Source organism: Aplidium turbinatum, chromosome 7 (assembly GCF_918807975.1).
Source record: "Aplidium turbinatum chromosome 7, kaAplTurb1.1, whole genome shotgun sequence".
In the NCBI taxonomy this organism is placed as follows: Eukaryota; Metazoa; Chordata; class Ascidiacea; order Aplousobranchia; family Polyclinidae; genus Aplidium; species Aplidium turbinatum.
Window position 1 is genome coordinate 20,148,841 of NC_137478.1, and position 72,089 is coordinate 20,220,929.

A 72,089-nucleotide genomic window follows, 5' to 3' on the forward strand; every position below is an offset into this window, starting at 1 on the left:
AGGCAAATAAACAATATCTCTCTCTCTCTCTCTCTCTCTCTAAAAATTGGTCAACCTAGAAAAAATTCTTATAAAGACGTATGATATATCGTTGGAAAGATAATTGTATCAGCTTTTCAATGATGGGTTTTGTCATTTTTTTTACCTTGGGGAAAAAAGTTACCACCAAAAACGTGCCGGAGGGATAAAAATTGAAATTAGGAAAAAAAATTAACATAAGAATATTTATTTTCTTATCTTTCCTGTAATGGGTGAACAAAAGGTTAGAAACATATGAATTATCAGCAGAAAAGCAGGATATAAATGCAAAAGGTATAAATGAAAATAGAATTATAGGCTACATCTGTTTCAGGGGGTAAGAGTGAGCAAGACGGGGGGGGGGGGGGGCACCAGTAAAGCTGTCGTTGTTCATTATAACTTTATTATGTTATAGTTTACTTACTACGGTTAGTGTGATACATTGCAGATAGATTCAAGTCAAGAAAAAACAGCAATTTGTGTTAAGTGTCTATCGGACTGGTGATTCACTGTGTCATGTTGGAGCTTATTTCTGCGAGAGTGATAGTAGCCTACCACACACCCTTTGGACCTTATAATTGGTCATGCTTTGAAAATGGATTGTGAAACGCTGGTTGCAATAGAGAAAATGGCCATATTCCATACATCATGCCGTAATTTCTTGAGAAACCATGCCAGATCCAAGAAACGTCCAGCCTCAAGCAATGAACAATCCAGTAGCAAGACAGTATCGACCAGGTCAGATCAACAGTCGTTCGACTTTAAAAAGCAGTGTTTTTACTGTGGATATAGGCCTACAGTAGTTGTATGTTTGATGAACGGCACCCTGATCGAAATAAATTTGAAGATGTGCGGACAAAATCGTCAGGAATATATTATGTAACAGTAACACTTGCTTTATGCCAAAGTAGAGACGATGAACTTGCTAAAACTGTTCAGAAACGACTGTCGACCTGTTAGTTGCTGAAGCCAGATACCATGTACTATGCAGAACAAGGTTTGAAAATCCTGCTCAGTATTCAACACCTGGTCGTCCAACATCCACTGAAAATGACATTGTTTAATACTGCATGTAAAAAAAAAGAAACATGATATGGACTTGTACACCGTTGTCAGTATAGGATTGGAATCATGATATGATTACAGAATGCCACACAAACCGTATTGTTTTTCATATTTACTTTCAGGAGGACCTTCACAATCGCTTTATTGATCTTCTCTGGAGCGCATCTTACATCTTCAAGAAGTCACCCCCCAGTTGGTCTGGATACATGAGTGCGAAAACAACATCGCAATCTAAGCCAAAGTCTGTTTTAACCATGTTACCGGTGATCGACTTACACGCCACAGATTTAACAGCTTAACACTCGTTTCTATCGTTTGTGGTTGAACACAATGAACAATGCCAAAAACTGAATGTCCGAATGGCATGTGTAACCTTCGACCAACAGCTTCATATAAAAGCATACGACATAGAATCATCAAAGAACATGAGCGTATTTGTTCGATTGGGCGGCTTTCACCAGCTTATGAGATTTCTATGGGATCAATTGGTTCTTTTATGGATGGAAGTGGCTTGAGAAGAGCTCTTGAGACAGAATACGCTCCTGTAACTGTAGATAGGGCACGTGTTTAGTGGGAAGGCAGTTTCCCGCGCTGTTCGAGGTCATCTGTTATGCGCAACAGCTATTCTGTCCCTTATGTTGGAAGAATTTTGGAGTGAGTTGACGCCCGGAAAGCAGAGTGCCTTGGAGAAATTGTATGACTCAGACAGTCCTTCTGATCATAATAATGATAACATTGGGCATAAGATGATGACATTTTTCATCGATAAAAAGGAGCAGTTCACACGAGAATCACGTACATCAGCTCTGTGGTTGAGCTATGTTAATTACGTTTCAGTTGTGCTGGAGTTTATTCAAGCAGAGAGAACAAGCAACTGGTTACTACACATTTCTGCGTCAAAAATCATGCTGAAGCTATTTGCTGCCACAGGTCACAACAATTATGCAAAAACATGTCACCTGTATCTTTAAACAGTTGCTGAATTGGAAACAAGTCCCCCAGATGTCTACCAGCAATTTATGTATGGAAATCACATCGTCAGGCGTTCTAACAAACAATGGGCAGAATTCTGAACTGATTTGTCTATTGAACAGATTCTCATGAACTCTTTAAAAAGAAAAGGCGGAGTCATCGGCAAGGGCACCACCGATAATGTATTAAGGCTTAAGGGTGTGGAATAAAACTAGAGATGTACCGATACCAATATTTTGGCCGATACCGATATCACTTTTTAGGCCGATACCGATACTGATACCGATATTTTGGCCGATACTATGGTGTTACAAAAAGAAGCAATTTTGGAATTTGCAAGGAATTATATCAAATGCTAAGTTTTACCTTATTTGCATAAAACTATTAAAAAAAGCTTTAAATTGGCGTAATTTATTAAAGATTCAAGAATCCAATCTCAACCGCATTGTTGTGTCATAATAGTAGGTTTTAGTAATGAAAGGCCACCGTAATTGATGATTGGGGTATAAGGGAAGAAACGTTACATCATAATTGGGGTTTCTGAAAAATTAATAAAGTGTTTGCGCAAACTCTCCAAATAGGCTATCATAATTGATAATAAGATGTAAAATGTAAACCAAGTGATTTGTGTAGTCGTACAAAAAACTATTCGACAAGTAATGTGCAACCTAAGGGCGCTTGACGTTTGGTTGAAAAGCTTTTTCCAGGCCAAGACTACCCAGGTAGCAAAAATGCACAATTCTGCATCGCTCCCACCACGCCAAATGCTCAAAAAACCCGTGCAACTCGTCTGCCTCCAGCAAGCCGGCTCCACCAGTCGGCGATTCAGCTTCCACCCTTAGCCGCAACAAACTCACCAAGCCCAAACAATGTCACGGCAGAATAAGTAGGCCCAAAAAGAAAGCAATGGGACCACGAATCCTCACCAAACCAATCAAAATGGTCTTGTTGCGCCCAAGATGACAACCTCATTGCGAAGAAAGGAGCGTCCCCCCCGGCACAAGGCTGAGCACTCACCAGCACAGCGAGCTGCCGCGACCCCCCAACCACAGCGGTGCAGTTTCCACACTAGCCATTTCAATTCTTGTCGATGTCAATTCTTGCTACAAAACGGCTGCCGAGAAACAGATAGTTGATTGGATGGTCTAAATGGCTAGCGTGGAAGCTACACCGTTATGGCCAGCGAATCGCAACAGCCCGCCGCACCAGTGAGCGCCCAGACCCGTGCCGACAGCAGGGAAGGACACTCCCCCCCACAATAAGGCTGCCATCCCAGGCGCAACAAGACTACTTATTGATTAGTTCAGTGAGGATTTGCAGTCCCACCGCCCCACCCCGAGCCCACCCACTCCGCCACAACATTGTTCAAGCCTGGTGGTGAGTCCACCACAACGAAAGGCGGAAACCAAATCACAAACTGACAGAACCAGCCCACCAAAAAACAACCAGGCCACACGGGTCCCTCAAACGTCCAGCAACGCAAAAACGATGCAAAACTACACATTCCCGCCACCTGGGTAGTCTTGGTCTGGTTTTATCCTCTGCTGAGAGTAAAAAAAAGACACAAATGATAAATATTGGAGAAATTGAGTCTCCTTCACAACTTAAGAATCGAACAACGCAAAACTGCTGAAACAAAACGTTTAGTTTGAGTGGAAGAATCACTGTAAGCAAACAATGCCAAAAGGTGAGCGCATGATGTCATGGGACTGTGAGGTATCAAAAATTTGAACAGGTTGTTATTTTTCTACTTCAATGTGACGTTAGTTACTACTTTAAAAAATCTATATCTTTGCTTCCGCAGAAAATCCGCAGCAAACGCCTTTTTTACATGTTTAGTATCGGCCACAGTATCGGCCAAATTTTGCCGATACCGATACTCAAAAAATGGCCGATATCACCGATACCGATGCCGATATATCGGTACATCTCTAAATAAAACCATGCATAATGTATTAAGGGTGTGGAATAAAATCATGCACAGGTGTGCAGAAGTGACAGATGCATTCAGTACAGTCTCATCATTGTCAAATTCTGATGATAAACACAAAGAGGCATTTGCTGGAAGAATCAAACGTGATAATGATGATTTAAAAAAAGTACAAACCTGGTTTCGTTCACATAATCCGTTGGAGTTCAGCTTATGGCTCTAGACTCAGCGTTGATTGATAACAACAACAGTGTGACCTGTGACCGATCTGAGGAGATAGGGGCGGTTATCCAAATTGAACTTGATGATAAAACCTTTACTAATTATTGTTCCTTTAAGAGGAAGAAGCAAATAAATGCTTTACAGACAGAGCCTTTATGCCAGTCTAAAAATTGGTCATGATACTATCACCATTGATCCATTAACACACTTTTTGAGATTGGTTGTTGTCATAGAGAGTAAGCCAGAAAACGAAATTGCAGACCACCGGTACTTCTTCTACGAGTTATCACCGTATCCAATGTCACTGTTCAAAGACAGTTTTACGAATTGCGCAAAAATCAAAACTGAAGTCATACATCTTGCACAAAGTTGAAATGACAAAAGAACCTGACTCCATTAAAATTATTGATGGCGGTGCCTTGTTGTGACTGAAAGAAGAATGAGAAGTTCTATGAGTTCTTCAAAAAGTCCATCGATTCCTTCAGCACTTGCGCGCCAACGTTATTGTTTTTGATGATTACAGGTTTGGTTTTGAATCTTTATCCTCGGACTGACAAAGCCTTGACCGGTTATTCTTGATAGTTTCGCATACTTGTATAGAGGTTCGCAGTATGTTTCGCATACTTGTATTAGGCTACTTGTATAACATACTTGTTACCGAGATTGACAGAGTGAAGTTTCCGATTGTTGAAGTGTTATTGCCGGGAAATTATTCCATCCATTAGGTCCCGCTGAATGGAAAGCAGTCCTTAGAATGCATTGCTCAAGCGCACACACCGAGAGTCGAACCAGTGCAGCTTGATGAAGCTTCTTCGTTCACAAAGTCACGCGCTAACCAATTAAGCTATCGGGGTGTACTCACATGGGAAACGATCACAGAAGTACGAGGAAATGGTCATGTCTAATCGTTCACCTGTTGATCCGGCTCTTCTTCCACTATCACAACGAGCTACATACTATCACGGCCACAGAGTATATCACGAGCTGAAAGTTTGGAGAACTTTAAGCAACTCAGATTTGAAACCATTGTCATGGAGTTGGCAGAAGAAAGATGACATGTTTTCTCCAGTCATGACGGATGTAGCTGCTGCACCAGAAGATGTCTTGAAAATCTTGCGACGTAGCTGCAGCCTGCAAGGGATCATGTGACAGACTCTGCTCTTGTCTGAAAGCGGGCTTAACAGGCACATCGTCAAGCAAAGAATGACACGGTGTCAACCAAAGATTCCATTCATCAAAAACGCTCTGGTAGCCTACGACGTCTCAAACTGTTGAATTGAATGATCAAAATTCTTGCCAAACTGAAAGGAACATCTTTTTCTCAAACTATGCAAACAAAGATCCGATAATACTGATGTCCTTTGCTTACTAGTGCATCATGCTATGTAGCCTACCGTGACTGTTCTGATATCTTTTTGCTAAACATTATACAAGAGGGAAAAACTACCAGCAAAGACAGTGCTACAGAGTTAGAGATGTTATTGCGAAGGTAGATGTTCTTGTTTTAAAGTGGCTGTGATACAACTTCAGCAGTTCATAAATTCGGCAAGATGTCTATTTGAGAAGTTGAAATCAAGCAAGTTTGCGAAATGTTGCCGATGTTTTCTACGAAGACGACATGTCTCCACACCAAGTTGGCAAGGCTTGGATACGGTTCTTCGAACTTTTAAACTTGTCTACTTGTACTTTACCACAAATCACTCAACAGAAGTAAGAGGAAATGGTCATGTCTAATTGTTATTACATTGATCCGGCTCTCCTTCCACAATCACCACGAGCTGCATACCACCACGCCCCAGAGTATAGTCTATCATCACACATGCACAAATATTACAGTCGTGTTTGATGACGAATTGGGAGAAGAGAGAAATTTTATGGATGCGTTTGCATCACTTTGATTGAAATGTGTTTACATTTTATTAGAACTTAAAACTGTAAATGTCGTTTTACATCTTCACAACTGGTTTAACCCTAGCAAGACCGGGCTTATTTGGCACTCCAGGACTGGAGGACACAGTGTTTTTGTAACAAAATACCCTATGAAATAGCACTTTAACTAAAACCTTCTTCACTACGTCCTAGATAGCTTTTGTGTTGCTTACGTATCCTTGCTTATAAAAGAAAAACCTTTTATTTCGGTGAAATCTATCCTGTTATCTCCGTCAACTTTTACTCCCTTACACGTGTGATAAATACCTCCTAATTAGGTTATGTTATATATTTTTGCTTTCCGATTGTTACTTTTCTTTGTTGATAGTAATATTCTAATTTATGGTGTTGCATTCTGTTACAAAGGTAACGTATTTTAGCTTATAATTGTATTATAATATTGAGCAAATTAGTGTTTTACCCCCCCCGGCACGTTTTTGACCGTAACTTTTTTCCCCAAGATAAAAAAAAATGACAAAACCCTTCATTGAAAAGCTGATAAAATTATCTTTCCAACGATATATCATACGTCTTTATAAGAATTTTTTCTAGGTTGACCGAAAATTCTACAAGACTAAAACTCCGACTAAAAGTCTAGGGGAGGGCTTATAATTTAGGCTACTTTGGTATTAGTACACCTTAATTTAATGCTATAAGACATAGGCACTTAGGGCACTAAGAAAAAAAAATTGAAATTGGTTTGAAAAACCTCCCGGATAATGGGATTTTAAAAAATCCGGGGGAGTAGCGCTGATGAAAATGTGATTTTCAGACATTATTCAACAACCACTTGTAAGAAACTGTTCAAATTGGTCTCAAAAGATGCAGAAAAATTAGGTAAGAGTTAACGACCACTTTTGGAGCTCCAACCAAAGAACATTATTCTATAATCATAAAATATATGAAATTTTTTTACTAATTTCCTTCAGAAAACAAGGATTTTAAATATTTTCATGAGAAACTACATTTTAATATTACATCTACTTACTTGTTAATGATTAAGTATTGAAGTGCTTTAACAAAAACAAAATGTTAACTATACTCCATGGGCTATATAGTTGGCTATATTCGAAAAAAAAAACTAATATTAGACCTAAAAATGTAAATGCTTTTTCAATGAATGTGAGTATACAGTCCCTTTTAATATGCTATATTGTAAGCAAAACTTTTAAAACATATATATATGTGTTGTAATCAACCAAATTAGATGGCATCTATTGGTGGGGTATACACCACAAGATCAAAAAGCCAAAGAGGAGTTGAAGAGGAAACGTACACTGAAGCAGAAGAGTTGAGAAAAGAAATTTTGCCGTCCAAAAAAGATATTGTTCAATGTATGATATATTTGCTGCGTGATTACCGTGCTGGCAAAGCTCTAAGAACTGTAGATGAGGCATGTCATATCATGGTAGGTAATCTAATGGATCACTGGATGTATTGCAACGTGTCAGTCAGTTTGAATACAGTCAAGAAGCGTGCTATTAGTCTTTATAGTTTGTTCAAAGATACCATGAAAAAGTCAAAGCAAAAAGTTTTATATGCAACCAGCAAAGAAGTCCATCTTTACTGACTTCAATGCATCCATGACCAAGTTATTTGATATATTTTGTGAAAATATGGAACGAAGAGTGGCTTTGGAACATATGTATGAAATAAAGATGGGAGAAATGGAGTGGAAGTTTCTGGATGATATGAGAGCAGTTCGCAAGCACTACTGTGAAGAAGCAACAGACAGATGGCAAAAATGCATGGAAAGGAAAATTGCTCAAGAACGTACATTTGAGAAGGTGCAGCAAAAGAAGAAAGGAAGAATTGACTTTGAACAGCAAGTGCTGTTGAAGTTATTGATGCACGAGATGTTGCAATGGAAACGGATGACCATGATGATTATTCTCCAGAAATGGAACAATCTAAAAGTAAGAAAAGGCCTTATAGTCACATTATTACTGATGAATCTTCAAGTGATTGCATTCCCAAAGAATACAGACATATTCGAGGGAGCTCAAACATTGTAAGGCCAACTTTTTACAAAACAGTTGATATGTTGATTAGTAAGTAACCATTGCTCCAAAATGCAAGCAACACCTGCAGTGATTGAAACTGGTCGGAATAATGTTTGATCGGAAAAACTGGAAATATCATAATGAAAATGAAGAGCTGATTGATCTTGATACAGCTCCTCACCGCAAAAGTATTCGAAGAGCTGGAGGGGCCATACATGCTTTGTTTCTAGGTTGCTTGGTAGAGGAGATTATAGATAGCAGTGATTCTGCGGTAACCTATCACACTGATGGCTTTCAGGTCCAGGGTACTGGAGGGTATCACCATTATTGGTAGGCTACTTATAGAAGGCTCCCAGCTTTACCTGTGAGCAATGAATACAGAGAAAACGTGGCTTCACAAAGCAAACCATCCTTGCTATTTTATCCACTGTGAGTGGTGTTGCAGTTGAGAAAATTTTCAAGAAAATTACATTTCAGATGACAGATTCAGCTACACATAATCTTCATGTGGATGAAATGGTTGCTATTGATCTTAGTGTTGACCATATTCCTCAACATCTCTTTTGTCACACACATCCTTGCCTTATGTTTAACAGGAAACTTTTACAAGTCATCAGTGACAGTGAGAGTACGTTTGCTGATGCAAATATATGCCCAGAACCTGAAAGTTTACCTGAGTAAACTTCAGTGTTCTTCAACCGCAACATAGGAAGATTTTGACTCTGCCATGAAACGTTAACCGTATCTAATGTTGAATGAATCTTCTGGGAGAACGTGTTTGAAGTTTGTTTGTTTGTTTGTTTTATCTTTATCCTGCATTGCGGGAAAGCGGACTTGAGCGCTATGCATCGGTGTACGCCTTCCGACGTACACCTGACCCACGCTGCAGCCGACGGCAATGTCTGTTTCCGGTTGTCTACTCTACTTATGACTTAAATTTGGTACTACCCATTAGCCTACTCGAAATCGATCACTGGGTAGAGGCAATTATCGTAAAGTTTCTTGCCCAGAGAAACAACAGCAAGTGCAGGTGGCTGGAGTCGAACATGCAGGCTCTCGACTGCGAGCCCAACGCACTAACCACTCGGCCACTGCTGCCGACCGGCCACTGCTGCCGACTAGTAGGCTATTGCGACTTTGTGGACTCTATCTCTTTACATACTGCAACACTTTCCTGTGTTTAATGTGTGTATTTAGAGGTCATTTTGCGTACTTATTTATATGTATATTTGCGTCCTTCACCCAGTTTACTTGATTATGTTCCCTCGGTTTAAGACCATACAAAACTTTAACTGTTTTTTCCAACCTACAGAAGAAGACTGGCAACTGTTATTATAATTACTCCATCAGTAACCTATAATTTGATAAATTTTAAGCATGTTTTTTTTATTCAAAACTCTAAGAAAATGCAAAATTAACGTTTTTTAGGGGTGAGAAAAAGGAAAAATGTCATGTTGATGTTCTGTTAGATTAAAAAATAAGGTCTCAAACGGCTCAGACTGTTATTCTGCATCTTTTAAGACCAATTGCAAGCATTTCTGACAAGTGGTTCTGGAATTACTTCTGACAAACCATCTGCGCCCCCCTCACATTTTTGATATCTGATTATTCGGGGGGGTTTTGAGACCAAAGTAACAAAATTTTTTTAGTGCTTTGACATTGATTCATAGCATAAATTTCAGGTGTACTCATTATTGAATTGTTGATTTTGCAATTTTGTGCCCACCCTACTAATAGCGGAATAGGCTATCTACCAATACCTGATTCAGCAGTAGGCCTAACCGCACTCCTGTCGTTTGTTTTGACGTATTTGTCTTGACAATTTCCAGCAGAGGAAACTGAGGTAATGGTAAATGCTGGCTAGGCCTACTCGTTGAGAGGATCGTCTCACCAACGCAAGTAGGCTACGAACAAAACGCGACGCAAGTACAAAGATCAGTTAAAGTCACCCTCAACCCAGCAAACATTGTTAGAATCGGGAGAACAACTTGCCAGTGATAGGTCAATCTGGAGGAAGAGAACAAGGAAAGGCACGGAATTTTTCGAAAAAAAAAAAACAGGATACAAAAGTTTCAGAAAAAATAAAACATTAAAAAACGCTAATACAACCACGTTCCCAACTCTCCATACAATGTGACTTTTTCCCACGTTTTTTCCACTGTAGAGTAGTCCTCCAAAGCCATATATGACTTGAAAACAAAACCAACGCTCGGACATGAGCTGGACGAGCGTTGGTTGGAAGAACGTTTGCGTTTTTTCGCTTCTACCCTTTTCTCGAACTTTGCTATGGTGACGAGTATTGTTTTGATATGATGGTCAGAAATAAAAACAACTGAACTGAACCGACGACGACAATTTGTGCGAGTCAGCGTTTTTAACGTTGATGAACAGACATCATCAAAATACTAAGCAACGTTGAAACCGCCTTGGGACCAGCAATAGCCAATTGAGCCACTGCTGGACTTGCTTTGTAGCAAAAAACGGTCGCATCCATCACACTCATACATCTGAATAAATGTGTTTGGTTCTTTGTTTTGTTTCCAGGAGGCTGCGTGTAAACTGTAAAGTAGGCTAACAATCATAAAGTACCGTTAGCTTGTTTTAAGTTTTCGTTTGAAAACCTTTCCATCAATATCACAAATGTAGGCTATATTTCGCACTGTTTATCATTTTAACCGTGAAGGGTCGCGGAAAGTTTTAAGAGATTAAAAGGGGTCGCGAGCAAAAAAGTTTGGGAAGCCCTGGTTTAGGCTATGAGTTTCTCTATACCAGTTTGTTGTTGCACACACACACACACTACAAAACGAGGGAAAAGAATGACACACTTCCTGTTTTAAAAAAAAATAAGACGCTGGGTTGAATGCAAAACAACACACTTCAACAAGGCACTTACAAAAAACTTGGCGACGTGGAGTTTTCTTTCGTATGCAACCCCCTCTTCTCCTAAAGTTTTTTTAATCAAAAAAATCATCTTATGCAAAAGTATTCGCTGGATAATCCCTGAACGCTTTTGGATGCCATGATTGAACATCTTCATCGTTTCATGAGCATTTAATTTTGGACTTATGCTATAAACCGTTGAAACACATACAATTCCCAAGAAAACGAGAGCGTAGTATTTCTTCTGTAAACTCCAACCAAATAGCATAGATTTACTGCTTTCGCTGATTTAAAAGTCTTCCAAATGATGATCAACAATGCAAAACCGCTGGATGCTGCCTAAGCTACGAAACGTCGAGTTTTTGTAGCAGTAGGCTATTATCACACTTTTTTATTTAAAATTGCCGAAAAACACTGCACCAACTAAATATGAATATGGGTAGGCCCCTAAACAGAGATGTGGGCCCTAACCGGGGTTTTAGAAGCAGTAAATAGGGCCTTGCGTGATTTAAGCTATTGAATATCGAGCTTCTGCAGCAATGTTTACATTTTTTCATTTCAAATAGCCAAAAAAAAACTGAAATGAGTGAGCCCCTCAACAGCCGTGCCCCCCAAGGGGTACGAGGGGTAGTTAATACAGCCCTGCTACCCAAGATCACTCTTGAACAATAACATGTTTGCACAACACAATCACAACAACACTAAAATAATCTTTTTAGAGGGGAGGGGGCATGACCCAATACACTTCCCCGCGTACGTCACTGGCTGTATATCTCACACCAATAAAACGCAACCGTTGCAACCTTTACAAAATAATCTGATGAAAAATGCAGAAAAGAAACTGTTTTATTCGGCAACAAAATGTGAGAACCAAACATAATACAAATTGCGAGAAATCGATCAGCAGCGGAACACATCTTAAACAGTGTGCTGTCAGACAGACAAGTTTCAGGCTAAATAAGTAGTGCATGGTATTAAATAGAGAACAGTCCAACAATAGTATTAAGAGCGCACTGTCGTTTCCTGAATCTAAGAAACTACGTAGCCTTAAAAAATTTAAATGTCTTTACAAGTAAACTGTAAGAAAATTAGCACTGCTGTTGAGACTGAAAATGCAGATTAGGTTGCAAAAAAAAAAAACTGTAAAATGTATATGGCTCAGAAGTTTTTCCACAAAGCCAAGCCAGTGTTGTTAAACATTACCAAGATTTAAAAGGCCCAGAAAAAAAAAAGATTTTCCAGCAAATATCCAAGCATTGCATCCAAAAATCAAAATGAAACGGGTGTGTAGGGGAAAGTGGTGTAAATTGGACCCTCGTGTGAAATGGACCCCGGCTGATTTGAGACTAGTCGCGGTAGGTGACGTTACGAATATACATGACATGGAAGAGGTTGGCAAGACAACATAGTAGCACTTGTGTTTGATCTCGTCTCTTTTGTGGCCTAGTTACAGGTTCATGCGTTATTTCGATATAATCGGAGGCCAGGGGCAGGTAAGAAAATAATTTAAACGTTTCGAGACAACTACAACATTCACAGATACTGTACCATGACAGTATTAGACTGTCAGTTTGAGATGTTAGTGACGACCCTGAAAGAAATTTTAGTTTAGGGTCGTGTAAAATAGACCCCAATAAAATTGTGTAATTTGGACCCAGGGGTCCAAATTACACGTGGAGACAGATAACACAAACTATTTTCTTGGGGCATTAAACTTTAGATACGTTAGCAAATGACCCTTTAGTAGAGTACAAACCTGACCTAGGGATTGAATTACATCTGTGTCACCTTGCTAAATGATAGAAAAGTCTTGAGAGGTATATTTTAGCCTCTACGTTTAGCTTTTTGTTGACATAGGCTATACCAGTGGTTCTCAACCTTTTTTCTTTCATGGCCTATTTTTGTTTGCATAAAAGTTCTGTGGCCCATTCAGTTTTTATGCAAGAAAAAAATTCCAAAAAAGGTTTATAAACAAAAAGCAGCAGAACATTGCTTTTGAAATGTTGCTGTAATCCCCTTGTTGAATCTATGCGCTGACGCTTCACACTATCTTCTTTTCATTAAAAAAAAGTTCACACTTCATCCATATAATTTGGATGAACTTTTTCCAGGTGAAGTCTCAGTTTTGAAGGCCTCAATGAATGATGACTAAGAACTTTACAACATAATGCACATTGTTCATTTTCTTCTCTGTTATTAAAAATTGATGTAGGCTACATACTGAATGTAATTTTCTTCAAACTTAAAGCTTCAACTATTGTCAATTACTCCCCAAGAAAATCCACAAAATAAAATGCTGCACGTACGAAAAAGCGAATCTGCAGAAGTTTAACAAGGCTACCGCTTATAAAGGTGGCTTAATTGTAACCACAAACTAGTCTATTACATCATAAAGTGTTGTAAAAACTGAGTTGATGTAAAACTGTATGTTGCAATAATTACAATGATGACTGCCACTTTGTAGCTAAAAACAGCAGCATTATTCATTGTACGGTAACTAAACAAACACACACAAGTATAAAATTGACTAGGCTATAGTGACAAAAATGAAACAAAATGTTTCAATAAATCTTTCATTTTTTAAAATATGTCTGTGGCCCACCTCAAATGCTTCTATGGCCCACCAGTGAGCCATGGCCCACTGGTTGAGAACCGCTGGGCTATACTGATTGTACTGTACGTTGCACTCTTAATTTTGTGTGGGAATTTGCCCTTACTAGTGTCTCATATTTTGCTTTACGAGCTTTTTATGACGTCGTAATTGGTCGCCTTTAAATAGGCTTCTTTCCACAAAATGAATATTTTAACATATTAAGCTGATGTCGACAAACATGGCAGTAAAATGAGGATTTTGGCAGAAGTTAAAGCCAATGAAGATAGTAGTGATTTGGATGAAGCTTGTCTTCTGATGGCAAGAAGGGGTGACTGAAAGAGGCAACGATATTTAGTGCGATAATATAAAATACAAAGAAGCTCTTAGACTTAGAGTATATAAAATATAGATGGCCATTTTTGAAATTTGATGCGGTTTGATTATTTGTTTCACCAAACTTAAAAAGATTTTATATGAGTCACTCTGTACAATTGATCAAAGCAACAGCGCAGAAAAAAAAAAACGTCAGTACAAAAATACTAATTTTGTTATAAACCACTTCACTAACACATAAAGCACCGTTTTAATTACTGAAACGTAATTTTGACTTTACTAGTTACAAAGAGCTGCTTGGAACATCTAAGTTTTTTAGCCTTTACTTCTATACCTGGCACCACGACTACTGAAAGTGGTTACCAGGACAGGAAATGTCATCATTTAGTACTTCAACTTGAAAATAAATAATGATGCCTTGGTGTCATGAAAGCAAAGTAATGAAACTACGGCATCTAGATATCAGCTCGATGCAAGTGGTGATGCTTATTGGTGAAAAAACTCCGTAGAACATAGACTTGACCAGCCATAACTGCCACCATGATTATAAGTTGTGCCATGGACCAGATCTGCAAAGCAAAATATAATAAACACACATATAAAATCGTTTATATATATATACAGTATTTGCAAACAATTACGACTAATTAAGTCTGCAGAAAACTGGGTAGATCTGTACTGGCCAATACTATTTATACATCGTAACTGGTAACCATGCATCTTTTTTCAAATTTAATTGTTAAAGAGGTATGTCATGTGATCACATGTATAAACAAAACTCTAAATCATCAGGCAATATCCGAGAAATAAGCAATCTATGTTTAATTATAATGTTATCAATCAAAAGACAAATAACCAAACCTTCTGCCAACCTTGTTCTTACAAAACTTGCATTAGCATTTAACTGCTAGCTGGGAAGGAAACCGTAAAGAAGATTTCCTAGACCATGGTTAAGCTTGAGTAACATTTCTTCCTATACCTGAACATTCAATCCAAGACCCTGAGCGAAACGCCTTCCTTGAGCTTCACGAAGTTTAAAGTGTTGTTGATGATCCAACACATCCTTGAGACGGTTATGAATAAAAACACAGGCCACTTCCATCTAAAAACAAACTTTTCGGAAATGACTTTTTTATGTCGGTTGATACAAACGGCGATTCATATCAAATACATTCTCTGACTGAATGATAAAAAAATACGAGTGTATATAACAGCAGATTGGTCTTATTCTTAGAGTTACAAGAGAAACATACTAAAACAATAAGTAGCTTACGCATACTACACTACAATGTCTCAGTAGTGTACACCTGCCCGAATGATTTATGGTATCCACAGACCACAATTACATTAATTAACTCCAGTTCATCTACAACAAAAGAAATATAAACTTATCAAGAATATCAGGCTTAGAGCAGCAATTGATTGTCTTCCTGTCATTTTATATTTTTATAGCACTGGCAGTGTAGATAATATACCCCACTGAAGCTTATTACGTATTTTATGCGGCAACTTCAACAATAGCCTACATCTTGATCTGTAAGGAATGTATTCAGTGTATTACAGTGTAATGCAAGCATTAAAACATTGACAACACTCATCTGTAATTTAGTCAATCATTAAAAATAGTGAGACCTGGCCGATCACTGTCGAAAATGAAAATCGGCTATGTCGCAACGACAATGCTAAGGTACGATGGATCTGTGCCAAGTGCTTTTGTGACCGAGTGAGGAAGAGTTGAGATCCATGCTTGGGATTCACATGCTTGAAGATGTCAAGGGATGGAAAAGGCTGCGTTGGTACGAACATGTGCCACGCACGGAAGAAGTAATATGACCAAAAAAATCGAGTCCTTTGACGTCCATGGGAATAACCCTAGAGGACGTCAAAGGAAGCGTTGGCTCGATAATATTCGGGAAGATTTGCGACTGGAAGATTTTGTTTCAGTAAACCCTCAAGACCGGGTGCCATGAAAAAATGCCATCAGACAAAATAGACATTTGTTGACGTCCAACCTTCGCAATACGGGGAACAAGGGACAGTAATTCGTATAGATAGATATGAATATCTAAAGTTCAAAACTTACCAAAGACAATTCTGCATCATCATGATTCATTCTTTCCAACAGTGGTTCTTCATCACCAACGGTTAAATCAAAATATACAACTTTATGGGATATTGTGGAAAACTCGTTGCTGAAACAGAACTGAAAACAAAAGTTACAGTTTACATCAAAATATTATTTGTTTTTTAATAAAATGTATTTCAATAACATATTAAAACAATTAGTTTATTAAGGCTGATTTTTTATAAAACTTTGAACCACATTTCTCAGGACTTTTCTGTTGATAGAAAAATGGTTATTGGTATGTATAAAGATTATAAATCCAAAATCATAGCCAATTAGTTATAGTAGCAATCCAGTTTTAATCCAGTAGTAGCAGTCCAGTTGAAATTGTCAAATGCCAGACAAGGAAGAGGGGATTGTGACCTCATTTCACCATATTTCAAACAAGCATATTATATAATCTGGCTTAATAAACCAGTTTTTATGTCACAAGCAAGTTTTATTATATTTTCACATGGCATAAAAGTAAAATAGTTTATTTAGGATTGTGTTTTCCTGAAACAAGTTTCACTTCAATAATGAAAACTATCTTTACATGGTACCATACGGTACGGTAGTATGCAATTAAGCTATGTATGGCCAATCACTAACTGTGAGGTTATTATGACCAGTGTGCAAACTGAATTCACAAAATACTGATTCATTACACTGTAGTGTACACTGTACAGACATTATGATTACATGGATCAAATTTTAAAGTTATAACTTCATCCACTTAAAAACAGTTTTTATGTAAAAAGCCAAGCCCACCTACCCAGGTAGTAACCCTGATTATAAGTTCATAACCGGGCAGGCTTCCCTTTTTCATTGGTCTAGTCAGTAATTGTTAAACTTCTCTAACCATTTTTTAATCACCTTGATAGTGCCAGTTTTTTTGGCATCCCATTGAAATGCATCATATGATTTTCTTTTTCCTGCATATAATTCTGAACCATCGTTATCCTCAATAATACAATCGACGTCATATTTTCCACCAGTAACAACCTGTAGAAATAGAACATTAAAAACCTGGGCTAAAGACTAAAAGCTGTTCTACTTGTGCTTCATTAGCTATTGAACTTCGAGAAGCCCAAATTTTAAGCCGGCGACAAAGACCGAGCAAAACTACTTAAACGTTTAGGTGACCTGCCTATTGGCTGTGACAAGTAGTATGATGATGTGAGGATTTACACAAATTTGCACAATAAGTCAGGCAAGATTACAACAGTTATCAGGTGCTTACTCTGTCTGGTAGATAGCCCTTACTCTGTCTGGTAGATAGCCTAAACTAGGGGTTACCAGGGGTGCCTAAAGTGTAGCTCGTGAAAACAATACCTGCGATCCGAGTCTGGGCTCATAACCTACTTATTGTTATCGCTTTTAAAGAAGAAAACTTAGTGGATAGTTGTGGTCAGATTTTCTGAATTTTGTAGTTGAAGCAGCATAAAGTCCAAAGCTTGTAACCCATATAAAACAGTATGTTTTTGTTCTAGCGATTCAAGACCAACAAGTCAAAATTACTGCAGGCAAACAGTGTGCATGACTTTTGATTTGCAATCACTCGGTTGTGCAATAAGAATATATCAGTTGAAGTTGCACAGTGCACATACAACCAAAAATGCTTCATGATTGGTTACCCTACAATTACTACTACAGTATCATGGCCAATGCGGCCTTTGATGAACTAAATCAAGGGTGACCAACCCTTGGCCTGTGGGCTACATGTGGTCCACGAGAAGGTTCTGAGCGGCCTGCATGGTACTTTTCGAAAACTTATATAAATGATGACTTTACTATATATTGGTATATGTCTTGTTCTTATAAAATTGTAAAAGAGGTTAATACACATTTCTAAGATTAAAATTTGGGTAGGCTATGTGTGTTTTAATTAAGTATATAAGACAGCTGTTTCTAAGATTACAAATTAGCAGTAAACACTCAAGTGGCCGCACAATCATTTGTAAACCATATGTGGCCCTTTAGCCAAAAAGGTTGCACACCCCTTAACAACACAACACCAAACGTAACTTTACAACATTGCTCTGATTGTAAAAACATTTTATGTATACGTTATCAGAACATTCTAGGATTCCTTATAACTTTCGATGCACTTTGTTACTTCCCTATTCGTATTTTCATATATTTTCTCTTCTCGTTTGTATGGTGTCCGAAGTTAGGTCATACAAGCCTAACTTCGGACATTCATTAATTAAGATGTATGTCTGAAGTTGAAAGAGTGTTGCCTAACTTCGGACATGGCTGACGTTACTTGTGCATGCGTAGAATACGTAACGTCGTATTGGACCTCGCGGAGCTTCACGCTAGGACTCCCTACATAGGGTTAGGGGGCAGATATAGCTCATTATTCGTAGCAACGTCACAAAAAAATGCATAAAGTGTGGGGGCACTGCCGAAGCGCCAAAAAAAACTTCCTAAATAATTCCTTAAACATGTGTATCTATATCAGCAAATGCTTGATTTTTTGTATGATTGTTCGTGTATGTTATTTAGACCTACATCACCTAGCTGGAGGTGGCTGCTGACTAGATGACCGCTTGGTCTTTTCGCAGTCTCCTCGTCATATGACACACAACAGATTATTGCATATTTTGTATTCTTTTCATGTTTGTGACAAATAAATAAACTGATAAATACATTAATATTGACGTCCACCCAGGTAGCTCAGTTGGTTAGCGCGTGACTTCGTGAACAAAGAAGCTTCAAGATCAAACGGCGCTGGTTCGACTCTCCGGGTGTGCGCTTGATCAATGCATTCTAAGGACTGCTCTCCATTCAGCGGCACCAAATGGATGGAATAATTCCCCGGCAACAAGACTTCAACAATCGGAAATCTTCACTCTGCCAATCTCGGTAACCGGCCCTGCGTCAAAACGCCTCTACAAATATGCGAAACTACCAGGAATAACCTATCGAATCGAGTGTTTGTCAGTCCAAAGATAAATAATAATAATAATCGTGTTTTTATTCGCGCCCATTGCGATAACAGATGCGATACAACAGACGACAGGAAGCAGCGAAGTAACATATAGTCGTCGAGTCAGCTGCTCCCCTTATTTTGGGTTGCCATTAAGTGTCTTTGCCGAGACACAGCCGCGTGGCTCTGGAGCAGTGTCAAACCCACGTCCTTTCGAACGTCGCGCAGACGTTCTCACCACTCGGCAACGCAGCCGACAAGCGAAGCGAATATTCAAAAACCAAACCAAAACCTATTGCTTACTGATAACATACTGTACTATTAAGTTAAATCTTTCTGTTTATCACATTTATTTTAGATTTCAGTGAAGAACGGAAAACAAGTGAAGACGGTTTTATTTAGATATTATTACACACGTAACAAATGGGAATTCCAGACTAGAGTCGCAGCAAGTAACGTGATACCATTTATCGCACTGACACGCCACCCATTCATCATCTTCTTCGTTGTTCCCATTCGGTGCATTCCATTCTCTGCAAATCTAACAAACGTCTGTCGAAGACGAAGCGGATGAGGACGAACGAGACGATGCAACGCGGCAACTTCGCTGTCTCTGTGTTGAACAATTGTTTGAGGGACAGTACTTTACTTTGAACAGGACTGGTTTCAACTTCGACCATCAACTGCTGACCAGAAGGGACTCTTGCTCCACGACTTCTCCTCTCTGTCCGCACAGAACGGTTTTGCGTTAGCAAATTAATGAGAGTCTCGTTCAAAATACGAACGGAACTAGGAGTGTCGGGTTGAGTGTCTGAATAAATGCACAAAATAACACAAGTTACATTTTTGCATAAAATTAACTAGGTAATTCCAGCTGGTAACTGGAAACACGATAAATCTTTAAAATTAAATGTGTAATGGACGTGGTTTATAAACTGATTGGCAAAATAAAATTATTCTCTCTCTACAGTAGATAGATAGGCTACCAGCCAGCTGCTAAAAGGCTTACTCGGGAGCTTTCGCAGCACTTCATTTCTATTCACAGGAAAGAGACCGCACATTCGATAACCGGCCTTCAGATTGTTAAGCAGGGTTGGCTCCATTTGATTGGAAAGACGGAGTAGCCCAGGAAAATATTACTTGGGTAAGCACCCCATTCTCCTTGACTCCGTCCACGCCACCGGCACCTTTTGCCAAGTCCTCTTCAACGGACCGAAGACTGCAACATCGAGCGGTTGCATTAGGCGGCAAGCAGGTGAAGTATACATTACACTCCTGCGCCTTTCTTATAACATCTGGGCAGAAGTGTGATGCCAGGTTATCACCAAGCAGAACTTTAGGGCCTGGCTTGCCTTCCACAAATTGGAGGAAGCAAGTGTGGAACTAGACGCTGAAGGTTCTGCTGTCAAACCAGCCATTGGGGGTTACGTCATAGCGTAGACGGTGTTAGGCGGACCACACCTCTTCCATCCTTCAGAAATATTCTTCGCTTTGTATACAACCTATACAATACTACATAAACGAAATATCTTATTTGAAACATTTCAGTTAAGTTTATTTTCGCTATTCAGAAGTAACCGCAAGTAGATAATTATGATATAGTTACATTTGAAAGGAGTGATTTTCTGTACACAATCTAACATTGATCAGTAATGATCACAAGATTCATATCATTGGCGGGACCGTAGCTGGTCGTTTGGTCGACGGGACATTTGGGTTAGGTTAGGGTTAAGGTTAGTTAACTAACCCTAAAATGAACTGTTACGTCGACTTAACATCCTGTCGACCAAACGTCCTGTCGACCAAATGACCGACGGGACAGTTTCTCCACCGGCAGTCCCGCATTTCCCCACCACATGATTAATAGAGCGTTTTGAGTGCTCTCACACATTCTCCATGTGCTTCGTTCCCCACTGAACCTTGAAGAGTTTATAAAATTATACTTAGGCCTACATACCGGATTACAGGTACATACACACACAGGGATGTAGGCTACCAAATATAATGATTAACAAATTTAAAGTTTCACTCACCTTTTTTATCCAGGTTTGTCAGTTAGGTTCATCTCATCGAAATTAAAAATTGATTCAGGAGCAGCATCTTTTAGAGCTGTTTGAATATTATCAAAAAAACTGTTAATAGCCTCCTGGCTGAGGCTTGACCTGGCTCTTTTAATGTTTGTGGCGAGACGTTGTGATACCTGGTTCCGACAAATGAAGCTTTTTAGCAAGGCATATTGTTTTTAAAAATCGACGTATCGCCTCTCTGATCAATTTTTTTTCACCAGTTAACTTCACCTCAAATCCATCTATAGGGTAGCCCCAGGCAGCAACCTGATCCAACATTTTGACCAATAACTTTTCATCCTCTGGTCGAACTTCTTTGGGCCTGCCGACATCCTTGGGGTGATTATTTTTCAGTTTGTTGTGCAATGTAGATCGCTTTACATTCATCAGCAGCCTTTTTGATGCTAATTCCTCTTGTATTGCGTTTTAAACCGCGTTAATATTCTCTTGCTAAGCTGTGTTGTAATTTCATTTCAGTGCCATTATTTATACAAAGTTTACGCTAAAATAAAAAAGATAAAATGACATGAAGCATAGGTAATTAGCTCAGACCAAAATACCTAGATTATACAAATAATAATATTATATAATATAATTTAAAAAAAGACATAGGCCTACATTAAAGTTAGTCCACTCCCGCTGGTGATATGATACCACACAATTGGTAGCTTGACACAAAAACTTAAAAATTCCCGAAGGTTCCGAACTGGAGGCTACCCCAAAATTATTGAATCTCTAACCCATGGCGTTTGTCGTATAGAGAGGGGTCTTGTGTCTGTTTACCCCCACAATCGGTCATTTTTACTTTTCTATTCTAAACTTTTATTTGCAAGAGTGTCAGGTTTGGAACTATGTAATAGCCTGCACATACCTGATAATAAAACCAACACTCCAACAGTGTTAGTTACTTTTCAGTCTCAAAAACGAAAACTCTGCCTTTTCTCCTACCACGTGCAGCAGCAAATAGAAAGTCCACAATGCAAATCTGTACTAAATCTCGGTCCAGAAACATAGAAATCAAAAACATTCATTTTGCACGGGGCAAAATACGGTAGTGTAGAAAAAGTCCCACTGTTGAATATGTCCCAAATCTTCCGTAATTGTTTTTGCAGCACTTTGCATGGCATGCGAGCCGGCAACGCTACTCTTCTACTGAGAACAAATATTTTGTAGTCTTCAAGTTGATAGAACCGATATAAATCGGCTTTTATGTATAATATAGATAACATTGCTTAACTTCGGACACCATGTCTGAAGTTTTGACTAAGTCCGAAGTTAGGACAGTTGATGGTAATTTAGTATTTTTTGGCATGAGAAGTTTTACGACGCAAAAAGTATGCTATATATCAAGCAACATATAAATGTAATTCAGTAGTTCAAGTCGGCAGCAGTGTCCGAGTGGTTAGCAGGCCTCGAAAAATCCGGCGGTCATGACCTCCGGAATGACCTCGAATGTCTGCTGAAGCCGACTCATTGGTCGGTCATAAATGACCGCCGCAAAATTCTTGACAAAAATAGAGTTAACCCTTTTTCCTGTGACGTTTTTTGGCCAGTTGACCTGCGGACGGGGGGGTCGGTTCGACACTAGCACTTTGAGCTCGTGTAACTCAAAAACTACGCAAGATAGATCAATCAAATTTTCACATGATGCAGATAATTTATCTGACAACACAGCATCGAAACTCTTTTGCAATTTGTTCAACAGCACAAGTTGAGAAATCAAATAATTTGATGGTTGGTCATATTTTTTTATTTGACTTGAGAAATCGCTTCTTAATTAACCTATAATTGAGTGTGACGGGTTAATTCCATTGTGTAGGATTTTAATCTTTTATGCGGAGACGTCGTCCACGCTTCAATGAAATCGTAATTGGCGTCTGACTTGCGTTTGCTTGTTGTTTTGCCGGAGGCATTGTAAAAACATTTTGCTTTGTTTCAACATTTGCAGAAAATGAGACAAAATCACCGCAAAAAAAAACTATTTTAAGTTCTTTTTGAGCCACATGTTTATAGTCTACACTTTTTCAAACGTACTGTCATTACTTGATATTAGAACTAAATCAAGCAAATTTTTTTCACATTCACACTGACGAATTTGGTTATGCATGATCAAGAAACACTTTGTATTTCACAGCACATCTCAGGGAACTATTTATTCGTTTTTAACATTGTTTCAACGTCTAAAGACGTTGAAGCGATGTAAAAAGTGTCTGATTTGCTGTCTGGGTAGCGGTTGAATACAGAAAAGTAAGGTAGCCTAACGGTGTCACGTGGTATTTGAACAACAACCTATCCAAAGGTAGTGACTTGCTTCGATAGGAGCTCGTTCCATTTTAAGCCATCATGCACTCCAAAAACAGAGAACGTCTAAAACTCCTGACTGATGAACTATGTCACGATGCATTATAAAAGTGATGTTTCAATACTTACCAACAATGATCACTTTGAATGACACAATTTTGCAAACAGTTGTGATAAAATGTAGTGATAATAATCGTTTAGTCAAATTGTGTTGGTAGGCTATTATATAGAAGAGGTCGTTTGCACATTGCCAAATGGAACTCCCGTTCTGCGTGACAAACTCAAAGTCGTGGCATAACGATACGAAAAATAGATACATTCAGCAAGATATCAAATCTTGCTAAAAAAACTTTTTCAGGCTGAGTGCTATTGTCGTACAAAAACAAAAAATCACTAAAGTTTTGACTTTTTCCTTGGGAAAAATTGAAGGTTATTGATATTTTAAAAATGCACGTTTGTGTCTAAATGATTGAAATGTTTTTTTTTCATGTTGTTAACTAGATTTGCAAGATAACGTTTTCTACATTTTTTTTCTAATTTGTTGGACATGCATTTTGTGTCGTTATTTATTACGCATATATATTACGCATATATGAATTTTGAAATAGCATTTTAGATGCAGTTTGCGGTTGATGGCGTTACTGCAAAAGCTATCTTTTCTAATTGACACACACCCAAAAACAAAAGGCGCATAAACTACTGCTGGCTGATAGACCACGTCACAATACATCACAGTGATGTTTTTCCGAACCAAAGACCCAGAAAACCAATTTTGTTGTATGTTAGTTTAGACGTCTGCAGACGTTGAACCAATGACAACAAGTGATTTGCTGATTTGAAACAAAGTGATTGCTGTTCCCAATGTGTAAACATTTTGATAAAAAGTAATCAAGTTTTGGCCACAGCTTTCTGGTCCATTTAGGCTATCATGGTCAATCAACTCACGTTGCAAATAACTTGTCGAGTTGACATTCCTAGGTAGGCTCACACTGAAGTTGTTTTGTGTAAAGTCTTGCTTGTGAAAAAATCGAAGTAAAAACACAAAATGAAGCAAGTTATATTTACAAAGTATTATATTCTTGAATGAACCATAGTTTTAAAAAAAATAGTTTGAACAGGTTTCATCTGATAAAAACTATAATTGATATCATTGCGAAGGATCAAATAGCTGCGAAAATCACTTCGAGCAATTCTTTGTGGTGATTTTCATTATGCAAACCAAGGTGAACCTCAATATACATATTTTACGCCAAACGATAAAAATCGTTCTTTATTTTTTTCTAATTGGTTTTATCAGACAAGGAAAACGATCCGTATAAAAAATAATTCAATTCAACATATTTCGCTTCTTTTGTCAGATATGCATTTTGTGTAACAATGCTTTAGAAAAATTGCTGAGTATGGTATAGCGTTTGAGATGCAGTCAGAGAATACAACTCTATGGTTAAAGGCATTATTACAAAAGCCAATCTTTCGTCACGGAAATGTATTCGAAAACAAAAAGGCACAAAAGCGGCTGACTGATAGATTGCGTTACAATACGTTACAAAAACGAGGCATTGATTTCAGATTCTTTCAACCCAACAAGCAACTTTGCTCCAAATGACACAAATGTCCAAACTTATGGAGAAAAAGATGTAGGCCTACACCGTTTTGTGAATATAAGCTTTTGAAGACCAACATTTGAATGAAAAGTTTGAATTTATTGAGTTGGTCCTAATAGTGTTTCTGCTGAAATATATCAAAACTTTTAAATCCTCGTAAAGAAAAAATAATTTTGTAATCTCTCGAGCAACTGCAAAATTACCATTTAGGTAAAGATTTAGTACTGATACAATACGCACAATGTTTGTCAAAGCATAATAATTTAGCTGCGCGTGTTTTTCCACAAAAGCCAAGCAGTTTTGATAGTCTGTGTCAAGTTCTTTTCAGTATCCATCAATCTCTCGTTTTCATAAAACATTTTCACAATATCCATAAATATTCATGTGAATATAAGTGTACACTACAGGTACATGCAAAAGTTTCTTGGCGGGTCAAGAACGCACTCCTTGCTTTCGGACAAGAAATCAAGAAACTTACCACATCAGTCTGTTTGTTTTATGAGATAAACAGAGTTTTGTCATGAATTTTCCTACGGCTTCTTGTTATAAGTTAGAAACAAAATGCATTGGCCATAGAAAACAATGTAAATTACATTTTTTTCAGCATAGCTTTTCGGATGCTCTCTGATAATTTCAAAGAAACTCAGATGTAATTAAAAGATTAATCAAAGCAACTCAAAACTCGAATTTGCAAACAAAAGGCGGAATCATTACGGTTGAATGCTTCACAACAAAGCCAACTCATGAGATATTTGCGTCGCAGACCACGCACAGCGGCGCTCAGTAATCCTATTAATCCGTATAATTTGAAAACAAAAGGGCGAGCTAGTAGCTAGCTAAAATATCAGAGTATGTTATGAAAATCATGTAATATCTTTAAAACTATGGACAATAGCAACGTCATTTAAAGCGGAATAAATACTTGAATAATTTTTAGGAAAAGTCAAGAAATTTCAAAGCTGTGGATCGCGTAGTTCTTTAATGATATTGCTTTGAAAAGTACCAAGTCCCCACCGACCCCCCCCCCCCCCACAGGAAATAGGGTTAATGCAGCAAAAATATATTTTAAATTTGAATTGTTACAATTGCTTGTTTAACGTGAACAAATACGGAGCTGAAACAATATTAGTACAGGCAATTGCTTCAAAAATCACATTAGAGTGGCGTGGTTAACGAGCTGATGGCAAAAGTAGCCATTTTTACATCATTTCAACGCCTTGCAATGTTGCCTTGAAATAAAGTTGTCTGAACTTTTCGGCAGGATATGTATTCTGATTTTAACAATGAGGATTGTGGCGTTATATTGATCCTTTGTTAAAAAGAAACGTCACAGAGAAGCAAGTCTCAGCTGGGTTGCGCACGTGCTTAGGCGAATGTGGCGACCTTATTCACGCTGATACTGATAGAAATAGAATTTCTGCACAGAAGGGAGGGTGTTCAAAACGCGAAAACCACGGAATAAGTGATCGTAGTTGCTTTTGTAATAAGGAAATTTGGATTGCTGTTTTCAATTGTGTTTATTGCGTCATTACACGACTGTCATTAACGCACTGATTTATTTGCAAGCAATCTGCTCCAGTATACTTCAGAGTCGGTGAATTAAGCCATCAACAATTGCAGAGTCATTCTGTTGTAGAAAATTTTCATCTACAAACACGACTACACAATACTGCAGTGATTTTGTGCAAAATCTACATGCAAAAATATGTCCGGTTGAGACATAAAATGTCCGCTGAAAGGGCCAGTCCGGTAGGACATGCTTGACCGCCGGAAAAAAGTACAAATTTCGAGGCCTGGGTTAGCGCGTTGGGCTCGCAGTCGAGAGCCTGCATGTTCGACTCCAGCCACCCGCACTTGCTGTTGTTTCTCTGGGCAAGAAACTTTACGATAATTGCCTCTACCCAGTGATCGATTTCGAGTAATGGGTAGTACCAAATTTAAGTCATAAGTAGAGTAGACAACTGGAAACAGACATTGCCGTTGGCTGCAGCGTGGGTCAGGTGTATGTCAGAAGGCGTACACCGATGCATAGCGCTCAAGTCCGCTTTCCGCAATGCAGGATAAAGATAAACAAACAAACAAACATTATATACAAAATGTTGTAGATTCAAACATTTTTAATGACAGTTATTACTTTATCAGTTATCAATTAGCTGACATTCAGATTTCTAGATGAAAACATTGCAGTGTCCAGGCTGTCTATTTTGGTACCGTAGTCCACACTTGCAACCTAACAGTGATGTACGCGCATACAAAAAATATTGACGCCGTCAGCGTAAACGCAAACGTTCGAAAAACCATACGCCGTATGCGTCAACGCAACTTGTAATAAAAGTTGGCGGCGTCAGCGCATACACTAGCGTAAACTCATTTTGTTTGCTAGGTGCCAAACATTCACACGGTATAAACCACTTGAAACAAACAAGTTTTATTTTGAACTTCCACGAAGATACACAAGCATCTGAAAGTGTTCATCTGACATTTTGATGTGTTTTGGTTCCAATATGTCTTTGCCCATTGAAAACATTCTTTCAACTGCAGCAGTGGAAGGTATTGGCGTGTTGTAGCGAAAAAAATACATTATAATAAAAAGTATGCGTTGACGCTATGTGCTAAAAAAATCGCAAAAACTTTACGGCGTAGCCTCATGCCTCAAGCGCAAACTATCCAAAAAAATGTGGCCGCAAGCGTTAGCGTAAACCAAAGGTCTATGCCGCAAGTATGCGGCGTAGAATTTACGGCGTATACGTACATTTCTGCAACCTAATGTAAGTATTTTGGTAAATTTTTCATTATGACAGCACTTCTGATCTGCTTATTAAAGTCATAAGTCACCTGATATTCCAAGGTCACTCGAACATCTTTCTTCAGTTCTTCATAAAAACATTGCTTTGTTTTATCTTCAAGTTCAAAGGTAAACTGTACACCCAATACGGGTATATTGCACAAGCAAAACAAAACCAATGTTTCTTTAAGTTGATTAAAACAATGCATTTCTAGTAACAAAAAGCTCTTGTTACTAGATTATACAAAAACACTGATACTATCACAACAAATAAACACATAGAAATCTAGAAAAGAACTACGGTACAACATTTCAAAGTTTTCCACTAAACCTTTCACTGATAGAAGTGGCTATATTTACAATGCCAAACACGTAGCCATTCCACGAAAAAGGTTTTGTATCTAAGGTGCTCACATTGTGCAATAAGCATCATCATGCGCACAATCTTGTTGATGAAGTCTAGAGTCTCTAGACAAAAAAATTTACGGATTTTTTAAATCTTTGAAACCAAAGTTAAGTTGTGGTACTGATGGCATTCCAGGCAAAATTTTAAGGCATACCCCAATAACATAAACTAACACATATTTTTAACTTATCTTTGGTACATGGTGACTTCATAAAAGCATTTAAAATCGGTAAAGTAGTGCCAATCTATAAAAAAGGAGCGGAATGGCCCGTTTCGGCTAGTCTGATTTGGCTAGTCCGATTCGGCTAGTTCCCTATTCGGCTAGTCCAATTCTGCTACCAGGGGTCAATCTTAACTTTTTATTTCACTAGCCCACCGGACTAGTTGCTCCCCGTTTTCACTAGCCTGCACGATTTTTCACTAGTCCAACCAGTTTACTGACTTTTCACTTGTCTGATGACGTATTAAGATAAGTGTTTTGGCTTAGACTGAAACTAACCAAAGTAAAGGCTTTCAGATTTCAGTACGCACAAGAGAGCAACAATACGCACAAAAACACCTTCTCGTACTACAGACGCAAACAATGCAATTTTAAAATATAAAAAATAAATGTGGCATGCGGTGTGTGCTTAATATTTATTTATGTTGTAATATTACATTGTGTGCATCTGTAGTACGAGATGACACGCCACTCGCCAGGGTGGTACATTGGTACAATACATAATATTCGTTCACTGTCAAAAGAAGTGGACTATTGGATGGATTGGGTTTGGTTAGGCCTCTACCATCAGACCTGTCTGGCTTGTTGGGTCACTCAGCATAACTTTTTAGGTCACGGAGGCACACGAGCTCTTCAACTACGACAAGGTAGCAATCCAAAGAGGGAAAAAAACGAAAAAAGTAGTCACGTGCTCAGTTGACCGACTTTGCAGCCTTCTTCATGCAATTTCGCCTCTGGCAAGCAAATTTTTGCAGTATTTCAGAGTGACGTCGCCAATCGCCATTTTGTAAACCAAAACTTTTCACCGGCGAATATTTTCACTAACCAATCGGACTAGTACTGCACCATTTCTACTAATCAGCACAACTTTCACTAGCCACTGGCTAGCGGACTAGCGTTAAGATCGAATCCTGGCTACAGTTTTGAATTGTGTTTTATTCCACAATATCGTTTCTTTTGCATTCTGACAAAGAAAAATAAATTGAAATGAAATTTAGCGCAAAATGTTTGAACTATTAAATTGAAATGCTTGCTCACATAAAATCGACATGTATCCTACGTCACCGTCTGTAACTTAGAATATATTAGAACCCTCAACTATTACAAAATTCCAAATCCAACCACGCCTTCTGTTTATTTAAAGAATATTGTATTTTATTCCTCAATTACCGTTTCTTTTATAGTTGAAATTATCGAATCTTTAGATGAGTGGGGTTTAGACCTAACCACTGAGATCTTAAAACTAAAAAGCAAATTAAATTTATTTTTGAACTATTAATGTTTGCTCAGATAAAATTGACATGTATCCTGCGTCGCCGTCTGCATGCAAACTTAGAATATATTAGAATCCTCAACTATTACAAAATTCTAAATCCAACCACGCCTTCTGTTTATTTAGAGAATTTTGTATTTTATTCCACAATATCGTTTCTTTTACAGTTGAAATTATCGAAGCTTTAGATGAGTGGGGTTTAGGCCTAACCACTGAGATCTTAAATCATGTTCATGACACCGAAAACATCCCTATAGTGACATGGTACGTTCCACATTCATAACTTTACCAAAGAAAACTGGAGCAACAGAATGCTCACTCCACAGAACAATTAGCCTTGTGAATCATCTAAAAAAGATCTTACTCCGAATCATGATGATGAGATTGAGACCAAAACTAAAATCGAAAATTTCAACAGCACAGTTTGGATTTGTTCCAGACAAAGGGACCACAAAAGGAATTTTTATATTAAAAATGATAACAGAGAGATGTATGTCCGATTCTTTTGTTTATTCAGAGAATCTTGTATTTTATTCCACAATATCGTTTCTTTTGCATTCTTGCATTTTATCCAGTGTTTACCTTTGAGGGGTCTGCTACTATTCGGTGAGTCCGATTCGGTGAGTCTGATTCGGTGAGTTCCTAACCTCTAACCCCTAACCTTAACCCCAAACCCTTAACCCTAAAACGGCAATGATAATTAGGCTACGGTACCCAATAATTTTAAAAAAAATTCAAAAAATCCCCCGTTAAGGGATCGGACTCACCGAATCGGACTCATCGAAACGGGCCATTCCGACCTTTGAGTGCCTTCCCAGGCGGCAAAATCCGTCATTTTTACATTGATTTAACGTCTGCAGACGTTGTTCAATGTAAAAATGATGAATTTGAAAGACTGGTTGAAGCCAGCGGATGCCAAACGATTTGGCTACACTGGCGGCGGAGACAGTTACAATAATAATAGACAACGAAATTCATCATTTTTACATTGATCAACGTCTGCAGACGTTAAATCAATGTAAAAATGACGGATTTTGCCGCCTGGGAAGGCACTCAAAGGTAAACACTGGATAAAATGCAAGAATGGGTTCTTCAAAATAAGTGTTTTATATCAAAACTTTATCTCATTAAGTCTCAGCGAAAACGTGTCAACGAAAAAAAGACAGTTGCCAAATAGCGTTTGACATAAAAGATAAAGTTAAAACCTAAGCGGCAGTTTAGAATAAACCTGGGTTTCGGCGTTACATGACCTATATTCCTTTGGTTACTTCCTTTGTTAGACTCTCAATTGATGTTACTTTATTATGGCAGAGGAATCGATTAGTATTAGTAATAGGAAACTAGCCGAGTCGGACTAGCCGAATTGGACTGTAGCCGAATCGGGAACTAGCCGAATTGGACTAGCCAAATCGGACTAGCCAAATAGTAGCAGACCCGAAAAGGAAACCCAAACAATTGCAGTAACTATAGACCAGTTAGTCTTTCGTCTTGTTTCTCAAAAATCTTGAAAAAGTCATGTACTCAAGATTATACTATTTCCTTGCGGAATGGCCCGTTTCGGTGAGTCCGATTCGGAGAGTTCCCTATTCGGAGACAGCCTTATTCGGAAAGTTCCCTATTCGGAGATTTTTGATATCGGGTACCATAGCCTAATTATCATTGCCGCTTTTACATCGTTTTAACGTCGCTAAACCTTCAAATCGTGCAGAAAAAAAAATAGAAATAAAATGTTTGAACAATTAAATGAAAATTCGTCGGTACCGTAGCCTAATTATCATTGCAGCTTTTACATCGTTTTAACATCGCTAAACGTTCAAATCTTGGAGAAAAAAATAGAAATAAAATGTTTGAACAATTAAATGAAAATTCCTCGGTACCGTAGCCTAATTATCATTGCCACTTTTACATCGTTTTAACGTCACTAAACGTTCAAATTGTGCAGAAAAAATAGAAATAAAATGTTTGAACAATTAAATGAAAATTTGTCGGTACTGTAGCCTAATTATCATTGCCGATTTTACATCGTTTTAACGTCGCTAAACGTTCAAATCGTGCAGAAAAAAATAGTCGAAGCCCTAGATGAGCGGGGTTTAGACCTAACCATTGAGATCTTAAGACTAAAAAGTGAATTAAATTTATTTTTGAACTATTATTGTTTGCTCAGATAACTAGGTCGGGATAACTAGGCTACGGTACCCGATAACATCCTTTCAATCCAAGCTGTAGGCCACATATTTGTTGATCCAAACTACCGGTAATCCATGATTCATTTATTTTGTAACATCTTAATTTTTTTATTTTCCCTTCATATCTTAAATTTTTCTGAAGGTGTTGCGGCCGTGCCAAATTTCTTTCAACTCAATCACTTACTTCGGTCACAAGCACGTTTTAACGTTTGCGTTTTGTCGCTTCTACCTTTGGTATGTTGACGTGTATTGTTTTTGATATGATGGTCACAAATAAAAACAATTCAACTGAACTGACATGACAAATTTTCATTTAATTGTTCAAACATTTTATTTCTATTTTTTTCTGCATGATTTGAACGTTTAGCGACGTTGAAACGATGTAAAAGCGGCAATGATAATTCAAAGGCTACGGCTCCCGATAATTTTCAAAAAAAATTTCAAAAAATTTCCGAATAGGGAACTCTCCAAAAAAGGCTGTCTCCGAATAAGGAACTCTCCGAATCGGACTCTCCGAATCGGTCTCCACCGAATAGTAGCAGCGTAATTTCTTTTACACCCAGCAGTTTGGTTTTAGACATAACCACTCCACAAAGGGTCATTCCGTGTCAAAACACCAAGGGCCTCCCACCCAACCCTCCCAGATTTTGCTCAAACTTCATCAGAATGTTGGTAAACATAATTAAGCAACATATGCAAAATTTTAGCTCTTCATCACTTTTCGTTTAAAAGTTATGCCCCCTCAAACTTTTGCATCCCCCCAAATCACTCGTTTTCGTCTCATTTTATAGCGTTTTTGAAGGATCATATCTTCGGATTAAAGTGAGCTACAGTGCTGAAACTGGGAATTATGGTAGACATTTTTCCATTGATTTCAGACATGTATTACGTAAAAACGTAGTGTGTTGCAAATTTGAGTTACATTTCTTTGAAAATGGTCCTTTCTACACATGCGGACGTATTTTTTGCAAACTTTGGAGACCTGTATCTCCCGCAACAAGTATGACAATGCAACGAAACTGCTGTTGGTTTTCACTCATATATGTAAGATTACTCTGATAAAGTTTGAGGCTTCTAACTGCAGTGACTTTGCAGTAATGAACTTGAACAAACCAGACATTTTGCGAAAATGGTGAAATTGCGCCATCTTGTGTGGACCATTTCATAATGTGGGCAACATTTCAGAAATTTAAAAATTTTACAAGAGTGTGTCTTTGACCCAAGCTTCAACATATACAAATTTTAAGAATGTGTCTCAACTATAAAGTTGTTTTTTGAGGTCATGAAAGTCCACCTATTTTGCAGAATTCGCTTGCAAATTTTCCCTAGCAACGACACTCTGCTTGCTTTAAACCCCCACTATCGTTACATTTTTGGAATTTATTATATTGAAAATTCAGCAACTTGCACCTGCTATGAAGCAAATTCTCATCAAAATGAACAACATGCATGTACAAGTACAAGGGGAGAAAGTTAACTGTTTAAACCAACAGTGGGCAAACTGCAGCTCGCGAGCCACATGCGGCTCGTCAACATAAATTTTGTAGCTCTTCTATTGAATCGTAATATTACAAAAAATTAAGATTATACATTATAAATATGTTATCTCGCGCTGTCAACTGAGCAATGGCATACCTAGGGTATGGTAGGCATGGCTCGCATTGATAAGGGCGCGAAAATCGGTTGGTAAAAATTAATATTTGTTACCTACACTTTCTTTAAAATCTAATTTGCACCCAATACAATACAAAGATCAAAAAGGAGTCTCTCTTTTACTGGTAGCTATTGTTAAACAATGGAGTTGTGATGTTGCAAACGCAACATTATGCCTCCCCTGGCTCATTTTGTGTTCAGTCAGCAACAATTGGAAGTTTCATAAAGTCGCTAAGCAGCGATTAGTTGAAGCTTACAAGTAGCACCAGACTTTTCTTACTCTTTTTTATAAGAATTTATAACTTTGTAAAATCAAAACATCGTGCAACCTTGACAAATAAACGCTTGGAAGAATTAAGTCGCACAACATTAACAATTTATCGTCCAAATTTTCAGAGATTTGCGAGTCAAGTAGAAAACTAATATGAATAAACAATCTTTATGTTATTTGGTGTCAAAGTGATTTGCGGCTCGCCAGTGTTTATGGTTTATCCGCAAGCGGGTCTTTCTTTGAGCAACTTTGCCCACTCCTGGTTTAAATGTTTGCATCATATTGAACAGCATGAAGCATGACAACAATGCAGTTCATGCTTTTGTCCAAATAGCCATACAGCACTTCAATACATTATCGAAGAACTTTGTTTAACGTCGAAACTGATTTATTTTAGTGATGGTATTGCAAGTCAATTTAAAAACTTCAAGAATCTGCTAAATATGTGTCACCATAAACATGATCATCATCTTGAAGCTGAGTGGCATTTTTTTGCTACCAGCCATGGTAAGTCACCATTACAAAATATGCAACAGTGAACCATTATCTTGCAAGATCTCCACCATGAGATGGAACATGTTTGGACATATTCTGAGACTTCACCAGGACTCACCTCCCCAGAAAGCCCTTGAATTTGCGATAATTGGCAGCAAAAAGTACCAAGGCCAAACCGGACGTCACCGTACCAACTTATTACAACTGCTGAGATCTGACATCAGAAAAGCTGGCCTGGGATCCCTACTCAGTAAATCACATCTCCATCGATTGCAAAACATCGCAAAGGACAAAACAGAATGGAGATCCTATCAACCTTGTTGAAAGACTGATCAAAGCCAGCGGCTGCCAAACGATTTGGCTACACTGGCGGCGGAGACAGTTACAATAATAATAAGTCACCATGCGATAGTTTGGTTGGTACAAACAAACGGCTTGTGGCAAAAAGAGCAAGCTTGCAGGCAATAGAATTAAACCAAAGTTTGACGCCCTTTCAAATGTTTACATGGGTTGGTCAGCATATTACTGGCATAAAATACATATTTATATGTCAGTGGAAGTAAAATCACAAGCAATTCCCGGGACTTTGACCTAGAAGAGCATTATTGTAAATTTATGTAACATCATCCCTGGAACTCGTTCACATCACAGTTTTATCTCTGTTTCTGAGTCTGTCATGGAAATGAAGAGACTTTCTTCTAACACTGCTGGTACCAAAGTTTTACTTGGAGAAGTTGAAAACGCAGCAGCATGCTCTTCTGGCATAAGATCAACTCAAAATACTGTAATATCAAATTCCAACTTTTACAGTATGTAGCATGCACATATGATCAAGAATGGCATGTCGGAATTATTACAGAGCGGTGTGAAGAGCAAAATGATGTATACATTAAATTTATGCATCTTGACCAAAACAACATGTTAGCATGGACCCAACATGCAAGAAATGAATGCTGGATACCGTTTCAAGAATATTATGCATTGTGGATGCCTCGTACTTCAACATCAAAGTGGTCAATACTACAAGCTGAGCAGCGCAGATCAAAGCCGAATAATTTGATTATCTAGATCTGACTATTTTTTTCCTACCAGTTGGAAGATTGAAAAACGCCATGATTCATCACAGAAACCGCCAGACTTTTATTTATTGTTCAATGTTAATGTTATACAGAACTGAATGTTGTGTTTCCTGTAGGCTATTACCTGAGCTGCAATTCAGAGACTATGCAAGAGTAAGAATGGGTTGACACATGATGATTAAAATAATGTAGTAAGAATTGCTAATCCGTATTTTATTAGGCTGGCAATATAATGAGGGGCTGAGTTTAATGCATACTGGGCACTGGCATTGAAGGGATTAATTTTTGCATATATATATATAACTGCAGACAGTGCACACCGTTTCGACCTTCCGGTCTCGTCAGTGCAGTGTTTACACTGGAATGGCCATGAAGGTATTATATATATATATAAAATAATGAAAACTATCAATACTACAAAAAAGTGCTCAATGCTAAGCAAAAAAGCAAAGCAGAGCAATTTAATCAAATATAGTAGTAATAACTATATTTGATTTATATATATATATATATATACACAGTTGTTTTCAATTAATATGAATGTGATGCTGCAATGCTTGAGTTTAATGTTTACATACAACACAAACTGGAATATTGATCCTGCATAACATAGTGTGCAAGCCTCCAGGTTATGTTTGGGGTATAGGAAAACAATCAGTACATACATGTTGTTCATTTTGATGAGAATTTGCTTCATAGCAGGTGCAAGTTGCTGAATTTTCAATATAAATTCCAAAAATGTAACGATAGTGGGGGTTTACAGCAAGCAGAGTGTCGTTGCTATGGTCGTTGCTAGGGAAAATTTGCAAGCGAATTCTGCAAAATAGGTGGACTTTCATGACCTCAAAAAACAACTTTATAGTTGAGACACATTCTTAAAATTTGTATATGCTGAAGCTTGGGTCAAAGACACACTCTTGTAAAATTTTTAAATTTCTGAAATGTTGCCCACATTATGAAATGGTCCACACAAGATGGCGCAATTTCACCATTTTCGCAAAATGTCTGGTGTGTTCAAGTTCATTACTGCAAAGTCACTGCAGTTAGAAGCCTCAAACTTTATCAGAGTAATCTTACATATATGAGTGAAAACCAACAGCAGTTTCGTTGCATTGTCATACTTGTTGCGGGAGATACAGGTCTCCAAAGTTTGCAAAAAATACGTCCGCATGTGTAGAAAGGGCCATTTTCAAAGAAATATAACTCAAATTTGCAACACACTACGTTTTTACCTAATACATGTTTGAAATCAGTGGAAAAATGTCTACCATAATTCCCAGTTTCAGCACTGTAGCTCACTTTAATCCGAAGATATGATCCTTCAAAAACGCTATAAAATGAGACGAAAACGAGTGATTCGGGGGGATGCAAAAGTTTGAGGGAGCATAACTTTTAAACGAAAAGTGATAAAGAGCTAAAATTTTGCATATGTTGCTTAATTATGTTTACCAACATTCTGATAAAGTTTGAGCAAAATCTGGGAGGGTCGGGTGGGAACTTTTTTGAAATTTCGGTGTTTTGACATGGAATGACCCCAAAGCAGGCTACTACACATACTAACCAACAAGATCTACAAAGCAACGGAAAATAAAGAAGCAACTCTTGGCATCTTTTTAGATTTATCAAAGGCTTTTGACACAGTAAATCATGAAATACTTCTGACAAAACTTTATCACTATGGTATCAGAGGAACACCCCTCCAGTGGTTTCAAAGTTACTTAAATAATCGTTTTCAGACAGTAGAAATTTCTGGTAGTGTTTTAACTCCATTAGAGACAAAATGTGGTGTGCCCCAAGGTTCTATTTTAGGCCCCCTATTATTCATAATTTAGGTTAACGACTTTCCAAATTGTTTAAATTGTAATGATTCTATCATTTTTACGGATGACACAAATCTTCTGATGTCAGGTAAGAGTGTGGATAAATTGCATGAAGCGGCCAATACAAAAATGCAAGAAGTTGTCAAATGGCTTGTAGCAAATAAATTATCACTCAATGTAAACAAAACAAAATACATGGTATTTGATACTAACAGTTTATGTACGAATAAGTGTAAGCAAATCTGAAGTATAAATGATCAACCAATTGAGAGAGTACAAAATATCAGTTTCCTTGGCCTGACTCTAAATGAAAATCTTTCATGGAAACCACACATGCAACATTTGCTGCAAAAGTTTCGAAGAAATTTTGGCATAAATACCAAGATTAGACCCTGTCTTAATTTATCAAATTTGATTTGCTTATACCATTCTTTAATTGAAAGTAACCTAAGGTATTGCATTACGACTTGGAAATATGGCAACGAAGGACTTATACAAAAACTTCAAAAAATCTGTGACAAATTTCATCGTATTTTCCGTCCCAACAATGATATATAGTTGTAGCAAGATCCCGATATCAATTGAGCAACTGTTCAAACTGGAAATTGGTGTTTTCGTGTTTAAATTTCACAACAATTTACCACCAGATTGCTTCTCCAACCTTTTTAAATATGTCAAAGAAGTTCACAGCCTGTCGACAAGAAACCATGATAATGATTCTCTAAACATTCCATATTTCTCAAAAACGCTTACTCAGCATTCAATAGAATTCACAGGTGCGAAAACATGGAACAAATTGCCTTCTTCAATTGGAAAGACTGATACAAAGTCACTATTTATTCACAAACTAAAACAACATTTAAGCAAAACAGACACGCTATAGAAAGACAACGTAGAAAGGCTTTCTTGCATTCTTGTGAAGATTTTAGTGGAAATCCGAAATTATTTACAAAAGATTAGGCTTACCTAACAATAATATTGATTGCTTGTGCTGTACTTTTATGTTTGTAGATATTAACAGCTAACGCAACACTCCATAATTAACACGACACGTCGCAAAAGGGGATGAGAGCTTCATCAACACCATCATCATCTACTAGCTCATCCATTCCATCACCCACCAGGACAAGAAACAATAACTTAAACTGGATATCAAATCTCAATCGCCTTAGGCTACTGTGTGATGTGCAGTCTAACCATAGAAAGAGTTCAACACCTGCTCTCCTGGGCCACATCGAAACGGGCTTTTGCCTGAGGATGGGTTTCTTTTATGTCCGGTTTTCTTTCTCCATCCTATTATTATTATGACTGCTCATCCACATCAATATTGGAACTGACAAATTTAATCCACAACACTTTTCATTAGGCTGTCATTCATTACTACATGTGTGCCTCTCTCTGTTTTTGTTTTATTTTTGGCAGTGGCTATTTGACCGGCTCCGGTCTTTGAATCTGAAACACTATTTGACCGGTCATGACGTCACTACATAAGCACTTTTTTCTTTTAAAGCAAAAGACGATAAGCGCGTTAAGTTTTAAATTCAACATGTTTTCTTCAACTGAGCCCGTGGCGCATACGTAACGTCTCGGGCTGCCATTTTAGAGGGAATGAGTTCGATACTGTCCGGAAGCATTCTTTTTTTTTTTTTTTTTTTTTTAACTACAAAAGGATACAAACTGATATGAATGAATCAACAAGTGAATAAAAAAGTTTCAAAACGAATTAAAAAAGTTTTTTCTAGTCTTTATTTTTAACAAATTCTTTTCATTTCTTAGCACAAATTCTCTGAAAAAATCACACCTTCTAATAGGCTGTAAGATTACGTTTCGCTGAAGTCCGAAGTTAAAAATTAAATCCAGTCTCATTGTCGCACAACAATCAGTCAAGTTTCAAAGCATCATCTGAACCAACCCTTCAAGACAACTTTCCACTTTCAAAAATTTAGTTAAAAAAAAAAAAAAGAACGCTTGCGGATAGAATCGAACCCATTCCCTCTAGAATGGCAGCGCGAGACGTTACGTATGCGCCACGGATTCAGTTGAAAAAAACGTGTTGAATTTAAAACTTAAGGCGCTTATCGTCTTTTGCTTTGAAAGAGAAAAAGAAAAAAGTGCTTATGTAGTGACGTCATGACCGGTCAAATAGTGTTTCAGATTCAAAGTCCGGAGCCGGTCAAATAGCCACTGCCTTTATTTTTTGCAATTTGTTTTTTGGGTTTTGTGGTCGTGCTAATTACTACTGATATATACGTAGCCTACTACATAATTTTTCATTCAGGCACGTTTTAAACCTTTCAAGGTTTTGCCACCTTTTCCCGTTCGTTAACGTGCTGGTAGGTTTATATCGATTTTTGTAGTTAGTATCTTTTTCGTCCCGGACGCGTTAATGAAGAAAAATAAAATGATTGATTGAAATGTAGCTGTTTTTTCGAAGCCAGCAATTTAATTCGTGACTTAGTTGAAGACAACACAGTTTGTTGAGCTACGTTTTGACTGTGTCTTCACACTTGCAAGTACATACCACTGAAGCAAGATGTTTCGCCCTTGAGATCTTTTTCCCCACATTTTGGCCTTACAAATACAAGAACAAGAGTAGACATCAGCTAGACAGCTACTGATCGCCAGAGTTGCCAGGTTTCTTTAAGCAAAACATACTAACTTTTTTCCAATGTCTTAGGCCAGTGGTTCTCAACGGGGGCGGTACCGCCCCCCGGGGGGGACGTTTTGATTTTGCAGGGGGCGGTATGATTACCTTGGCTTAAGGGGGCGTTTTGAATATTAGGGGCATTCTGGTTTAACCCATCTACCGCCCAGAGTAACGATTTCGTCAAAGAGCTCGTATCTTCGTGGTAGCATTTCCTACCACATAACCTGGTGGAAAAGGGATTCAGCTGTGTTGTTCTGCTACATACCAAACAGCGAAACCCACGACATATCCATAAAAGGTGATCTTCGAATGTTTCTCACTAGCTTTGCACCGGATGTGAAGAAACCGGCACTTTCTCACCAAGCTCAAGGTTCACACTGCCTACCAGTAGGCCTATACTGTTTTCATGCTCGCACAAATATATTTGCTTTTCATCAAATATTGTTACTAGTCTTTAAAACCCTTACAGCCTGTTTTACCCCCTTTTAGGGTAAAACAGGCTCTAAGGGTTTTAGAGATTTGTAACTATATTTGATGTAATTATATCGCTCTGCTTGGCTTTTTGCTTGGCATTGAGCACTTTTTGTAGTATTTATTGTTTTATATTTGCTTGTCGTAATTAGGCTAATCGTTTTTGTTGGAGGGCGGTAACATTTTGCCAGTTCATAAAGGGGGCGTTGGACCAAAAAAGGTTGAGAAACACTGTCTTAGGCTATACCAAAACCAAATATAACAATGAATATTGATATTGTAAATATAACAATAGAAAAAACAACAACAACAATTTACAATTTGAGCTCCATGGGGTCAGAATCAAGACATAGATGTCCCAACAGACAGCAATAAAACAAAACTGTCGGCAGCAGTGGCCGAGTGGTTAGCGCGTTGGGCTCGCAGTCGAGAGCCTGCATGTTCGACTCCAGCCACCACAGCGCACTTGCTGTTGTTTCTCTGGGCAAGAAACTTTACGATAGTTGCCTCTACCCAGTGATCGATTTCGAGTAATGGGTAGTACCAAATTTAAGTCATAAGTAGAGTAGACAACCGGAAAACAGACATTGCAGTCGGCTGCAGCGTGGGTCAGGTGTAGAGGAGAGTGGGGCTAGTCGGAAAGTTTTTTTTTAAAGTGAAATTTAAAAAAATTGGTGCATAACCTGACAACTTGAAGTGGCTTAAATTATCATCTATGGTGTCCTCTATCATACAACCAAAAATAAGTATTAAGTCAATTAAGCTTTTAATGAAAATTTAAAATAAACAAACATACAAGCGATTTTTCAACTAACCCCATGCCTGGGGTTAGTTGAAAAACGTCAGTTTAATGCACACTAATTAACTGCATATTCTTTTTTCAACCAACAAACATTTACATGGGGTTGTAAGCAAATATGTTTACTTGCTTTAAAATCAAAATGCAATAAATTCTACATCTAAGTTAATCATCGTAAAAACATTTTTTAATAAACAAATTGATAAAACTTGTGATAAACCACATATATAGGCCTAGCACTTTCCAAGTTAATCAAATTAAAATTTTACAATGTAGCCTATGTCTGCTTAAAACAAGTACATTGGAGCTTATACTGCTTATTATCATACCACGACGATATACTCGTATCATACTACATAGTCATACCGTTATCAAAACATTTTCCAACTAACCCCACCAACAATTTTCCAACTAGCCCAATTAGCATATGACAAACTATTTTCCTAAAATATTCAAACATGGTGCATTGGACGTAAAATTTTTTATTTCTTAGTGTTGTAGAACACCTACTACAGATGACACACACCAAAAAACTTCTGTCTATCTTTAACGATATCGACGCATAAGATGTTTTTTAATACTGGTACGCCAAAAATTTTACTTCGAAAGTAAGAAAACACAAAATTGTCAGCCAAACAGGTATACTTTGACTTAACAATTCGAAACTAACATGGATTATGTGTTTTTATAAACTACTTCACATGTTGGCAGTGAATATTTAAAAAAGTTATCAAGAGTTAAAAAAATGATCATTTTTCAACTAACCCCGCCTTCCAACTAACCCCACTCTCCCCTACGTCGGAAGGCGTACACCGATGCATAGCGCTCAAGTCCGCTTTCCCGCAATGCAGGATAAAGATAATAACACAACACAAACAAACAAAACGTATAGCTAGGGCTACCATATGTCCTCTTTTAAGAGGATTTGTCCTCTTTTTTTAAGAAGAATGAATTGTCCTCCGAGGACACTAAAAAATGCTCAAATGTCCTCTTTTTTGACAATTTGGGTTTTCTTGCTTATATTTTCAACGGGATTATATTGCTTGATGACGTTTCAACGACGGCTTGTAGGCTATTAGTTTTCTAAACATTTTGTATACCAATGTAACATGCTGATTTATAAATTCTACAAGAAATTGGCGCCTTTTATGGAACTGTTGTTGAACATTCATTGCCTGGTTCACTGTAACATATTAAATGACATTTCAAAGGCCATGCACACACTTTCACAAAAAATAATCTTTTATCTGCATAAGTTTTATATTGATACCGTACAACGCTGGTAGACGTTGTTGATTACCAACTCAGTTTGGTAGGCTACTTGAACAAATCGAAACGAATGTCTAACAGTGCAATGTGTATAGGCTAACAGGGGTTCCCAAACTTTCTGTTCATCGGTACCCTTTGGTCAATTTATAGATTCGCTCGTGTACCCCCAAAATTTTCTCATATTTTTGGCTTTAGAAAGTTTAGATATTGCAACAAATTAACAGTAGAGCTGCATTAGAAGACTGCATACATGATATTTTTGTACCAATCAAAGCACAAAGTTATTCATAACAATGTAATCCAAGGTTAAACAAACACTACTCTCAATCAATCAAACAAACAACACATCGGCTGAATAAGCCCAGCAATCCTAGCTAATGTGATGGATGAGCCTGCTTTTTAGCAACAAGCTCATTAATACGAGGTGAAACATTAGCAACAGCACAACGAAGATCATGTTTAGGTGTTTTGAGCTGTGATCTGTTTTTTGATTTGATTCCAAGCAGCACTGAAAATGTTGACTCACACAACCATGTTGATGGAAACAACAACAATGCATGAATAGCAGGTTTTGCAATCTTTTTGTACGACTTGCACATCGTAAACCAAAAATCGCTTAAATTTCCCTCAGAGTACACATCGCGTGCAAAGCCATCATGTTGGGGTGAAAATGTGACTTACTAAGGAGTTCTTAATCTCAGGTCTTCAAATTATTAACATCATCAGGTGATAAAAAATATTTTAAGGCAGATTAGAAGTTATGGAAAGAATATCCTTATAGGCTACTTAATCTAATGTACCCCTGGAAAAGTCTAAATGTACCCCTGGGGGTACATGTACCCCAGTTTGGGAACCCCTGGGCCTGGGCTAACACCTAACCTACAGCAAAAGAAATCGTGGCATGGATAGGCCTACAGCTTTGCAAGGAAACGAACAGCTTTTTAAGTCACGCCGTTTTTAGCATCGTAACGGTAATGTGCAGCCTACAGTTTTAGTCACATTTCTTGCAAATAATTTAGCACTTCGTTAAGGCTGACCAGTTACCATTCCTAGTTGAAGAAAACTTAAGGCTTGATCTGGAGGTCTTGCCTGATTTGTCACATTTTGCAGATTTTTGCGATCATTACTGTGACTGACATTGTCTAAAAATTAGGTCTTTTTTCATTTTTTGCTTACTCTTAAAAATATAAAACCATTTGTTGTCTTAAGGAAGCACTAGAAATAAGAAAAAATAAGTTAAACGTTAAGTCAATCTGTTTTCGTGTTTTTTTTTTGATAAATTTTGCTGCGTAGGGCTATAGGCTACTGTAATGATCTAAAAACATGCAGAAAATTCTTCAAGCGTAAAATTTATTGCTGGCGAAACACAGTCTCTGGGCGAAACGTGTCCTCTTTTTAGGCGATGAAAATATGGTAGGCCTAGTATAGCTTACTGTACAGTGTACAAGCTATTAACATGCTATACAATGCACAGGCGGCAAAATGGCGCACTCGAAATTAATCAATCGGAATCAATACATGCAGGGGCGCCGGAACGATTTTTGACTGGGAGGGGGGGGGGCAAGATTACGAAAAAAGGGCACTTTTGTTTACTAAAAGGCCAATTTTTTTCAAGTTTTAAGATAAGATATAGCGACAATCCTAATCTATCAGCTCACTATGTATTGAGTAGGCTAATGATAGCCTACAAGTGTCCGGTATACAAAGAAGGGCATCATGCCATGTTGTGTGCGACGCGAACACAACAGGTGCGGTAGTTAATTGCGCCGGTGACGTCACGATTTTCCTAATCCACCCGGCAGGACTGAGCACTGTTAAAGCACGCCAACTTGAAGAAATCACTCGGTTTCCAATGACTGCTTCGCAGCAATGAAGTTTATACGGTTTTTCTGTCAAGAAATAACACAACATAAGACACTAGTCACAATTCAGCAAGCACAACAGTCGAACTGATAAACGTACCAAATTTGTTGACAAACAGTTCTCAATCCACTGTACGGTACACAAGTTCCACAGGTTGGCCAATGACGCACTGAATAAATAAATTCGCGATGTTACCTTACACAATTGTTACGTAGGCTACCGTACCGTACAACCATAACGCTAGGCCAATAATCATTAAAAAACAAAGAAACGTGGCAATTCACTTGGCCTAGTTAAGATCGGTTTACGAGAATTAATTTCCATTAGGCTGACAAATTATTGGTCAATAATTCAGTAGTGAACATGAATCCCCAATTCACGACACAAATCAATTGATCATACAATTCAGAATAACAAACATACCGGTAGTATGACCGGATCAGTAATGCCAAATGATGCACTTGTACGCGAAGGATTCTATAGTGATTGACTCTGCAATATTTAAGTTTGAAGTATTAGCCTAACAACAATTTACGCACATCAGAGATACGGTACGTTTGTTTACGGTAGACAGTCAACATTCAGTTATACAAAACATTATTACATCACAAGTACGCTCACCAGTAAGTTGAACTTTGAGAGATAGCAAGCTGCAAATATGGAATCAGACAGCTTACACGTAAAATAGGGATCACCCTAACAATTGTCAAACTTAAGTCCTGTAGAAATACATAACAGAGAAGCAGCTAACAAAGCATAAACATCAATCAATCAACTTTCAGTCACAGACTACAGTAGCTAACAAGTTCGGCTAGCTGGCAAACTAGCAGCAAAAACGAAAACGTCTCGAAAGTTCTATAGACAATCTCGTGGTGAGTGTTGCCATTTGCAAATCAGCGATAACAATGAAGGGGAAACGACGCTAGGTGGCGAATACACAAATCAACGGGAGTAATGCAGTAAAACGAAAGGCAGGCTTTTCAAAGACCTGTTGAAAATCTAACACTCCCGGGCCAAAGAAGGGCCAAACTGGGTCATTCTTTTCATGAATAAAAGTTTTTCAACAGTCTATTGTCATGTAACAGTTCAGTCTTTAGTCTCTTCCTCATCGCTCTGATCTTCCAGAAAAATCTCAACGGTGTCTATTGGTGTCTCATCTTCATCTGGATCATCTTCTTCCCTTTGGACAATTACACAAAGCTTGGATATTGGTCTCTTCAGAGATCCGGTTGCAGTGTTCACTTCTACGGAACGAACAACGCCGTGACGATTAGGAAATGTTTCAATTACTCTGCCTAGTGGCCATCGTTGTCTGGGAGCAGAGTCATCAATCAAAAGGACGATGTCTCCTCTTCGGATATTCTCCTTTCTGTGAAGCCATTTTGCTCTTGACATCACAGATCGTGGGTATTCCTTAACCCACTGCTTCCAAAAGGTGTCTGCCAGAAACTGCACATGGCGGTATCGATCACGTCGTCGGTAGCCATCTCTGTCGCAGCTTAACATTGGCGGTAAATTCGTTGAAGAATTCAACTTCAACAAGTGGTTAGGTGTAAGAGGTAAGTCGCCATCAACTTCCAGCTTCACATCGGTGAGTGGTCTTGAATTGACGATGTCTTCCACTTCAAGAAGTAACGTGTGCAATGTGTCATCATCGAGTGGTTGTTTTGGTAAGATGTTCATAAGAATTTGACGTACTGTGCGAATCATTCTCTCCCAGGCTCCACCCATATGGCTGGCTGTTGGGGGGTTGAATGACCATTCTATTCCTTGTTGTCGAAGGCTCTGGTGGATCTGGTTCTGATTCCACTCATCGATGGCTTGCTTCAAGATTCTTTCACAACCCACAAAGTTGGTTCCATTGTCAGAGAAGATTTTCTTGATGGGGCCTCTGCGAGCTATGAAGCGCTGCAAGGCATTTATGAATGCGCCAGTTGTCAGGTCTGGTGCCACCTCCAAGTGAATGGCTCTAGTTGTGAGACATGTAAAAAGGCAGCCGTATCTCTTAATGTCACTTCGTCTGTTTCGGACATTTAGTGGCCGAAAAAAGTCAACGCCAGTCTGTGAGAATGGTGGCTGTGACATTTGTAACCTTGCTTCTGGCAATTCTGCCATGAGCTGTTGTCTAGGTTTTGCGGTCCTTCGTCGGCAAGGCAAGCATCTTGCAAGTACGTTTTTAACCGCAACTTTGGCATTAACTATCCAGTATTTTTGGTTAATATTGTTCAGTGTATGGCTTTCACCCATGTGCTTCGATTCGTTAGTATGACAATGTTCAATTATCAAGTCCGTTAAGTGGCGCTCTGGAGCTATGATAGCAGGATGTCGCGTTTCGAACGGTAAGTCGGCTCTGTCGATTCTTCCGCCAACACGAAGAACATCTTTCATTAGGACAGGGCTGAGTTTTTCGAGTGGAAACCTCTTGGATTTGGTCATGTTTGGATGTTCTCCTTTGGATAGAGATTTGATCCAGGCTGGAAAACTCTGACGCTGTTCGTATTTGATTAACTCAATTTCTGCCTCATCAAGTTCTGGCACACTGATTGGTCCTTTCAGTGTAATCTGGGTTGCGTTCTTCATGCGCATCAGTAAGTATGATTTGAATCTCAGGAACCAGGCTACTGATAGTTTCAGTCGGCGCAGAGATGAGAAGTAGGAGATTAACCTGTTGGTTCCTTGGCTTTCAGTCGTAGAAGCAGTAAAGGTTTCGATTTTCCTCTTTGGTTTGTAAGCAACAAAGATATCTTCAGATTGTGGTTGCTGAGCGGTTTGATTGGGCCATTCTTCTGGGAGTTTCCTCAGAAAATCTGGGCCATTGAGCCACATCCCAGAATTCAACAAGGCTTTGGCCGTCATGCCCCTTGAAGCTTGGTCAGCAGGGTTCTACTTCGTGTCACGGACAAGAAAATTTGAAATGTCAGATTCAGCACCGAAATTGCCTACACCTGTCTCTTTTGGTCGAGTACCTCTAAGCAACCAGCCTAAGGGTGTCCTGACTGCATCAGGTCCTTGCTTCGGGTTAGGTGCAAAGCGGCTTTCAATGCATCGGTGGGCGACAGCATGATCATTTCCGATCAACAGTGTAACTGTACCATGGTCCAGTTGCTTCAAGTCAATGCCTTGGAGGTGCTTGTGCGTTTGCAGATACTCGGGAGAAGGCGCTGGAGTTGGCTTGGTAGGTATCTTGTCAACGACGATCACATCTGTCAGTTCTTGCACTTCGTCACCAACTACTGGTAGAACTTTCAACGCTACAGTTGAAGAACTGAAGGAATATGGTCCACTCGAAGACAGTGTTTGCACCTGGAAGTCACCAGATGGCTCAGGTTTCAGTTCAAGCATCTCTACAAGTTTTTGTTCACAAAAGGTGCGGTTTGAACCAGAATCTAGGAGAGCATAAGTATGTATTACCTTTCCTTCTCCTGTCACACGTACGGGAACGATGTCCAAGTAAGTTGCCGAGTTGCTGGTTCTGGAATGGAAGGTTTCTACAACTTCATTTGTGTTCCTTTCTGATGGTCTTCTTCCGGGATCATCTGGCTGGCTATCATTTCTTCTATTAGCAATGGGGTTGGGGTGTCGTCTCTGGATTTGTTCTCCAGTTGTGACCAAGTACCGATGTAACAGAGAATGATGTGATGAGCTTCCGCATTCAGTGCATTTACCTCGGCTTCTGCAGTCGGCACGTATGTGATCTGGTCCAAGACAGTTTAAGCACAATTTGTTCTTCCTTACAAATTGCTCCCGTTCAGTGACGGATTTGGCTTTGAACTCATTGCAGTGTTGCAAAAAATGTGTATTATCGCACAAGATACATTGTATGAGTCGCTTGTTGCCAATTCGGAGCTGTCCGGATCTTTCAGTAGGTTTTGTCACTACGTTAAACAGTGAAGCCTTTTGTTTCCCTTTGGTGTCAGGCTTGTTAAGTTTGTCGACATTTGATGAAAAAAGTTTCACGCCATAGATTGAATTAGCAATCCTAGATTCGTTCGTTATGAAGTCAGCAAAGTGTTGGAATCCAGCCACTTTTCCAGTGTCATCATTGATTTTCAGAGCTTCAATTACCCACTTTTCTTTCAAAGACACTGGCAGCTTATTCGCAAGGCAGGTGATAAACTGCACGGTATCCAAGTTCGAAGCTTCGGTGTTTGAGCTCAATGATGAACAACATCTTTTTAACAGGACGGACAACTTCTCCAATTGTTCGGGTTCGTGGTGAGAAATTCTGGTAACAGCTCTCAAGCGTTCCTCGCAAGCATGCGCAATAACGTGAGGTTGGCCATACCTCCGTTTCAATTCTTCCCACGCTTCATCATAGCAGTTGTGACCTTCGCTGCTGTCGGCAAGGTGCCTTATTTGTTCACAGACTGCATCACAGCAGTGCTGCATGAGGTAAGACATCTTCCTGTTGGGTGTCAACCAATCAGAAATATGGGACTTAAAACGGTGCCAGAAAGCCCAGAAATCGAGCGGGTCACCAAAGAATTTCTTAACATCTGGTTTAGGTAGAAGTCGTTCTGAAAGATCAGGTTGTCGGCTAGTATAATAACAAGGGTAATTTACCTTTTGGTCTGGCATTCTTGCAGACGTTGCAGTTGGTTCTTGTTTGTGCCGCTCATCACCGTGACGCAGAGGTTCCAGGTGTGTGTCTTTGTGAGTGAAGGTTTGCTGTGGCAATCGTACGGGTGTCATTGATCCAACATTGATAATCGAAGAAGAATCATCTTGCCAGAGTGCGGCTTCAGTTTCGGCAGCTTTAATTTGACGCAGGTCTTCAGCTTCGGCTCTCTCACGTTCAAAGCGAGCTTTATCCTGTTCCAACTGAGCGAACAAGCGAGCTTTATCCTGTTCCATCTGAGCTTTCTCCTGTTCCATGCGAACTAGTTCTTCTTCCTCTCGTCGCCTGGCATCATTCTGTTCTTTTGTCAAACGAGCTAGTTCCAATTTGGCATGTGCTTCACGTTGACGCAAACTATACGTTGTACTCGATGAACGAATGCTTCCGGATTTGGAGCGGTGAGAATGAGTACGCAAGGACGAGTGATGTGAGCGTAGTGGAGGAGTTTTAGTGTCTGTCCTCTCGCATTCCGTGAACCACTGTTTGGCTCTATCAGCAAATTCTTCTTTACCTTGAATGTAATCCCGTTTGGTTGAAAGACCTCCTGGAATTTGTTCATTGTCAGGGACATCGACACAAAGCGCCATTAAAGAAACATAATTTTTATCAATTTCTAACAGGATAGTCTGTACTTCTGTGAGGTTTTCACGTTTGCTCATCAGCTGTTCACCACGCTTGTAGCTGTCTCTCAAAGTATCAGCTGCTTGTTGAATAGCTTCGGCTTTGGAATCCATAACTGTGTATGCAAATCCGCTTCGTAACAGCATAAGCTAACTTCAGCAAATGAGAGATGTCACGTAACACTGATGGGAACTTGGTAAGTAAACGCAAATTTGATCGTCAGGTTGGTGAAGATCAGCAGTTTGGTTCAATTGACGAAATCAGCTTCAGTTCAAAGATGGTTAAGCTTTGATGTCAAATTTGAAAAACGATGTTGTGTGCGACGCGAACACAACAGGTGCGGTAGTTAATTGCGCCGGTGACGTCACGATTTTCCTAATCCACCCGGCAGGACTGAGCACTGTTAAAGCACGCCAACTTGAAGAAATCACTCGGTTTCCAATGACTGCTTCGCAGCAATGAAGTTTATACGGTTTTTCTGTCAAGAAATAACACAACATAAGACACTAGTCACAATTCAGCAAGCACAACAGTCGAACTGATAAACGTACCAAATTTGTTGACAAACAGTTCTCAATCCACTGTACGGTACACAAGTTCCACAGGTTGGCCAATGACGCACTGAATAAATAAATTCGCGATGTTACCTTACACAATTGTTACGTAGGCTACCGTACCGTACAACCATAACGCTAGGCCAATAATCATTAAAAAACAAAGAAACGTGGCAATTCACTTGGCCTAGTTAAGATCGGTTTACGAGAATTAATTTCCATTAGGCTGACAAATTATTGGTCAATAATTCAGTAGTGAACATGAATCCCCAATTCACGACACAAATCAATTGATCATACAATTCAGAATAACAAACATACCGGTAGTATGACCGGATCAGTAATGCCAAATGATGCACTTGTACGCGAAGGATTCTATAGTGATTGACTCTGCAATATTTAAGTTTGAAGTATTAGCCTAACAACAATTTACGCACATCAGAGATACGGTACGTTTGTTTACGGTAGACAGTCAACATTCAGTTATACAAAACATTATTACATCACAAGTACGCTCACCAGTAAGTTGAACTTTGAGAGATAGCAAGCTGCAAATATGGAATCAGACAGCTTACACGTAAAATAGGGATCACCCTAACAATTGTCAAACTTAAGTCCTGTAGAAATACATAACAGAGAAGCAGCTAACAAAGCATAAACATCAATCAATCAACTTTCAGTCACAGACTACAGTAGCTAACAAGTTCGGCTAGCTGGCAAACTAGCAGCAAAAACGAAAACGTCTCGAAAGTTCTATAGACAATCTCGTGGTGAGTGTTGCCATTTGCAAATCAGCGATAACAATGAAGGGGAAACGACGCTAGGTGGCGAATACACAAATCAACGGGAGTAATGCAGTAAAACGAAAGGCAGGCTTTTCAAAGACCTGTTGAAAATCTAACATGCCATGTTATAATGATGTAACCTACTGTCAAGCCTTAAAGCAGCCTGCGGCCATGACCGCTAAGTAGTGCTTGAATGACCGCCGGTGCTATCTCCTCAATCGGCCAAGTTAGTATCAAAGAGTGACGCAGAATTAGGTCAGCGCGTCATATTCACCATTGTTGCATTGTGCGGGAATAGTTGTTATTGATGGAATATATCCATCTGCGATCACCAGCGCTGTAAGTCTTGTTTGTAATTCGCGACGTTTATTTTAACAAAGTCTTAATTCGAACTGCTAATTTACATCGGTTGGCAATATTGTCGTTTTTATGTCAATTCGATGTTGTCGGACATTAAAAAGGAGAGCTAGGTCAGTTAGGAAGGAGAACTAGGTGGTCACAGCGGTAAACCATAATCTCTTCGTGGGAAAATTGTAACATAAGATTCCCAAATCCGTTCGTCTGCATGTAGGTGACCGAAAAATAAACACTCTTTCGAAACGTCTTTTCAAAAGTGTATTCCTGTAAAATTAGCCCGCGGCTATCGAAATCGAAATGCAACGCCTTGCACCTCTAAAAACTGTCACTACGATACAAATTACTTGGATAAAAGACGGAGAGTTTGTCCAGCTAGCAAGCACCAAATAAACCAGTTAAATGTGCGACCGACTTCCAACAAACAACTTCAAGAATGAATCAGAAAAATTTGTGATAACTCAAAGGCACGAGAGCAGTTCGTGACGCAATATTTCATGTCCAAACAGGTCTCAAACTGAAACAGGTTTAAACAGGTTTGACACGAGTCTTACGGACGATGGTGCAATTTTGGCTCATGTTTTAGGAATTTCCATGACGTAATATTCAGTAGACCCGAACGGTTTCTACATGACGTTTGACCAGGCGAACAACCGTCTGGAACACTAGGTTAGTTGACATCCGAGGGGAAAACATTTTTTGATCATATTTTGCAAAAATTATGCTCCTTTTAGTAATGTCCTTCACATCATTGAAATACTTATTTTATTACCTTGCCGTCATCGTCAACACATGTCGAACGTTATTTTTCGTTGCTAAACAGAATTCTAGGGGAGTGGCGTACATCTTTAAAATCAGCCACGTTGGAGACACTCGTGCGAGTGTCGTTAGATGGTTCCGCAGTACTGGATTACAATCCCGATAAAGCAGTTATTGCGTGGTGCAACGATTCTATTGTAGGACGTCGCCCAAGCCCAAACTTCAACAACGCCGTGATCATTTTTGTATTGTTTCAAGTTTAATTCTATTTACTTGTGCTATCGTTATTTTTATTTTGTATTTTGGACTCCAAGCACGCAGATTTGGCCGCCGAGAAGGAGCTCCCGGTAGGCCACGATGGTTGCCGAAAAAAAAAACGAGTTTTAAGGCCTGTAGGCTACTGTGTTGCAAAATTTTGTGCGTAGGCCTAGCCGCCTATATCTTATTTTGAGGTAAAAACGAAAGATTATAATTAGGCTAAAGCGAATAGCAGAAACTGTTATATTGCAAAATGTGCAGTAGCTTATATGAATTTGAAAGGGCACCATTGCCCCAAATTTTCTGCAGATGGAGGGGCAATGGCACCATTGCCCCCCCTGTCCCTCCATCTGCAGAAAATTTGAGGGCAGGGGGGGCGGCCGCCCCCCCCCCCCCGCTTCCGGCGCCCCTGAATACATGTCTATTATATTATTATTATTATTTATTTGCGTCAGTCATTTGCGTATAAACCTGGCCAAAATTTCTTTTGTGATGACCAGATTTTTACAGAATTTGTTCTTTGTCATCAAAGAGGTGCAAATTCTTGAATTCTTGTTACTGCTTCAAGCACTTTGATTCCCCTTCGACTTCGATTATTATTACTCTTGAGTGACTATTGATAGCATTGGCATACGAGAACACACACTTGACAAATGCATTGGGGTATACCAAAAAACATACCAAAATGCAATATATGTGTTACGGACAATCGTTCTCCCAATCAAACGTCACATAACTTATGTCATAGAATATTTTTTGAAAATGAGCAGAGATTGCAACATACCGTACTTCGTAAGACCAGTAAACCACATTGCACAAACCGTTTCAACACCTGTGAAATGGCATAACAATGCATATGGACGATTGCGTCACAGAAGCTGGATACGTGCGTTTGAAATATCTCAAGTCAACTTTGTCATTTAGAATTGTCGTTTTGAAAAGTTGGTCGAATATTAAAACTGTTTTACTTGTGCATACCAACTGGACGAAATTTCCGTCTTTTATCCAGTAATTTGTATTGTGGTGACAAGTTTTAGTGGTGTATCACGTTGCATTCCATTTTCGATAGCCTGTTGGCTATTTTTTGCTGAAATACAATTCTTAAGACGTTTTCAAAAGAGTACTTTATCGGTGTCATTGCATACATACGAAAGGATCCGGGAATTTTATGTTACAACTTTCCCAGGAAGATAATATGGTTTAGGCCAGGGCTTCCCAAACTTTTTTGCTCGCGACCCCTTTTAATCTCCTAAAATTTTCCGCGACCCTTTACAGTTGACATGATAAACAGTGCGAAATATACATTTGTGATATTTATTAAAAGACTTAATTCGAACCAAACTAGAGTAGCATCAACCGAAAACACATTTATTCAGTGTGATGAGTGCGACTGCTTTCTGCTGCAAAGCAAATCCAGTCGTTGCTCAACGTTTGCTACTGCTGGTCTCAAGGCGGTTTCTATCTTGCTTATTAGTCTGGAACGGTATTTTTTTGCAATTTTCGTCAACTTTGATAACGTTGACTCGCACAGACGCATGAACACAAATGGCAGGAGTGCAGTCACTGCTGAGTGAGATAATTAGGCCTATAGATATTCCGCTTTAACCAGTCAAAAAGTATGAAACTTTTTCCAGAAAATCCAAGCCGCAAGCCCGCAACGTAGAGTCAGAAAATAGATCAGCATGTTATTCCTGAAATTTGGAAGAGAATTGCTCGGTATTTTGTTTTTGTATTGCAAATAAGTTTTGGATCCTTTCTAATTTGGCATTGTTTAATTCTGGAAGAAAATACTTTTAAAACTGTTTTAACAGATTTGACAAGTGGTCGATAATCACAGGCTTAAACATTTGGTTCCACATCACTGTTAGTCAAAAACTCTATAGATGAAAAAATTTCGATTGAATCACTTTCAACTTCTTCTTTCTAGATGTTTAAATTTTTAACGAACGCTTCAAGTTTTTGGTTTCTTGATTTCAATGTAAAAATATTGGTGTTTTTTCCTTAGGGGAACGTTGAAATATTACGTAACTCCTTCGAGGGGAGGGAGGGTTTATGCAAAGCGTTACGTTAGCTTCACATCGGGGGGGGAGGGGGTTCAAGCAAAACGTTACGTAACGCTTTCGAGTACGGAATGGTAGTTTTTTGTGCTGAATTCATAGTGAAAAAGCATTACATGGGGGAGGGGGGTTGAAAAAAACGTTACGTTGGCGTTACATGGCGGAGGGGGGGGGTTCAAAAATTCGGAAAAAAAGCGTTACATAATATTTGAACGTTCCCTAGAAGAATAAATTCAGTTCCTTCCATTTTTCAAGCTAGTCTCACAAATAGCATAATTTTGATAGTCAGATGTCATTGCAGAAATGATGGACCAAGTTTGATTTTTTTCCGCTGAAAAAACCACGACTTCATTTTTCAACGTTAATAACATTTTTAAAGTTTTGTTGTTGAGAGCCATCTTGTTTCACAATGCAGTAAAAGGGATTTAAACTGAACTCTCATTACATTTCACGATATAAACTTGCAAAATACGGGTATTGAGTGCTCTACTCTTAATAAAGTTAATATTTTCACAGCATCTTCCACAATAGCATTCCGATGAAGATATATTCTTTTTAGCTATTAAGGTCTCGCAATGAATCATAGCCTATAGTGTGTAAATGCAATACTGTATGTGTAGGCCTATCACTCGCAAATCGCACTTTTGCATGAAACCCAGCTGTAGGCCTATGTCCTGTCATTGCAGAAGCTCCCTCAGTAGACATGCCAACACAGTCTTTCCAAAATAGCTCCACTTCCGTGCAAATATTGACGAAATTATCGTTTCGTTCGATTTTTTTAACCAGCTTTCGATTGATTCGATCAGTTTTACTTTTTCAATATTTAGCTACTAGCATGCGGTCATTAAACTAGCCCACTACCAGGGCTAGGCATGTTTACGCAGAATCTACAACTCAGTTAAGAAAAATATTTTGAACAGTTACATCAGTTTTAACAACTGCGTTATAAAATAAACGTCTGAAAAGTACCATTGGATAATATGCACTACTTTATGTAAAATTGGTATACTTTCTGCGACCCCTGAAGTTCGTTAGGCGACCCCTTGCGGGGTCGCGACCCCCAGTTTGGAAAGCCCTGGTTTAGGCTACCGCTGTGACCAATGTGCAATACGCCAAACATAGAATTTGCATACAAAACACATAAAAAAATATAACAAATAATCAAAATATACCAAACACAAAACTCACTTAACAAACGCCTAAAAAATATAGCAAATTTCTGGAATTTGTGGAAGAAAATGACAGCCAACCTTCGGATCGGAGACGGCACGTGATGATGATGAAATGGCAACTTTTTTACTGTTGTCAAAGAAGAAAAAACTTAAAACATCACACAACTTAGGCGAAAGAAAAATTGAAAAAAGAAAACTAATCGGGAAAAAATGATGGTTACTACTACAGTATCGTAGGCGATGCGGCCTTTGATGAACTAGATGCTCAGTTCGTAAATTCTTCCAATGTTTCTTTTGTCGTGTAGTGTCCTAAAGTGTTCTTGGTTGGCTGATTGATGTATTTCGTTGAAAATTAGATATAAATGTTGTTCGTTGCCTGCCACGAGCACGTCTTCCGAGAAGGCGACCGCTTAGACCAGTGGTTCTTAACCTTTACTAACCTTCCGAACCCTTACGCTAATCTGCAAGCTTTCGTTGAACCCCAAATTTTCGCTGAATCACAACAACAAAAATCTACCACATTTAATAGTAATACATTATTGCATCAATGAGACTTCTGTTGTTATTTTTCTGTGTCCAATAGTGAGATTCGAGGCTTTGTCTCGGAAACAGCAAATCTCTTGTCATTTTCGCATGCAAGCCGGTTTCGTTTTTTTGCTTTAACATCCACCAGAATAGAAAACGCATGCTCGCATAAATAAGTAGTCACGAATGGCATAAGAACTGTAAGGGCGACTTTTGTAATAAGAAGATAACTTTCCATTTGTTGGCATGAAAACGTTTGAAGATTTGCTGTGTTGAAGTTTATTTTTGCATCTAGCTTTCTTGAAGCTCGATAATGTAATCTAAGTATGAAATGTTTATATTTGCTGTTGTAAAAAAAAATTGAAAATAGAACTAAATTTCCTTAAACTAAGGAAATTTCCTCAAAAGTGAGAGCCCTGCTTCTGCCGTTCCATGCAAAAAGCAAACGTGAGGAAATTCACGTTTTGAGAAAATGAAGTTTTTCATATTATTCTTCAGAACAACGTCTTCACATTCAAGGATAATTCTATAGCCAAGTTGACGGTCTACCAACGGGAAACGCCGTATCTGCTGGGGTCCTCCCCATTCTCTTCAAGGACACCCTTGAAATGCAGACACTGCGGAACCAAACAAACCTCACCCTCCACAGACGATACGTCCTTGCTGACAGTCAACAACAGGGAAGCCTTAGCCATCCAAAACACCCTCAATCAAACGCACTCAGCTATTAACTTTGAAATGGAACTGCGAACAGCAGACAACGCCATCTCACTACTAGACTTCTCCATAAAAATCGACAGAGACGGCACAATCCACCAAGAGTTCTACCAGAAAAAAAGAATAGACAAAACTACTCCCACTTCGACTCGGCCTTACCCATACGTACCAAGAAGACCATCTTCCTAAACCAAATGCAGAGAAGAAATATAGAAATACATTTGCTTCAGTCAGCGTCTACATGACTTTGTTCAAACATTAAGATCCCAATTTCAAAAATTCGAAGAAAAGAATAGTGGCAGTCATCATTATATTAAAAAAATTTCAAGAAAGAAGAGAAGAAAATTAGGCTATGTTTGGATAGCGAAGGTGAATCTGAAGACACATTACTTGATCCATCGAGCAGATTCAAAGTAGACTCATATATGCCAATCATTGTCCAAATTATTTTGTGTATAAAATCTCTAATGGCAGCATAGGCCTAGTACGATCGTCTTCAAATAAGATTTTCGTTTCTGGCGCAATGAAACACCATGTCTAACAGTAAAATTGAAGACAGTGCTAAAACTTTGCTTCACTATTATCCAGATGATCTAGAAGAATCACTGCCTGAAGAGATGATTCATTTTTTTGCACTGCTAAAACAGCGCCTTTTTAACAGCGAATTACGCGCCCGGCTCAAGATCACGCGGAGCGAGTTCGACTCTCGGGGTGTGCGCTTGAGCAACTCATTTCAGGACTACTCTCCATTCAGCGACCTAATGAATGAAATAATTCCCCGGCAAGAACACTTCAACAATCGGAAAACTTCACTCTGTCAATCTCGGTAACCGGCCCTGCGCCAAGAGCCCCTACAAGTATGCAAAACTACCAGGAATAACCTATCAAGGCTTTGTCAGTCCGAGGATAAAGATTCAAAACCAACCAACCATGAGTTTATGTATGCATTTTCTAACTTTTTTGTTATTCTAACAATGTATCTTTGTTTGATGATTTCTGATTGTTCAGGCAAGCGCTCATTTTCAGTGCAAGAGTCCAGAAAAAATTGCACTCCTTACCTCTACTCTCATTGAAAACTAAATTTTGAAAAAAATAGACACCGATGATGTTATTAACAGCTTTGATTTGTCTAAATCCAGAAAACATGTCATTTGATGTCTTTAATAAGTAAAGTAAATAAGCTACTGCAGCTTAGCCTACTTCTGGTATAATTTTTGTGATTTCTATTATTGTGATTGGTACAATACGGGAAATGATATATAGGCCCCAGATTACCCTATAGCCCCAGGTCCATCAAAACCTTAATCCGGCCCTGGCGGACCGTAAAGTAAAGAAAGTCTTCAAAGACCTGGATTTGCCAGTCCGCCTCTTTAGACTCTCACGAACCCTCCGAAATGACTTTCAAAAACCACAAAAATTCGAACCTCACCGGCTACAAAACTGCCCTTTCCGGAACGACGACATGTGTAGGCTACCACCTAGAACTATGTCTGCAAGATCATTTGCAAGAAATGCAGGAAAAACTACATAGGCATCAGGATCCGCCCACTCCACTCCCGCCTGAAAGAATACCTTTAGCTTAGATAAAAGTTCAGTCTTTGATCATCAACAACGGTGCCTCGGCGACTTTGAATTTACAATCATTGCCAGAGAAAGCGACGTGGTACAATTACGCTTCAAAGAGGCCATTTTCATAAGTAGACAAAATCCAAAAATCAACAACCGTGCCGAAAAGGAAGAACTACGTCACCTAATCTATTAATCACCTGATTCAACAAAATTTCACAGCAATAACGCCTAACAACACAAAACCTCAACAACCAGCAGCCTCAAGTCAAACAAAAGAGCCGCAAAGAACGACACACTGACTTCAACACCATTCGTCACAGCACATGACCAGGGAACTGTGTTCTGAAAGCTAGTGCAATTCGTTATTACCACAACGAACTCGAAGCATCAAGCTAAACAGGTCGTTAAAATCTAGTTTGTGAACTAATCAGTAGCCTAGTGTTATCATCGATGATAAATCATTGCAATCGGTTCAACACTAGCACTTTGAGCTTGTATAACTTAAAAACTACGCAAGATAAATTACTCAAATTTTTACATGGTGTAGATAATCTGACAACACAGCATCGAATTTCTTTATATCTTTCACAATTTGTTCAGCAACACAACTTAAAAGATCAATTCATTTGATGGTTGGTCATACTTTTTTTATTTGACTTGAGAAATCGCTTCTTAATTATGTTATAATTGAGTATGACTGGCCAATTCTTTTGTGTGTGATTTTATTCTTTAACGCGTGGACGTTTCCCACGCCTCACGCAATGAAATCGTGATTGGCGTCCGACTTGCGTTTGCTTGTTTTTTTGCTGGAGGCATTGTAAAGAAGTTTTGCTTTGTCTCAACATTTGCAGAGAATGAGATCAAACCTCTGCAAAAAAAACTGTTTCAAGTTATTTTTAAGCCACATGTTGTAGTCCATAGGCGTAGCCAGGGGGGGGGGCGAGAGGGGCCATGGGCCCATGGCCCTCCAAATTTTCAAAGTTTGGATTCCGAAGTTGAACCCTTTGTTAAAAGTATAATACAATTTGTATAAATTTATATCGTTTTCCAAGACATCTGGCTAATTAACACCCCCCAGGACTTGTTTTAGACACACAGAAAGACACCAATAAATTTTGCAAATCGTAAATCGCACAAAGTTTACGCGATTTACGCTTTTTTTAACTAATCTGTGGAAGCAATTTCAGAATCGCTTACTCTGTTGGGTTTTTTGGTAGTTTTTGTGTAGCTGAGTTTTGTGTTCTCTAATTTTAGCTGCAGTTTTTGCGCGTTCGTGTGTAACAGCTACCTTTAATAAGTTAATAGCTGTTTATCTGTCTATAAATTTCATACAAATATTACCCTGAAAGTGTTTCCAGACAGCGCTATAATCCATTATTTAAGTGTAATTTTGCAAAAAATTTCCGGGGGAGCACACCCCCGGACCCCCCTAGAATACGTGTGCCTTCGGCACGCTCTAACCCCCCATCAGTTTTATTGCTTTTCTTGCTTAACCCACCAAGATACGCCACTGCACATCAGGTGGCGATGTCTTCAATTAAACACTTTGTCGTTCTCTTCAATTCATCAAATATTTGGCCCCCCTCCCAAATTTTTTTTCTGGCTACGCCACTGTTATAGTCTACAGTCTACACTCTTTCAAACGTACTATGTCATCACTTGATATCAGAACTAAATTAAGTAGGCTAATAAGCTTTAGTAAACATTGCATTTGTATCAATTTTGTTTGGTTCAGTTTTCTTTTTAAACTCACACTGTTCAACTTGGTTACAATGATCAAAAAACACTTTGTATTTTGCAGCACATACTAAGAAGCAGCTATTCAGTCATTTTTACCATTGTTTCAACGTCTAAACACGTTGAATCGATGTTAAAAGTGTCTGATTTGCTGTACATGTATGTATAGCGGTTGAATACAGAAAAGTAAGGTAATCAGTGACGTGTGGTGAGGTTCCTAGATGGTGAGGCACTAATTTTTTCAAGTCACGTTTACTTTTAGCTTAATCGACGAGCGGTTTACAATATCAGTGTCGATAAATCTCAGCTCTAATGTTGTGCAATTCTGCTCAAACCGTTCATAACAACTTTCAAACTCTTGTCTCCGACGTTGCCCATAGCCAGCTGTGTCGCTTGTTTGCTCACAACAAAAAGAAATGTCCATTATTTTGTTTTGAAGCGCTCTGAACAAAGCATCAGTCTTATCAAAAATCCCTCATAAGCCATAAATAAAAAGACGGTCAGCGGTTTCGAGAGTCATCGCTCGTATCCAGCTGACTTAATTACCGAATCATTGTCCCACCTCCCATCACTGTCTCCATGAATATTAATAAAAACTGCAGATTTGCTGGATACATGCTTACTGTATGCAACAACCTGGAATTTGAACTCCATCTTGTAGGTGATGTCCTTGGCAGACGCCGCTTTACAACATCATCCAATAAGCGAGTGCCTTTTACGGATTTAATAAAAATTGCATTTAACCCTTCCAGTGTAGAAAAACATATTTTGCATTCGAGCATGCATTTTTCTGAATGTAAGAGCACCAGGTTTCAGGTTCAATTTATGTGCATAACAATGCGTGAACATAGTTTCGGGCACCTCTTCTTTTATCCTGGCTTGCACCCAGTTTAAATCTGACGACATCATGATGTCACCGTCATGATCATGATGCTCCGTCATAAGTCTGCGCTACCAGCTTTTCCACGCAATTAAACTTTGTAATGTTCCTAACTTAGATATATTGAGTTATTGCAGAGGCTCGTCTATCATCACTCACATCATCAAACCCCAGGAAAGCTTCCTTTATTTCATACGAGGTCTCAATCACATAGCGAAAAATGACGGAGATCTGTGCTTTTAGCGTGACGTCTGGCGTCTCGTCGACTTCTACAGCAACAAAAGAGGCTTCATTGATATCCTTTCTAATATCAGTTCGTATAACTTCTGCCACTGCTTCAATAAGGTCATTCTGTCTTCGATTAAATGAACCAGAAAACACTGTAGATGTCTTCAAATGTCATGCTGAAAGTCTTTAATCGTTTTCAGCAAAAGCAGATTAGTTCAACCAACCAGATTAGTTCAAACATGGTTCAACCATTCAACCAGTTCAACGTTTGCGCTCTCATTGTTACCACTAAAGGCTAACCCCTGCTTAGCTAGGAAACATGTTCCATTAATAAGAACCTCCACAATTTCTCGGTTTTCTCTAACTTGAGATTTGTGAACGCTGCTGCTTAGTTTCTGCTGCTCGTTTAATGCCAAATCAATTCTTGAGGTTCCAACTGTCTATAAAGCAATTTGATTTTGAATGTGAGTTTTCGATTTCTCATGTTTGCAAAGGCTTCTCTGTAAATTTTTCAAGTCGCAAAACCCTTCTTTAGTCCAATCATTATCACTGGATATTCTTCTTCTTCTTCACTGGATATTGAAAGCAAGAGACAGAGAAAACTGAAAAGGCGATTTTTTAATGCACAGCCACACAGCCACTCTTTTTTTTGAGTGGCTACCAATCTCTTTGAAAGTTGCGAGTTATTTTTTTTTATCCAGTTGTCTGATGCAAACCTTTTAAATCTGGAACAGGTCTTTATTTATGACTTCAACTTTAAATTGAAAGTTAATTTTGAAAAATCTTCAGCTTAGATGCTAAATCCTCCTCCATTTTAGTTAAATTTATAAGAAACAATCCTTTACACTGGGGTCGCGTAACAAAGGGGTCGCGTAACAAAGGGGTCGCAGAAAGTATACCAATTTGCACAAGGTACTGCATATTTTAACACTTCTATGCGAGATGTTGTGACAGTTATTAACTTTATTAAGAGTCGCGCACTAAATAGGCTGCCAGTATTTTTGAAAATTTATGAGGTGAAAAGGAATCCGAATTGAAAACTCTTTTACTGCATCGTGAAGTGAGGTGGCTTTCAAAAGTCAAAGCTTTAAAATGGCTAGCCAATTAACGTTGAAAACTGAAATTGTGATTTTTTTTCCAACAGAATTAAATTCAGTTTTGGTCCATCATTTTTGCATCTAGCTTTTGGAATTATGCCAAATGTCAGATTTGCTTTAAAAGCTGAACGAATTTAATTTGTTCCTCCTAGAAGAAAATATCAATATTTTGCATTGAAATCTAAAATTGATGCGTTTATCAAAAAATTGAACATCTGGAAACAAAAATTTCAAAATGATTTGTCTGAAATGTTCTCACTTTGCCTACCGTTCCAATCTAAGCAACATTAAAACCTTCTTGAGACCTACTTTAACTAACACTGAGCCACTGGTGGACTTGCTTTGTGGCAGAAAGCAGTGACACTCATCAAACAGGATAAATGTGTTGCTTTTTTGTTTTGTTTCCAGTAGACTACCAATAGGCTTCGTTGTGATGGTCAGAAATAAATGAGTGCCGGTGAATTGTTTTTGGTTTTCGTTTGATCTAAGCTTTTCAATAAATATCACAAATGTATCATTTGTCGTTTTTAATCGTATGGGGTCGCGAAAAATTTTAGGAGAGCAAAAGGGGTCGCGAGCATTGGTAAGCTCTGTCTTAGCCTATAGCGATTTTAAAACTAGCTTCATTTTTTTTAATTTCATGCTTGAGTGAACACAAACATTCTTTATTTTCAAAGGGCCATAACTTAAAAAATACTAACCCATTTTTTCTCAAATTAGTCTTATTTTTCTCAGAAAACTAAATTCTACAATTGCATAAAATTTATTGAAAATCTGTGACTATGAGTGACAAAATTCCAGAATTCCTGATGATTTCACAAAGAATGACCCATAGCCAACATACCAACAGAATTAAAAGGCTAAAAGTCTCATTTTGTAGCTCTAAGTTATGAGCAGTTGCTGTGAAGTTAAAAAAATGTGCACAGAAGAATTTAAGAATTATAAAGTGTTAGTTTTAGAGTGTTAGTCTCCTATACCGTACCTACTATGTTTTTCTAAAAAATCTTATAGTTGTTTACTTTGTGCTGAAATGAAGAATGTGTATGTTTTCTCAACATCGAAAGAGTTTGCTGTCATAACCTAACGCTTTCTTGTTTTATTTTTATGAGCCATCACTAAACACAGGGGCCCACTATTAGATTTCAAGTAGGGGAGCACGATAATGCTCACAGTCACACGGCTCTGGTGATAATGACCATGTGGGCTACTCTAGATGTACAATTCTACATTGGATGCGACTGAACTAGCTAACGTCCTTTAAAGTAGTGCGAGTCAAAGTGCTCATACATCAACAATATTTGCAAGTTTTTACTCCAACGTTCTTGAAGAGTAGGCCTATGGCTATATGCAATTTTTTTCTATTATAGTGCAGCCAAAACTTCCTTATAGTTATAGCCTACAACGACATTAGCAAGAAAGTGGTTACAGTCGAAATAGCCTAGTTACCAAATATCCAAGTAGTCAATAGGTTATCATGCTCGCATCATCGAAGGTTTGTTTTTTTACTGTTGTGCCATATCACGATTGTTTTGCGAGAAACTACAACTTTGCATGAATTACTTCTTTGTAAAAATGTAGCCTGTATCGACATGACTTGTATGTCTAGCATACTGGCTTCAGTGGAGGAAATCTGCACAAATTCATAGTAACATTGTTCTTCTTATCAATTCAATGCTTTTTGTAAAATCAAAAACTTTAGTCTGTAAATCGAAAAACATTTTGCCTAAACTTGTAAGTTTCATTAGATTAATACTTCATACTCCATGTAAATGTTATATAATATAGGTTGCGTAATGCGAAGTAGTAGGTTGTAGTGTTTTAAAACAATGTTTTGAAGCAATACTTTCTTGAATGTTCAGTAATTTTTTCTCTTTTGAATAGGCTAGGCCCGTTCTAGAATCATTCCGCCTTGAAATGAATCACGAATAGAATGAAGCAATCTAAGCCAACAATGTCAGAAGAGACCCTGTTTCAATCACAAAATTCAATTTTCAAATATAGACTATTTATTTCAAGTAGCTCATTTATTACTTAATTGTTATCATAAGATCAATCCGAATCGAAAATTTCACTTTTGTGACACGAACTTGTGAGCTTGAATCCGGAAACAACGTTTTAAAACTCAACAGTTATCATCAGTAGGTTATAGGCTATGACTGAAAGCTCTTGAAATTATGATCAACATAACAACATTTGGAAATGAAGGAGGCTAGAAATCAAAATATTTTTTTGGTGTGGTTAAAAACAGGCTTAGGCTATTCTTTCCAACAAACATAGTCAACCTGGTAACGTTTTACTATTTTTATTTTAACGCTTAGTTGATCTGAGTAATTGAATTTTTGATTGATTGCTGTGCAAACGTTGATAACTTGGCACGCCGTGGTTAAAATGTTACATTTTAATTTTCGTATCAATCTGAAACCACAAAAAAAAGAGCAAAATAGGCTATAAGCCTAATGGTACGCTGGCTGCGACAACTCGTGACAGAAATGATGGATGACGCAAAATCTTATCAAGACTTGGCTTGTTTTAACTGATAGGTTAACATAGCGACGTCACGGTTTTTTGAAAAGTGTACAATATGATAGTAGCCAATTGTGAAACAAAACCAAGGCATTTGTCAGCTTTTTTGTTTTGTGCTAAACCTTTACAAGTCTGCATTATACAAACGTTTACTCGTGGACAAAAATGTAAATGAAATGAGTAGAGTAGCTTGTTGAGGCATTTTTTGGCCATCATGGCGTTGATTAGAATTTTTTCAATAAACAGCAGAAAGCTGTTTCTTCACAACTCAATGGAAAAAAGTTTGCTGCAGAACAGGCAGATGTCAAAATTTGAATTTTTTAATCTGCAAGTGAACAAGTCACAATATTTTTGTGAAATTTGACACATGCCACTGCATAAAATGCTGCATTATTTTCATGTTTTGGTCAGTCTGTGTTGAAGCACGGTCAACTAGCGAGACAATAATTTACATTTGATCTGTGCAGCATTTAATTCATAACGATTACCCTATGCCAACAGGAACTGCAAAGACGTTGCCAAGCGTAATGGTTTATTAATGACTATTAATTTCAGAGGCTTACAAAATATTATAAGCTTACGCCCGAGCATTTACATATCATTCATATACTTGATAAGGTTGGTTTACGTATTTATTATAATATGCAAGGAGCATTGTTATCAATGGTACAAAAATACTGCACAATATGCACAAGCACAAAGCCAAACCGAGAAAATACTGTATGTACAACCAAATAAACTGACTACCGGTATTACAATAAAAATCTTGAAAGCCTGTTTCACCCTTATTGTGTTTTTTTTTTACAAGATTTAGAATACCCGACTAAGGGTAAAGCAAGCTGTTGTATAAATTTTTTTGCTTACATTAGTGAATGTATTTGCTTACCTACTGCAGTAAATACTGTATATATATTATATAACTGCAGACAGGACGTCACTGTTTTGATCATATATGTTGCTTTTTTTACAAATAGCGAAACGAGATTCGATATTGTGAATAGAATTGTTTGAAAATATTTTCATATTGTAGTAAATTATGCTTGATTCCTGAAATTATTGGCGGAAATTTCTGAAATTTTAAGAGCATTTAGGCAAAAAAGGTTTGTAGTGCAATTCAAACTGTCATTTGACGTTATAAATACTTGACACAAACAAAATTTTCAACAACGAAATTAACGTCATTTTAAAAATACAATATTAGCATAAACGATATTGTTTTAAGACTGACAAACAAGTTATAAAATGGAATAAAAGTACAAATTACATTATAGTGTGATCTCCGACAATAACAGGAAAGTTGTACATGTAAATTGATCTATTTACAATAGTTTTAAACACTAATTTGTTACATAAAGTAACACAAAATTAGAAGTGATGTTAATATGGACACAGCGAAAATAAGTTGCAAATAAAGAAATGACATTTTGGTGCTTGCTACAGAAATGCGTCGTGCGTGCCATGGTACACTATGTGGTTCTATTGCACATACATTATAAGAACAAAAGTAATGACAAAACACAGCAATAATATATTCATATCTTGCAAATGAAAATTATATAAAGCAGGCTGCTGTTGACTGCATACCGATCCCCTGTGAATACGTCGACTACAAGTAATACTTGTCAGCAGATATTTCTTCTTTTTTAGTAAAGGTACGTTGAACTATGGTATACGCAAAATTTGAATTTGATTTTGTAGTCTTTGGCTTTAAAATAAAGATAATTTTTGAATGTATATTTAGACATAAACATATTTCATTAAATGCATCTTTCTGAAATAAGTTTATTAAAGAAAAGTATCGCTCACTTTGTCACATTTGCTTTTTTATTTCTATAAAAGAAGCTATTAAAACTTTGATTAAGCTTATTACGTTCAGTTTTCAGAAGGCTGTCAAGGGTTTTCATGGTCAAATTCAAAGCAACTTTTCGTGATTCAAGAATTTATTCAGCCATGTTATAATCCGGAACCTTTTAATATTCTACAGTATAATTAACCTACTCTACTTGTTTCGCCAACTTTGTTAGCCTGTTACAAAAAAATACTATTTTATTTATTATGAAACAAAATCTTTACACATCACGAATTGTTGTGAATACAATGGTCAATATCAATTCAGAAACACAAAAAAAGTAGCTGGTATTGACAAAATTCTGTACTCATTTGCTTGGAGCATACGAAAATGTTTTAAACTGTTTCTATGATAAAAATTTATAACAGGAATAATTAAAGTTACTAAAGCTTATATTTTCTGAAGGTGAAACTTTAGATAAATGATATTGAAGGTATGAAATAGTAGCCAAATAGTTTTATTTGATTAAAACAATAATTTGCACTGAGCCTACATGTTACTAAATTTATAGGATTCTAATTTTCATACCTTTTACATTATAAATTATTCAGCTTTCAGTTTTCTAATGTTTTTTCGTCATGTGATGAAGAGTTTCTTTCATTGTTTGAATCAGCTATATCAGGATAATTAGATTTGAACGTTTCAATAAAATCTTTTTTTTCTTCAATAAATGGAGGTAAAGTTGGAAAGCTAAATTCATCATCATCATCAGCAGCAAGAGTCGGAACAGTTGAATAGGCTCCTTCTGGTGAAGCTGGATCTGCTGTTGGTTTTGCTTGATTGCTGAAAAATTCTTTTCTGAACGGAGGAGGGGGGCCTTGAGATAAATTGTCGTTAGAAGAGACTGGTAATGGAAGCGATATATCAATGCTATTTTTGCCGTGTCGTAACGTTTCACTCTTTGTCATCATCATGTCATCATCAGGATGTGATTTCTCGCGTTGTGCTTCTTTTGCTCTTCGTTTTGTTGGTCTTGCGTAACGTGGATCATCGCGTCCGGAATAAATAGGATTAGAGCGTAAATCCGGTCTGTGTTGGTTACGACGGTTTGTGGTTGGCGACCGACCAGACCGATTGTCGGCACTTTGTCGCCTTTGCTTGTAAGCACTGCTCTCCGCTCGTTGCGGTTTTCTTCCATCAGGGCTTTTGTAATACTTGCGAATGTAAGTGTCATCGTAAAGGTTTTGGTGATCATAATTTCTTGGTTTTGGTGTGCTCCGACCATATTTGCTGTAATAATATGCCCCTTCATTGCGTCTGTGAACCCTCGGTGAATGCTCTCCGTCACGCACTCGATCATAGCATTCTTCACCGCTGCATGATGAATAACCGCTTGCAGGAGAACTGTGTTGAGATGACGGCATATCTACATAAAATTGATCTATCGGTAAGGATTTGTCTTTGCTGAATAGTTTTGTTTCGCCAACTGGAGTGTAATAAGTTCCGTATTCAACCGGGTCAATTCCCTTCCAGGTATCTTGATAACGAGAACTTCCCGAAATAGACCCACCAACACTGCTTGGATAGCTTTTGTAGTCTCCTTTTTTGTAGCTGGGATAAGATTGAATGGATGGTTCCCTTCCTCTAAAATCTGACTTAGAACTTGCAGAACGGGGAATCTGATGCTTGACAATTGATGTCTGCGTGAGTGATGAAGGACTTCGACTTATTTTACCACTTTCTTCAAAGTAGTAATTTTGTTCACGCATAACTGATTTTACAGCAGCTACAGTCGTTTTGCCTTTTTTTGAATTTGAAAATAGAATGAAAAATAAAATCGTGAAAAATAAAATGGCAGCCATGCCCACAAAAAATCCAACCCAAAACGTAATGCTTGCAAATACAACCCTGCCTTCATACAGTACCGGGGAATCAAAATCTATACTAAACTCATCTTTTTTTACTTTTTTAGTTGAAGAAATACTTGGCGTATTTGGTATAGTGCTAGTAATTGCAAGGCTACTAAAAGTTATTACGGGAGGTATTGAAGGAAGAATGGTATCCTCTTTGTTGATAACTTTGTTGTTTTTTCTTTCGCATCCTTGATCTAAGCAAGGGTATGCCTGATGGGTTAAATTGCCACTGATTGAAGAATAGTCAGCTGGGCATCTGCTTGGTTCGACAACATCTCCTTTGTAGACACATTCTCTGGACCACAATTTAGTGCATGTCGACCCGCAACTTTGATCATTTGTGATCCATCTATTCCAGCTAGGACACGATTCGGTGTTACATTTTCGTTCCTGCAGGGAAACTGAACTAAAAAGTCCTGTGATTCTGAATCTTCGATCAGTTCCACCATCACACGTGGCATCACAGCCTTCCCATGGTAACCATTGGCCGTAGCATTCAGTTTTCATGTAATAAAAGTACCGCCTTCTTTTACAAAGTTCTTCCTTTATGCCTGAACAAAAATAAACGAAAACTAAATGACCAACTTTTTCTTGACCCATTTAGTTTAGTAACTAAATTATTGCAAATAAAATGAAATTTTTAAGGTAGAACAAATTTAAAGTTGAAGATCAATTTTTTCTCTTTTAAAATCCTTTCTATTGATTTCGTTTCGAGCGATATTTTTTGTGCTTAGGCCTAATTTTGCTTTGACTAAAAACAATTATTTCAAGCAGCTCTTGTAAAGAGTTAAGAACACTTAAAGTAAGCAGGAGTAAACAAACATATCGTACGAAACTAACCTTCTACGTCCGGATCTCTGTAGCACACGAAGTCTGTGTATCTTGCGAAAGAAGAACATTCAGGAACTTTAGACAGGGTTTGCAAAGTACCGTCAATAGTCGTTATAGTTACCCATCTTGTGTTGCAACTGGGAGTTGCATCATCTGCCTCGGAGTATTCGCAAGGACCATCTTTTCCGTCTTGAAAAACGATCCTGGTTGAAGGTGTTGTGATCCATCTTGCATATGCAAGTGGAACGAAAAGTTGTACACTTAAGAATGCTATAACTTTTAAAATAAGTTGATCCATTTTCAATCACAAAATCATCTGTAAAATATCTGGATGAATTTCAAGCATATCGAAAGAGCCTTGGGCGTCATCAAAATCTCAAGAGCGTGTAAAGTCTGGTTTATGTTATGTAAACTACGAAACTGGTTTATTTATAACAATCTATAATTATGATCAGTTCTTTTTACTTCATTCATTACGAGAGAGAGAGAGAGAGAGATGATTGTTTATTTGCCTTTCTAATACGAGTCGAGAAAAAGAAACACAATTACATACAAATCAAATTATAGCAATAGAAAGGTCTGGCAGCACCGAACAACCTTGCGGTTAACCAGTCAAGGTGCTGTCTGACATCAGACATCATACATTGCAGCGTTAGACATTACAAGTTATACATTACCTAAATCAATAAACAGCATGATTGAACAGTAGCTTCGAAATTGAAATGAAACATATAAGGTTTTGTAGGAAAATGAATCAAGACCAGCTAGGAAAAACATAAGCATAATAATGAATCATATCGGGTATAATAACACAAAGTACACAAATACGAGGTTACATGTAGATAAAATAATTTAACCAAACAAGTATGTTTAATAAGAATTTAACAAGGTAATTTTATAAATTTTTCGTTTTTTATTTTATCGTTTTTTATTTGTTTTTTATTTTCGTTTTTTATTATTCGTTTTAATTTTATAAAAAATTTACGACTATTTCCTTTTATGCATTTATGCATATCATTTGCGAAAAAGCTTCAGTACTTCCTATATTTCAAAATGGTGACCAGAAACTTCGGAGCTAAAATTTGCTATCTTTATTATAGAAGGACATTTGTTGAAAACTCATGAGTCCACATCTTAAAAACTGCATCAATTTCAGATTCCTTGATGTTTCCCTTTTGTTCACACTTTCATGACTGCAATTACGCCTATCTCAGTTTACTCCGTATTTAAATGTCCAAGCAACAGTTCCCATCAGAATACCAAGACGAACACTGTAAAGTTTGCAATCTTGTGATAGTAGATCTGTGATGTGTGATGATAGTGATCTTGTGGAGTGTCGGAGCTTTGCTTTTTATAGACTTCACTGGTGAAAGATAGGCCTATAGTAAATTATCTAACGGTTTATCGTGATGGCCGAGAGGTTTATCGTTAGCGCGTTGGGCTCGCAGTCGAGAGCCTGCATGTTCAACTCCAGCCACCCGCACTTGCTGTTGTTTCTCTGGGCAAGAAACTTTACGATAATTGCCTCTACCCAGTGATCGATTTCGAGTAATGGGTAGTACCAAATTTAAGTCATAAGTAGAGTAGACAACCGGAAACAGACATTGCCGTCGGCTGCAGCGTGGGTCAGGTGTACGTCGGAAGGCGTACACCGATGCATAGCGCTCAAGTCCGCTTTCCCGCAATGCAGGATAAAGATAAACCAAACAAACAAACAATATGCTCAGTAGCTGAAGAGTTTGTAGAAACTCTTTTACTCTATTTGTGATAGTCGTTCACAAGCTAACTCGATTCGTTGCAATAACGCAACACTCGTCGTCGTGTAAGCCTCTGGGGCCGAAGGTCTATCCTTTTACCACCACAACTAGTCAACTACTAAACTAACCTGATCCAAACTTTGTATGTACCCGTATTGTATCTGCAGCTGAAATAATTCAAAGATAAAATAAAAATAATACTTTTGTTAGAAAATATTTTTACATTTTTATACTCTTTGTTTGACTATGACCGAATAAACTTATTGAAGGTGAAGTAAGCTAGAAGTGTGATACAAATAATTGTCAATCTATAATCAGCTACACAGTAGCCTACACTTACAAACACACTGGTTCTTTAGTTTTCCAATTTTTTGTAGTATCGCACTGAAACTGTGGACTATGTGACCTGAGTCACAGTGGGAGAAAAAAAAATAACGAAATCTCTTGGTGAGACGTTGTTAAAGCTGTCGCAACTATGAAAGCATGAGGGATTTTTCATATATCAACTTCCGTTTGGTTTTTATTTAGAACTGGTTTAGGCACGATTCAGCCAGTAATGACGAACGTTGCAACAAGTGAACAGTCAGCTTGAAAATCTTCTCAAACGCAACCATATTTTGAACAGCACAATTTACATTCCTTCGAACTCTGAAAATAACATGTTGCGCGCTGATATGATTTCTTGTACAACATTAGCCTACTTATTGGCCAGTTAGCCTAATTTCTTTTAATCTGAAATTTTGATTGGTTATAGCTGATGAGCTTTGTTGAAAATGGACTTTATTTTGTGAGTAGCTCAAATCGTTACATTTATTAACTTAAATTACTGAGAATAGTTTAATCACTCTTCATCTCACTTTGGTATTTTTCTCCCTACAAAAGGCACAGTTCAGCTTGTTTTCATTTCTGACCATCACAACGAAAAACAACATAGGCCATACGTTTTTCGGTTTGTGTTGTGTTGCTTCCTTGTCAAACACACTTTTGACAAAATACCGCTGTAAAAATAACTTATGTCAGTAGCCCAGACTTTCTTCCCTGGTGCAGAGTTGTGACGTCTAGCAAGTCACTACACGAGAATATTCAGTTATTTCGTATTATCAGCGTCTCGTTGTATTTCGTAATATTATTATCGATATTAGTTGTTTTTAAG

The 72,089-nt window shown here is 38.1% G+C and overlaps 2 protein-coding genes across 2 annotated transcripts; both read right to left on the reverse strand.

Annotated features, from left to right (window-relative positions):
- Positions 1-14,193: 14,193 nt before the first annotated feature.
- LOC145774229 (transmembrane emp24 domain-containing protein 7-like) lies at positions 14,194-29,158 on the reverse strand. The gene is made up of 6 exons (XM_082585410.1): positions 28,971-29,158; positions 27,791-28,705; positions 16,926-17,054; positions 16,029-16,148; positions 14,925-15,047; positions 14,194-14,514 (listed from the first exon to the last, which is right to left on the reverse strand). The coding sequence occupies exons 2-6, from the start codon at positions 27,947-27,949 to the stop codon at positions 14,401-14,403; spliced, it is 645 nt and encodes a 214-aa protein (XP_082441536.1). The 5' UTR covers positions 27,950-28,705; positions 28,971-29,158; the 3' UTR covers positions 14,194-14,400.
- A 16,120-nt stretch (positions 29,159-45,278) lies between these two features.
- Positions 45,279-47,048, reverse strand: LOC145773821 (uncharacterized). The gene has a single exon (XM_082584948.1). The coding sequence runs from the start codon at positions 47,046-47,048 to the stop codon at positions 45,279-45,281; it is 1,770 nt and encodes a 589-aa protein (XP_082441074.1).
- Positions 47,049-72,089: the final 25,041 nt, after the last annotated feature.

Bases quoted from the DNA above. Each gene is read 5' to 3' on its own strand.
- LOC145773821 (XM_082584948.1), bottom strand. From the start codon at position 47,048: ATGACGGCCAAAGCCTTGTTGAATTCTGGGATGTGGCTCAATGGCCCA.
- LOC145774229 (XM_082585410.1), bottom strand. From the start codon at position 27,949: ATGCATTGTTTTAATCAACTTAAAGAAACATTGGTTTTGTTTTGCTTG. The intron at 17,055-27,790 runs GTGACTTATGAC...CTATTTCTACAG, and splicing joins GAGTGACCTTGGAATATCAG to GTTGTTACTGGTGGAAAATA. The intron at 16,149-16,925 runs GTGATTAAAAAA...TTTTGTTTTCAG, and splicing joins AAAAAACTGGCACTATCAAG to TTCTGTTTCAGCAACGAGTT.